This window comes from Chelonia mydas, chromosome 1 (genome assembly GCF_015237465.2).
Source record: "Chelonia mydas isolate rCheMyd1 chromosome 1, rCheMyd1.pri.v2, whole genome shotgun sequence".
NCBI lineage: Eukaryota > Metazoa > Chordata > Testudines > Cheloniidae > Chelonia > Chelonia mydas.
Window position 1 is genome coordinate 253,319,468 of NC_057849.1, and position 69,907 is coordinate 253,389,374.

General features: G+C 49.3%; 2 protein-coding genes across 21 annotated transcripts; both read left to right on the forward strand.

Annotated features, from left to right (window-relative positions):
• The first annotated feature begins 4,189 nt into the window (after positions 1–4,189).
• On the forward strand, positions 4,190–26,901 carry HMGXB4 (HMG-box containing 4). 7 transcript variants are annotated; one of them, XM_043542494.1, is made up of 11 exons: positions 4,190–4,250; positions 11,846–11,951; positions 12,634–12,782; positions 13,991–14,069; positions 15,716–16,707; positions 18,149–18,230; positions 18,766–18,830; positions 19,141–19,246; positions 19,780–19,949; positions 20,671–20,793; positions 24,671–26,901. In XM_043542494.1, exons 1-11 carry the CDS (start codon positions 4,239–4,241, stop codon positions 24,713–24,715), a joined length of 1,929 nt encoding a protein of 642 aa, XP_043398429.1. In that variant the 5' UTR covers positions 4,190–4,238; the 3' UTR covers positions 24,716–26,901. The 7 variants fall into 7 exon arrangements, with proteins under 7 accessions (XP_043398429.1, XP_037736386.1, XP_037736405.1 ...); XM_037880458.2 differs by lacking the exon at positions 4,190–4,250 and adding an exon at positions 5,628–5,855; XM_037880477.2 differs by lacking the exons at positions 4,190–4,250; positions 11,846–11,951 and adding exons at positions 5,716–5,855; positions 13,440–13,465.
• Positions 26,902–29,820: 2,919 nt separating this feature from the next.
• Positions 29,821–57,989, forward strand: TOM1 (target of myb1 membrane trafficking protein). 14 transcript variants are annotated; one of them, XM_037880522.2, is made up of 17 exons: positions 29,918–30,035; positions 35,747–35,917; positions 41,390–41,474; positions 43,130–43,208; positions 43,977–44,126; positions 44,469–44,603; positions 44,984–45,130; positions 46,162–46,278; positions 46,835–46,968; positions 47,814–47,847; positions 48,506–48,614; positions 49,053–49,173; positions 53,350–53,425; positions 53,806–53,871; positions 55,768–55,827; positions 56,637–56,676; positions 56,763–57,989. In XM_037880522.2, the coding sequence occupies exons 3-17, from the start codon at positions 41,437–41,439 to the stop codon at positions 56,900–56,902; spliced, it is 1,446 nt and encodes a 481-aa protein (XP_037736450.1). In that variant the 5' UTR covers positions 29,918–30,035; positions 35,747–35,917; positions 41,390–41,436; the 3' UTR covers positions 56,903–57,989. The 14 variants fall into 14 exon arrangements, 13 of the variants coding, with proteins under 13 accessions (XP_007062719.3, XP_027680869.2, XP_027680870.2 ...); XM_027825068.3 differs by lacking the exon at positions 35,747–35,917 and having other exon boundaries at positions 29,882–30,035; XM_027825069.3 differs by lacking the exon at positions 35,747–35,917 and having other exon boundaries at positions 29,882–30,035; positions 53,809–53,871.
• The last annotated feature ends 11,918 nt before the right edge of the window (positions 57,990–69,907 follow it).

A 69,907-nucleotide genomic window follows, 5' to 3' on the forward strand; every position in this document is an offset into this window, starting at 1 on the left:
GTGATTCTGTGGTCTGGAAAGAAAGTCCCCGCCTGCAGCTTTCTGTACAGGTCACTGTTCCTGAAGATGCATGCATCACGCACCTTTCCAGACAAGCCTGCACTGATGTCCATGAAACGCCTCTGGTGATCCACAAGCGCCTGCAACACCATGGAGAAGTATCCCTTCTTATCGATGTATTCAAAGGCAAGATGGTCTGGAGCTAAAATTGGAATGTGTGTGCCATCAATCGCCCCGCCACAGTTACGGAAACCCATGTCTGCAAAGCTACCCACTATGTCATGCACATTTCCCAGAGTCACGGTCCTCCGCAGCAGGATGCAATTTATTGCCCTGCACCCTTGAAGTAATACAGCCCCAACAGTGGACTTCCCTACTCCAAACTGATTTGCAAGTGACCGGTAGCAGTCTGGATTCTCCAGCTTCCACACAGTGATTGCAATACACTTCTCTACCGAAAGGGCAGCTCTCAATCTGGTGTCCTTGTGCCTCAGGTTGGGGGCCAGCTCAGCACATAGCTCCAGGAACGTTGCTTTACGCATCCTAAAGTTCTGTACCCACTGGGCTTCATCCCACACCTGCATGACAATGCGATCCCACCAATCAGTACTTGTTTCCCTAGCCCGAAAGCTACGGTCTACCATATGCAGCTGCTCTGTGAATGCACAAACCATTGATAAGTAGCTGCTGTCCATATCCCACTCAGGTGCCTGTGATTCCTCCTCTGTCAGTAACTCTGCGAGTAACTGTGCTGCCATGCGCGATGTCCTCACGACAGTTAACAGCACATAGGATGGATCCCGCACGTCTCTCCTTTTTCACTGCAGATGCTGGCGCGCACTACAAAAGAATGACAGTTGGAAAAACGGCGCGAAAGGAAGCCAGAAACCATTGGAGGGCTGGGACACAAAGCGGTGCATGACGGGACATTTTGCATGTCCCAGGATGCGCCGCGCTCTGTTTCTGCATTCCCACAACACCTAGCCACAGATGGTGTCGCCAGGCACACCCACAGTCCATTGCTCTCACTGTCGACAATGGTGCCCCGAATGTGAACATGATCTGTCGGCAAATGAAGCAAATGTAGACACGCTTTGGCAACTTTGCTTTTGTCGATTTTTCCTTGTCAACATTAGTTTCATCGACAAAACTTGCCAGGGTAGACAAGCCCTTAGTCTGGACTCAACCCTTGCCTTTCCCACATGTAAATTCCTTTGTCTCTTCAGATACTATCAGCAGTCTTTCTTCTTGGGCAGGAAGGCAATGGAGAAGATCCCTGTTTGCCTTACTTCCCAGCTTTAAATAAGATTTACATAAGGCAGGAATCTTTTGTTTCTCAGTCTTGACCTCCCTCTCCTTTTAGTGGCAAATTACTAGAAGTCCAAGATAGTGTTTAGTACCAGGTGACAGGACCACCTGACCTAGTAGTGTCACAGCCTCAGCCCAAGAAGCCTCTCAGGAAGGAGAGAGATTAGTATCTTCAAAGTCTTATTGTTTCTTCCTAATGGCCCACCAAAGCTGATGGCCTGTTGTCTGGTGGGTGTCTCCCAAATGCACACACAGTTGTAATTGTTACATAGTCAATATTCCTAACTTTAGATGCAGAAATGATACATGCACACAAACTGGATAATCACATTCAGTAAATCATAACCTTTCCAATGATACCTTACAAGTCCCATCTTGCATAAAATATATCTCAGTTATGTCATATCCATATCATAAGCATATTTCCATAAAGGCTATGGGATGTAACGTCACAGAGTGCTAGGCGGGTTCTGGGTGTATGGGGTGAGGCTTGGCAGGGGTGTCTGGGTATGGAAGGTCCAGATGCACAGGGTTTGGGAGGATGGGGAAGCAGCTCCCCATACAGTGACCCCTCCCCTCCACAGCTGAGGTGTGATGGGGCAGGAAGCAGGGGAGGATGTTGAACTTCCTGCAGCTGGGGGAGGTTGCTGGGGGTGGGTCTGACACAGCCCCCGCCACTCCTTGCAGGGGAAAAGGAAGTCCCGTCTTTTCCTGCCTTGATCCCAGCTGGGACTAGCAGCTGATCCCGGCTCAGGGTAGGAGCCACTGGCTGGGGTGTCCCCAGCCCTGCAGTGATTTACCTGCTCCAGATGCCTGAAACAATGTACCTGCACTGGTAGGGAGTGGTGTGTGACTGCTCTTGCGGTTTCCCTTTGCTTCCTTGTCAGAAAGTCATTTTTCTGCGGGGAAGCAAAGAAATCTGCAGGGGACATGAATTCTGTGCACATGCAGTGGTGCAGAATTCCCCCAGTAGTAGCCCTTGGAGAGAAAGCACAATCCAGGTGCTGGCCTTTAGGCAGACTGGTTTTCTGAGGAGTTCACAGTGCATGGCAGGAACTGTGCAGCCTTAAAACCCACAGTCAGAAGGGAGTGGACAAGTGTCCCTGCCCAGAGACAGGTGAGGCTGGAATTCTGAGGCATGACTGGGCACTCCTGGAGAGGAACAGAGAGGGAGAATACAGGTGCAGTAACCCTGAAACTGTGACAAAGGCAAAATCTTAGGAAGGAATCATAAGCATCTGCTCAAGACACCTGACAGCTTGGACCCTGTAATTGACCATGAGGTTGAACAGTCTGTTGCAGACAAGGATTTGACTAGAGACATTTTGCAATACAGCAGATTGGGAAGATTGCTGAAATGACCTAAGATACTGATCAAGACATGGTAGGGTTGTGTTTAAGCAACCTGAAGAGTTGTCAGTTATCGTATTTGCTATAGTAAGTTCTATAGCTTAATATATTGGCATTTTAGTTCAGTATGGAAATTTTAAAAGGGGAATCTAAAAATAGTGGGGAAGTGCTATAGAGTGAGTCCTTCAGGAAGTGTAGGGATGCCACAAATTCCTGTAAACTCTAGATGCAGTCTTTGGCTTCCGATGACACTTCCTGCTGGGGCAGAAATAAAGAACCGCAGGACAGGACAGTTGCAGACTGCAGTTACACAGGGTAGTAATACATAGTTCTGTTCATAATAAAGCATTTACCTTGACACAGGTTTGCTCATTGGTAAAATACTACACTGGACCGACTCATCCCCGGGGTGGCTACAAGGGTGGCAATGGGTGCTGGAATTCAGCCCCAATGAGAAAGACACTACACTGGTCATGAATGGATGGACAGGAACACCACTGAAGCTGCTTTCACCACATTAGGAGATGTCAATGAGCAAAATCTAAAAAGGTCTTCACCCCTCTCTGTGGTAGGGGTTGGAGGGACTGCAGCATTTTTAGAGAGAGGCCTTCACTTACAGTGGGCTCAGGTCACAATATTCATGTGTATGAAAACATCTGAATTAATACAGATTAAGGTCCCAATTCTGCAACCACTTCAGTGGGACCACTCAGGTTCAGATGAGGAAAATTATGTACATACTTTCCTTCTGATGGAATTCTGTGCCACTGCACAATGCAGAATTTGCAGAGAATTAATGTTCTCCACATAATTTTATTTTTTTTCACACAGAATTTGTGATTTCCATCAGAATGCTTCCTTTTTCCAGTTTTTCCTCATCTGACCCTAGTGGCGCCATCCTCCCTCTTATTTTTAGGGGTCCACCAAATTTACGTCCATGAAAATCTTGCCACAGACCGCAAAACCTGGTCTTCCCCATGAAACCTGGTCTCCAATCACCGAGCTCTGAAGACAGAGTGGAGAGCGGCGGCTGCTGGCCAGGTGCCCAACTCTGAAGGCGGCGCCACCACCAGTCACAGCACAGAAGCAAGGGTGGCACTTCCTGAATCTTTTTTGTTGTCTGTATTGTTACAGCCATACTTGCTGACAGGTATTTTGAAATAAATTACCAAAATAATTGAAATTGGCATGATTATATTGTGTTATTTTGACAAATAAAATATGCAGAATTTTAAAATATTGTGTGCAGAATTTTAAATTTTTTGGCAAGGATTAGCTCTTACTATGTGTTTGAATAGTGTAATACAGTAAGACCCCTGATCTCTAGACACTATCGTAATACAAATAAATAATAATGTGCTTGGATTAGAACCTAAAAGGGTGACTAACACAGTTCTGGTCTGTAAATACAGGTGCATCCAGCATGTCTATGTAGGATATAGCCTCTTTAATCTCAAGGTTTGCTGGGAATTGTAGTCTCTGGACAGAGCACATGATCAAGAAGGTCTCTGAGTAAGTATCATCATGTGACTGCCTGCTGGCAGCTATATAAAGGAAGGCTGCAGGACTGCTTAGAGAAAATGAGGGTGGAGGTAAGAATTAGAGGAAATTCCTATATGAGGCTCTGGTAGGAGAGCCTGGGAGGGTATGCTTTTCCTGCTAGGACAAGTGTTTTGAGTAGGAGATGACTAGTATCATGCGGTCTCATGCAGAGGTTTTGAATGTGAAGCTCGGCCAAGTGCTTGTAGCTTTCTAAGGGGCAAATGAGTCCCAGCTCCATCAAGCACCAGTATTGATGGGATCCTGGAGGAGCTGTGTGTGGGACCTCCTCTCTGCTGTGATTAGAACCATTTTTAAGTAGTGCTGGCTTCTGATCAACATCCTAAGGCAGCATTAATGTAGCAGGAGCCCCACCTGGCCAGCAACTAATATGCACTGCACAAAGGAACAACTCTGTGGACACTCACCTGCCTCAAAAGAGGGATGGGTGGAGGCCATGCATGTCCTTGCAGTCTTGAGTTTGGAGAAAAGGAGGGAGTAACAGCGAACAGAGCTGAGGTGGTGCATGTAGACTGGGTGATGAACCAGGACGGGGGGGGATGTGTGCATGTGTGCGAGAGAGAGAGATGTAAGTAGGTTATGGACCAGGACCCGGGGCTGGGAGAAGTGTGTACACTAGAGAATGGACCAGACAATATTGCGGGGGGGCAGCGTGTGTATGCTAGGTGATGGACCAGGAGCTGTTGGTGGCAGGGTGTGTACACTAGGTGATGGACCAGGAGCTGGGGGGGGCAGCATGTACACTAGCTAATGGACCAGGAGATATGTGGAGGGGAAGAGTGTGTGTACACTAGGTCAGTGGTTCTCAACCAGAGGTCCGGGGCCCACTGGCAAGCCCTGAGCAGGTTTCAGGGGGTCCACCAAGCAGGGCCAACATTAGACTTACTGTGGCCCAGGGCAGAAAGCCAAAGCCCCACCGTGTGGGGCTGAAGCCTGGGGCTCCAAGCCCCACCACCCAGGTCTGAAGCCGAAGCACCTTCACTTCACAGGGCCCACTGTGGCGTGGGGCCCCAGGCAATTGCCTTGCTTGCTACCTCCCAATGCTGGCCCTGCCTTTTGTATGCAGAAAAACAGCTGTGGCCCAGCTGGGCCCTGAAGTTTCTATAGCATGGGGGGCTCAGAAAGAAAAAGGTTGAGATGCCCTGCTCTCGATGATGGACCAGGAGCTGATGGGGGGCCTAAGTACATCAGGTGAAGCACCAGGCCTGGGCTGGGGGGGGGGGGGGGCACACAAGGTGAGGCCCCAGCTGCGCTCCACCCTCTCTCTCTTCGACTGGGCCCGAGGACTCCAGCCGCGCACCTGGCGCCTGGCGATCGATCGGCTCGGCGTTCCGCTACAGGCCGAGCGCCCTGCCTGCCTCCTGCGTCGGAGGCGCTCGGCGCTCGGCTGGTTCTCCCTGGGCGCCGGGTGGGTGTCTCTTTTCCCATTCGAAGATGGCGGCCGCAGGCAGCGGCGGAGGCGAGGCGGGAAGCGGCGGACCAGCGTGAAGCCTCCGCGGAGCCCCCTCTCCCCTGAGCGGGGCCGCCGCGCGGCAGGCTGCTCCCGCCTCCGGCCTGGGCCGCCGCCGCCGCGGGGGACCCCGGGGCCTGCTCTAGGGGCAGAGCCGCGGGCTGGAGCGAGGCTGGAGCCCGCCGGGGTGAGAGGAGACGCGGGCGGGGGGCGGTGAAGCGGCCGGGCTGGTTCAAATCGAGAAGGCGGGAAAGCGAGGGGGGCGCGCGCGCGAAGCCCCGGAGGGGAGGGCGGGGCGCCGCGCTGGGGGCAAGTGCGAGGGTTGCCGGCAGGGGGCGCGCGCGCGGGCTGGGTGGCCGTGCGCCCCACCGAAATGCAGGGGGCGCTGGCTGCGCTGATAGCCCCGGGTCTCTGCACCGGGCGACTGAAACCGTGCTAATGGCAGTGATCCTGCAAGGCCATCGCCCCCCTGCGCCCTGGAGCACCCACCGCTGCTGGGCCAGCCACAGGGGCACAGCACGCACACCGCTGCCCGGGAAGGGAGAGACGGCCCCGGGCTCTGCCTAGGGCAGGGTGCTGCCCCCGAGGCTTCTGTTGTCCTCGTTGTTCCTTACACGTTACCCTCCTTCCCCGTGGGCTGCTGTGAGTTCATTGCGTTGTCTGAGTGAGGGCCTGATGCTGCAGCCCTTAGGTCCTCGGTCACACAGGTGGGCTTCAGTTGGACTCTTCGCATGGGAAAGGTTTGGAGAGTAGGGACCCAAGGCCCCCGTCCTGCTAACGCACCTTCAGCGCTACATGTGCGTGTCCCATCAAAGTCCATAGAACTGCTTGTACATACAGTTAAGCATGTGCTTTGCAGGGTCAGGGGCTTAGTTTGTGAGCCCTTCTGGGCAGGGACCTTGTCTTCTAAGCTCTATTCTTGTCACTTCATTTCCCTAATGGGACTAATAAGGTATGTGCATAACTGTACACAAATCTGTTTCCTCTTGTTGTTACCCTCATCTTTCCCATCACACCCCACCACCTCTGTTGTCTCTTGACGAGCTGTATCTATGTTAGGTGCTGATCCTATAAACATTTACCATCAAGTATAGTGCCTACTATCATGAGTGGTCCCATTGAAGTCAGTGGGACAGATCACAGAAATAAACATGGTGCCTTGTAGTGTTTGCAAGATGTGGCCCTTAACCTTGTAAGCTCATTATGCGGAAAGGATCTGTCTTATTTTTATTTTTCTGTAAAGGGCTGTGCTGTGGTGTTCAATAAATTCTTTGTGTGAAATGCCAAGAATATAGCACTAGGGATATATTACCCACCACCTGACCAGGATGGTGATAGTGACTGTGAAATGCTCAGGGAGATTAGAGAGGCTATTAAAATAAAAAATTCAGTAATAATGGGGGATTTCAACCATCCCCATATTGACTGGGTACATGTCACCTCAGGACGGGATGCAGAGATAAAGTTTCTTGACACCTTAAATGACTGCTTCTTGGAGCAGTCCTGGAACCCACAAGGGGAGAGGAAATTCTTGATTTAGTCCTAAGCGGAGCACAGGATCTGGTCCAAGAGGTGTATATAGCTGGACCGCTTGGTAATAGTGACCATGATATAATTAAATTTAACATCCCTGTGGTGGGGAAAACACCACAGCAGCCCAACACTAGCATTTAATTTCAGAAAGGGGGACTACTCAAAAATGAGGAAGTGAGTGAAAATTAAAAAGTACTGCGCAAAAAGTGAAATCCCCGCAAGCTGCATGGAAACTTTTTAAAGACACCATAATAGAGGCTCAACTTAAATGTATACCCCACATTAAAAAGTAAGAGAACCAAAAAAGTGCCACCGTGGCTAAACAACAAAGTAAAAGAAGCAGTGAGAGGCTGTTAGGGTTCCTTCCCCACTCTGAACTCTAGGGTACAGATGTGGGGATCTGCATGAAAGACCCCCTAAGCTTATTTTTACCAGCTTAAGTTAAAATCTTCCCCAAGGTACAAACTTTGCCTTGTCCGTGAACAGTATGCTGCCACCACCAAGCGTTTTAAACAAAGAGCAGGGAAAGAGACCACTTGGAGACGTCTTCCCCCAAAATATACCCCCAAGCCCTACACACCCCCTTTCCTGGGGAGGCTTGAGAATAATATCCTAACCAATTTGTTACAAAATCATCAAAGACCCAAACCCCTGGATTTTGGAACAATGGAAAAATCAGTCAGGTTCTTAAAAGAAGGATTTTATTAAAAATAAAGGTAAAAATTATTTCTGTAAAATCAGGATGAAAAATATTTTACAGGGTATTCAGATTCAAAACACAGAGGATCCCCCTCTGGGCAAAACCTTAAAGTTACAGAAAACAGGAATAAACCTTCCTCTTAACACAGGGAAAATTTACATAAAACAAAAGATAAACTAATCCACCTTGCCTGGCTTACCTATACTGGTTGCAATATTGGAGACTTGGATTGGGATGGGTTAGAGAAGATGGATTTCTGTCTGGCCTCTCTCAGTCCCAAGAGAGAACAACCTTGCAAACAAAGAGCACAAACAAAAGCCCCGCCCCCCTCCCCAAGATTTGAAAGTATCTTGTCCCCCTATTGGTCCTTTGGGTCAGGTGCCAGCCAAGTTAGCTGAGCTTCTTAACCCTTTACAGGTAACAGGATGTTGCCTCTGGCCAGGAGGGATTTTATAGCACTGTATACAGAAAGGTGGTTACCCTTCCCTTTATATTTATGACAGAATCAAAAAGGCATCCTTTAAAAAGTGGAAGTTAAATCCTAGTGAGGAAAATAGAAAGGAGCATAAACTCTGGCTAGCTGTTCTTCAAATTCTTTTTTGGTTACTTAATTATATTTTTACACTTTATTTGCCAAAGACAAAAAATAACAGAAAAAAACATTTTTAAGTACCTCAGAAGCAGGAAGCCTGCTAAACAATCAGTGGGGCTGCTGGGCGATCGAGGTGCAAAAGGAGTACTCAAGGATGATAAGGCCATTGCGGAGAAACAAAATTAATTCTTTGCATTGGTCTTCACAGCTGAGGATGTGAGGGAGATTCCCAAACCCGAGCCATTTTTTTTAGGTGACAAATCTGAGGAACTGTCCCTGAGTGAGGTGTCATCAGAGGAGGTTTTGGAACAAATTGATAAACTAAACAGTAATAAGTCACCTGGACCAGATGGCATTCACTCAAGAGTTCTAAAGGTACTCAAATGTGAAAGTGCAAGACTACTAACTGTAATCTGTAACCTATCATTTAAATCAGCTTCTGTACCAAATGACTGGAGGATAGCTAATGTGACGCCAGTTTTTAAAAAGGCTCCAGAGGTGATCCCAGCAATTACAGGCCGGTAAGCCTGACTTCAGTACTGGGCAAACTGGTTGAAACTATAGTAAAGAACAAAATTGTCAGACACATAGATGAACATAATTTGTTGGGGGAAGAGTCAACGTGTTTTTTGTAAAGGGAAATGATGCCTCACCAATGTACTAGAATTCTTTGAGGGGGTCAACAAGCATGTGGACAAGGGGAATCCAGTGGATATATTGTACTTAGATTTTCAGAAATTCTTTGACAAGGTCCCTCACCAATGGCTCTTAAGCTAAGTAAGATGTCATGGGATAAGAGGGAAGGTCCTCTCATGGATTGGTAACTGGTTAAAAGATAGAAAACGAAGGGTAGGAATAAATGGTCGGTTTTCAGAATGGAGAGAAGTAAATAGTGGTGTCCCCCAGGGGTCTGCACTGGGACCAATCCTATTCAACATATTCATAAATGATCCAGAAAAAGGGGTAAACAGTGAGGTGGCAAAATTTGCAGATGATACAAAACTGTCAAGATAGTTAAGTCCCAGGCAGACTGTGAAGAACTACAAAAGGATCTCTTAAAACTAGGTGAGTGGGCAACAAAATGGCAGATGAAATTCAATGTTGATAAATGCAAAATAATGCACATTGGAAAACATAATCCCAACTATATGTATAAAATGATGGGGTCTGATTTAGCTGTTACCACTCAAGAAAGAGATCTTGGAGTCATTGTGGATAGTTCTCTGAAAACATCCACTCAATGTGCAGCAGCAGTCAAAAAAGTCAACAGAATATTGGGCATCATTAAGAAAGGGATAGATAATAAGACAAAAAATATCATATTGCCTCTATATAAATCCATGGTATGCCCACATCTTGAATACTGCGTGCAGATCTGGTCACTCCCCTCTTTAAAAAGATACATTGGAATTGGAAAAGGTACAGAAAAGGGCAACAGAAATTATTAGGGGTATGGAACGCCTTCTGTATGAGGAGAGATTAATAAGACTAAGACTATTCAGATTGGAAAAGAGACAACTAAGGAGGGATATGATTGAGGTCTATAAAATCATGACTGGTGTGAAGAAAGTAAATAAGGACGTGTTATTTACTCCTCATAACACAAGAACTAGAGGTCACCAAATGAAATTAATAGGCTGTAGGTTTAAAACAAACAAAAAGGAAGTATTTCTTCACACAATGCACAGTCAACCTGTGGAACTCTTGCCAGAGGATGTTGTGAAGACCAAGACTATAACAGGGTTCAAGAAAGAACTAGATAAATTCGTGGAGGATAGGTCCATCAATGGCTGTTAGCCAGGATGGGCAGGGATGGTGTCGCTAGCCTCCCTGTTTGCCAGATCTGGGAATGAGCGACAGGGGATGGATCACTTGATGATTGCCTGTTCTGTTAATTCGCTCTGGGGCATCTGGCATTGGCCACTCTTGGAAGACAGGATCCTGGGCTAGATGGACCTTTGATCTGACACAGTATGGCAGTTCTTTAGTTCTTATGCCATGTCTGCCAATGGCATTGTACATGTTTTTGTAATACTGAGGGTTTTTAAAATTTCTGTGGTGGATGATTTTCCTAAAATATTTAAATGAATGCTGATTAACCTCTACCCCATGTGAATTGTAACAAAAATGTTTCCTACTTAGTTGGGGTGGTAGTGGTGGGTGTAGAGTGGTGGTAGGTTTGTTTTTTGTTTAGAAACCAGTAAAGCATGAATACATATTTATATTATAGTGTCAACACTTGTTTCTAAAGGCTGTAGGTATATGGAGAGCTTTACAAAACACACACAAGACAAGTTCCCTACCCCAAAGAGTTTAATCTCTTAACACCAGTATGGTGTCATGTTTGTGTCTCAGCCAGTCAGAAAACCGGCTGCTTGGTCTCTTACTCACAGATGAAAAAAAAGTAACTTCAGCCAGGTGAGAACTGGATAATCCCTGGAAGGATAACTTGGTTTTAAAAGTTCCACTTCTACCAAGAAGCTGGTCTCTGACTGAAGAACACAAGTTGTTTTCTGTGAGATAATCTGAATTCAGCTATTCCACAATGACAAAAAGTGCAACCTCTTACCTGCATCAGGATCCCTAATAGAATGACTCAGTCAGGAGAGACATGGAACTTCCTGAGCTGCCAGAGGCTGGGAGTGCTGCAGAATCCCTAGGAAAAGGGAGTGCTTTTTCCTTCTACTTCCTCTCCTATCTCCCAAATTGGGCATCAGAATTGCTAAAGTAGCCGGATGGGGGAATACAAGAATTTCAGAAAAGATGCACACCTCTACCCCAAAATCTCCAATTAATGTAGTAGATCTAAGGTCATTGGACATTGCACAGGACTGGTATCCAGCTGGGGTCCTCTCTCTCTCCACCCCAAATTCTTCATCCAAGATTCAGGGGTTTAGCATTTATCTCTTTAAAGACCCTACTCTTTGCTACAATGCTGACAAGAAGGGGTCATAACAGCAACTCTGTTTTTAATTGTTTGTGTCAACATGGAAGCTAAAACAAGCCATTTGGTCACTCGTTTTACATTTTATTGAAATAAATGACATGATGTTACCAATTTGAGGTTTCATGAGGAAGAGGGGATCCTTGTTATCTCCCTGTAAAATCAAGCAACCCCTCCAAACTTTTAACATGTGAATCAGCTAAAGCAAACTACCCTGAAGTTTGATCTTTTTCTACCAATCTTCCCATCCCTTAGGTGTGAGCAAGAGCAGACAAGGAGGCACACTTCCTTGCTTTCCCTCTGCCACTTTCTTCCTGCGAGTCTCCATTCAGTTCCCCATGGGAAGTTCCCTTTTCTCCATTATGATTCCACTTTATGGGAGGGTTATTCTCATTCTCTGTTTCTTAGACCTTGTCCTGTAGACGGGAACGGGGGAAGGAGCCCAGACGTGGCAACACATTCTCAGGCTCCTGCAGGACCACCATGGCTTATGATGACTCCAAGAAAAAAGAAGGTATGACTGCTTCATAATCTGTGAGGGTGTTCAAAAAGGGTACCCTCTACAGCCCCTGCAAGCCCATGGAGTTGAGAGAGTGGGAAAGGAAGCCGGTCTCCTGCATGGCAGTACAGAATGCAAAGCCCTAGGGCATCAGGCTGGGTTTCTGCAGCATTCCAAGTCTCTCATGGCGTCAGGAAGTGAGATACTGGGACTAGAAAATGGGTTTCACAGGTGGCATTTCAGACTGCTAACACCTTCATTACTGAACTCTGCCCTTGCAGCATTTATTGTCCCTGTCAACTCCATAGAACAGGAATGGGGATAGAATTTAAATCTCCTTCACAGCAACATAGTAATCTCTAGACCCTGGTTTTAGTCTCAGCAGCATCCTGAGCTCCTTCTGTCTCTGGGGAGAAAGAAACCAAGACTAGGAATTGAACCTTGATCTCTTGTGGGGTACTGTACAGCACTGAGCCTTTTCCCTGCAGTTGGGGCAGCACAGCACACAAATTCCTAGTCCCCAGTATTCTTTTTTTTTTTTTTTTTTGCTTGGTTGGTTGTTTTTTTTTGTACATCAGTCTGCTTCAACTTTGGCCTCTGTGATTGTGTTGCATTTTATGCACAATGAATTTGCTTTCATTGTTCCTTAATTGGGTATCTTCATCCTTCCCTTTCTCACCACACTCACAAATGCTAGAGTGCTTAGAGGGTGACCGAAGCATTGACGACGTGGGGCTGGCAGCAGGTAGAACCCAGCGAGAGAAAAAACGCTCTTACAAGGATCTGCTGCGGGAAGAGGAGGAAATAGCAGCTCAGGTCAGAAAGACCTCAAAGAAAAGGTTGAAGGTGAGAAAATGCACTTAAAACAGCAGTTCTCAAACTTTAGCAACCCGAGGACCCCCATTTTGATTTAAAATTTTTCACAGACCCCCAAACCTCACTCAGCCCCAGGCCCTGCCCCCACTTCCTCTTCCCGCCTCCACTCCACCCCAGCCCCTCCTCTTCCCCATCTCTTTCCGCCCCCGAGTACGCCCCGTCCCTGCTCCTCCCCCTTCCTCCCAGCGCCTCCTGCAGGAGGCGCTGGGAGGGAGAGGGAGGAATTGATCAGCATGGCTTGCGGACCCCAGTTTGAGAAACGTTGACTTAAAATCTTCTGCTGGGATTGGGGTGGGTGAATTTGCTATTTTCCTTTTGTAAAAATGGCCAGTGACGGACTATGGAAAGCAGAGGGAGGGCTTCACATCACTCATTGGCAGCATACAGTCCTTCAAAAAGTGGTATTGATTAATTCTGAGAGCTAGTCAGGCCCAGTTATTGTCTGTGATTTGTGGCCTCAGGATGGATGAGTGGGGAGTTCCTACCCCAGCCCTGAGAGGCATGGGAGAGCAGGAATTGTAAACTTTCATATAAAAAACAAAATTCTAGACCTTATGGTTGCATAAATAATTTACAGAATATGAACAGAATATAAAGTGATGCACTGTTGTCCTCTTGATTCTGCAGGCAGCCTGAAATGGTAGCTCTGAGAGGTATGAACTGCCCTATTCATCACCTGGAGGTGTTAATACTGAAACCTGATAGTAACCACTTTGAGCTGAAATTTCTGCTGCCTATTGTCAGTCCAGAGGTGACTAGTTTAAGATTGGGAGGGTTAAGACCTTTGCAAGTGTGGAAAAAATTGTTTTCCACTCTTTTTTTTTAATTTTCCACCACTCAAATGGAATTCCCAAACTTCATTTTAAAACTTCAGAATGGTCAATACACAGAGAATGTATTTCAGTGGTGGGCAATCTGTGGCCCTTCCCACAGCTCCCATTGGCTGGGAATGGCAAACCACGGCCACTGGGAGCTGCAGGCGGCAGTGCCTGCAGATGGTCAATGTAAACAAACTGTCTCATGGCCCACCATCGGATTACCCTGACAGGCCGCAGGTTGCCCACCACTGATGTATTTAGTGACAAGAGTGGTTTCCAGAATTATCTGTATCAAGAGCCAGTATGAATTTGGTTTTGTTTCCTACTGGTTTTTCATCTCCTTTTCTTCTCTGATTCCAGGACAGCGACCTCTTCTTCTTGGGGACAGAATCTCATAAGAAGAAGAGGAAGCATTCCTCTGATGAGTTCTTCTACGGAGGTGAGAATAGGAAACATGTAGGATTGATGCTATGGGGCAGGAAGGCTGATCGGTAGGGCCCTACCAAATTTATTGTCCATTTTGGTCAATTTCACGGTCATAGGATTTAAAAAATTGTAAATTTCATTATTTCAGATATTAAAATCTGAAATTTCACAGTGTTGTAACTGTAGGGGTCCTGACCCAAAGGGTAGCTGTGGGGGGGGGGGGGGGGCGTGGCGTGGCGTGTCTCAAGGTTATTGTAGGAGGATTGCGGTATTGCCACCCTTGCTTCTGCGCTGCTGCTGCTGGCAGTGATGCTGCCTTCAGAGCTGGGCGCCTGGCTGGAAAAAAAAAATCTTGACATTTGAGAGTTTTATCTCCAGATCATGCGTGAGGCTTAATTTCACTTAGAAATCGCTGTCAACCCTGAGCTGCTGGGGCTCCTGCTGTCAGCCTCCCCTGTCCCGCCACCCTGGGGCTGACAGCGAGAGCCCTTTCTTGCAGACTCCGGTTGTCAGCCCCAGGCAGCTGCTCCCCTGCCACCCTGGGAAGTGGGAGAGGGGACCCCACTGCAGCCCCCACAGACCTGGGGAGGGTGAAGAACCCTAAGAGGAGCAGAAGTGAGACTGAGAGGGCTAACTATGGCCTGGGGGCTGTGGAGGAGCTGAAGTGAAGAGGTTGGGGACTGATGCGATTGGGGGGGGGGTGAGGGTGTATTGATGGTAGGCTCTGAGCAGATGTGATGAGTGCTGGGAGGATGAACTGAGTAAGGTGTCACGTGGAGTAGGGGGCCTGAAGTGATGGGGTGGTGATGATGGGGACTGGAGGACAGGATTAATTGCTGGGCAGGAGATGAGCAGATGTGGGGATGAGAGTTCCTGCAGCAGGGGCCAAAATCCCCTTATCCAGTACATGTGGGAGAGTGGGCAACACTAATTGTCACATGCACACACCCTGGGGATGGGCAGGCGTGCAAAAATCAAGAGACTGACCTAAAAACTCAATATAATAATTTTTTTAAATCTTGTGATTTTGGGGCCAATCTCATGATTTTTGGAGGTCCGACTCCTGATTTTTTATCTCTTGAAGTTGGCAATACTGCACATCCCTTTAGGTGGCTTTTGTGCTTGTTTTTTCTCTCTGAAAGATCAAGCTATGGATTTTCTTAGATCGTAAGCTCTTTGGGACAGGGACTTTCTTTTTGTTCTGGTTATGCAGTGTCTAGCACAATGGGGTCCTGTCCTTGACTGGGTCTCCTTGGTGCTACCATAGTACAAATAATAAATAATAACAATACTAATAATACTCAAGGTAATACTGGCTCCTCTGAATTTTCAGTCACATACATTCATGTCATGGGATGGTCAAACCAGGCTCTCCGAGTTTAATACGAACACTGAATTATCCTAACAGTTCATACTCATAACTAAACAGAAGCCCACAGCTTCTGCTTCTCTGTAGCCTTGTTTCTTGTGACCAGCCTAGTGCCAGGCTTCCTTTGCAACAAGATTCAGAGGACTTCTCTCTATGCCAGAAAAGTGTCCATTTAGCCCTGAGCACCAGGAATATTGTGGAACTCTGAACCCCTCTTCTTCAAGCCGGCATAGGAGGAGATATGTCACATACAGTCTCCCCTCAGTTTGATTTATTTTGGTCTTTTTCAGACCTTTCACCTCTGGAGTTGCCATCAAAGAAGAAGAAAAAAGCAGTCTCAAGCCCAACCTCTTCTGACACGGCCATGGATCTTCTTAAGGCTATCACCTCACCCCTTGCCACGGGCTCCAAGCCCTCAAAAAAGACAGCTGAAAAATCATCCTTCTCTTCCTTTGCTGCCACTGGCTATTCAGAGAGCAAGAAGGAGCACCATAAGAAGAAGCTGAGTGGTAGCAGTGGAGAGCTCACACTGGATGATGGTAGCTTCCACAAATCCAAAAAGATGAAGCCACTCTATGTAAACACAGAAACACTGACCCTGCGTGAGCCTGATGGCTTGAAGATGAAGCTCATCCTATCACCTAAAGAGAAGGGGGGCAGCACAGTAGACGAGGAGTCATTCCCATACTCCTCACCACCAGCAGCAGCAAAAAAATCCTCCAAGAAATCAGGTCGAGATGAACAAGGCTCATTCCTCCTGGGTCATGAACTTCAAAGCTTCCTGAAATCAGCTCGGAAGAAGCACAAGACACTGCCAGATGCACATCCACCTCCAATCCCCGAGGGATTTGTCCCTGACACCTCCCTGTTCTCAGAAGGTCATGGGAGTGAATATGACCTTTCAAGTATGGAGCCACCACTGGAATCAGGTTCATCATCTGGTGGGGAGTTGGAGGCCGGAGAGCTGGTGATAGATGACTCCTACCGGGAGATCAAGAAGAAGAAGAAGTCAAAGAAAAGCAAGAAAAAAAAGGACAAGGAGAAACACAAGGAGAAGAAGCACTCTAAGTCTAAGAAGAGTTCTGGACTCCCTGCCTCTGTAGCAGTTGCTGAAGTTATGGTGACACCACCGCCACCCCCTCCACCCAGCACTCCATTTGTCCTTCCTGTGCCTCCCCCCCCACCTCCTGTTTTCCACACAGATGGACAAAGTGAGAAGAAAAAGAAAAAAGAAGAGAAAGACAAGGAAAAAGCTGAGAAAGCAGAAAAGGATAAAGAAAAGGTAAAGAGCGGTAGCAGAAATTGTGATGTCTAAGATGCTGTGACATTGGGTAACACTGGATAAGACGCCCTATATTTTGGCCGCAGAATTAGCCACAGAACCATTGCCTTTGTTCCATAAGCTGAGCTTTTGTTTAAAAAAAATATATTTCTAGTGCTCATTGTTATGAAAATAACCTTCAAAATTTGAATCAAATATAAACTGAAACAGTAGGTCTCAGAGGCATGAGCCATCCTGTCCATGTCAAATGGTTTTTAACCCTGAAACCTAAAGAAGAAAAACTAAGTATCAACATAAATTGTTTCACTGTTGAAACATTTTTGCGAAACATCAGTTATCATGTGATATATACAACTATGCTTTAGGGCATAAACCATCCTCAGACTTTATCCAAAAGGAGAAGTAAGAAACTTCTTTTAACAAGTTATACCATAATTGCCCATTTTGGGGTTTCTCGCACCTTTTCCTGAAGCATCTGATTCTGGTTACTGCCAGGCAGGCTACTGGACCAGAGTGTCCACTGATCTGGTAAAATATGGCAAGGGAAAACAACTCTGTGCTGAATTTGAAGTATTTTTCCATTATCTCCTAAATGAAAGAAAAATAAGATATTAATCTTGTAGAAGGACCACATTCCCAGTTCCATCCTATGCTGAGAATCTAGGACATCAGGTGTCCATGGCTAATTTATAAAACTGCGAGTGGGGAAAACTTTTGACAGAGTATGAGTGGTGTGGCAGTAATCAGAGCAATGACATCCTGCAGTATACTGATGGGAAAGATGACAGACTGGACATAGAGTAGCTGGATTGTGTCAAGAATTAAGCAGGAATAACCCAAGTGAACCAGCCCATAACCACTCTCACTCAGTAAAATAGGCTCTAAAATTACATGTAGAATTTCACTGAGCACAGATTGGCAACTGCCTCTGCCACCACAGTTGCTGTACTGCTAGTGTCTTACTCCTGTAGAAATCCTAGGACTGGAATAAGAGATGGTGCTATTTGTCAGGACTGAATTGAAAGATCTATGTGACGTCCTAGACCACATCTACACCACGAGCTTGGGGTTTACTTGGCGCAGCTCCGCCATGCCTCCACTGCCACTATCTGTGCTGCTGAGGCCATGCTGCTATTTATACTCACGCTAACTCAGTGATGGCTAGCACAAGCATGTATACTTTAACAGGGGAATTGCACCCCTCGCTCATGTGGTAGACATAGCCCTAGGAATGGAATAAGAAGTGGTGCTGCGTGTCAAAATTGAGGTGTGTCAGCAGAACTGGATGTTGATCCTGAACCAGAATAGCAGGGGTTGCCTCAGGTCAGGAATGAAATGTATTGGCAGAGATCTTGCAGGAGTAACACAGATTATCCTTACATTTAAATAGGTCTCAGTATAATTAAAAATCTTCCTTGTTTTCTTTTCTCCTTGTGATTAGCCAAAGAAGAAGAACATGTCTGCCTACCAAGTGTTCTGTAAGGAATATCGAGTGACTATTGTGGCTGAGCATCCAGGGATAGGTAAGAGAATAACCTAGCCTCTTCTTCTGTTCATATACGTCTGTCACTGTGATAGTCCAGTCAGATTGGTTACCAGGGCGTATCCTTGTTTTGTCCCAACACCCACTATTGATGCTGGAGTGCAAAGAGTCTGCCAGGATGCTTTAAATAAGAGGCAGCAAAGTGAAAAGGAAAGGCTCCCATGATCTAATATCATGGTGTTTCAACCCAACTGTGAATTTGGATAACTTCCTTTTACTGTGAAACTGTCTCCGATAGTATGTTGTGCAGCCTCCCATATACACATGTTCCTCAGTGGAGGTGTATTTGTCCAGCATCCACCTGTTCCTTTTAGGTTGACACTATAGGAAATAGTCTCCAAGCATGGGTAGTTCAACTGTGATACAGGCTCTTCACTAACAGCATATGCATGGGCCAGTTTCCTGAACTTTCAGTATTTATACGAACTTTCCACTGTCTTCTCTTTGTTGATTTTTGTATTTGATTTTCTTATTAACCTTTCCCGTTTTATTGCTACCTCCCCTTTTCCTCCTAGATTTTGGGGAGTTGAGCAAAAAACTGGCAGAAGTGTGGAAGCAGCTGCCTGAAAAGGATAAACTGGTACGTATGCCCCTGGATATATTTTTTGTAGAATAAATTCTCTACATTAGCTGCCTGGATCCTCTCATGCTGCCAGCTTTGCTTTTGCAGTGTAGGGTCCCTGGGTGTTAAAGTATGGCAAATAAATGTGCAACCCCCTGCAGTAAGGGAATTGGGTGCTCTCAGCCCCATAACAACAAAAATGTCCGGTTTCTGCTTGTGAGACTTGCTTAGCCAGTCAACTATCCATAAAGTCACCCCATCTCCCAAATCCTGGCAGCAGGTTTGCCTAATGGTTTGAATCCTGCTTTTCTTTCCATGTTCTGTGCAGGTTTGGAAGCAGAAAGCTCAATATCTGCAGCATAAGCAGAATAAAGCAGAGGCCACAACAGTGAAGAGGAAGGCAGCTTCATCAGAGGGTGCCCCAAAAGTGAAAGGTAATAGCCACACCCCATTTGCTCTAGTCTTTGGGGAAAGGGGAGAATATGACCTGTGCATTAGGGTATAGAGAGAGTGCCTTCTGCTCTTTCCCTCCTCCTTCCCCATGAGTTTGGTGTCTGATTATTCTCTAACTCAAAAATGATCCCTATAGAGGACTGAGGAATGGTGTTAATAGGTTTCAAAAGGGCATCCTGACCAGCCATAAGCTACAAATATGGTACCATTCATACAGCACATTGATGATGGAGTATATAAAGCAAGAAGGAACAGGAGAGAAGTTTGTGTAGGTGCTAGAGGCTGGAGTTAACAAAAACAAAAGGTATGGTTAGTTTAGCATCTGTTTAATGAGAGAATCTCCCACCACTTCTATATTAATATTAGTTATTAATACAGCGTCAAGAAGTGGGGTTGGTGCTTTGCATAAGTATGAGAGAGACCCTAGCTCCAAAGAGCTTACAATCCAAACAGACTTATCAGTAAAGGAATAAAAAAGAGATAATAAGATTTTTTTCCCCCCATCTATTTTAAGCTTCCCCAGTAGGTATGCTTTCACCTCATAAGAAGTCCCCTTCCAGCACTGTGGTGTTATCCTCCTCACCAGCCAAAGCCCCTGATACAGATCCCATTGATGTAGCTGCACATCTACAGTTGCTGGGTGAATCTCTGAGTCTCATTGGACACCGACTGCAAGAGACAGAGGTGGGTACAGAGCCAGTACCAAATCAGGGAATCTCATTTGTAATCCCAACATAACGTGTGTAACCTGGACTCTAAACTGCATTAGGTTTAATGGGTAACAGTATAGTCTCACTCCCACTGTCCTGCATGCTTTATCACCAATAAAACGTATTTGAACTGCTTTTCCCCGGTGTCCCAACTGGGATTTTTGTACAGGGGAGTAGCTCCTGCCACTGTAAAGGTGAAAACCTCTTCCTTCACAGAAGGATGTGGAAAAGTAATTCCCCACTCCAAAAATTATGTTACCTTAGGGCAAGCCTAGCTACAGTCTTAGCTCCTTGAGCCCAGAGAGGCAATATTCTTCACTATGCTTCCTATTTCTGGGTTGGGGTTTAAATATCTATTATCGCAATAGATGATAAAAATCATAAAAATTGTGACCCTAATAAGACATGTTTACTCCAGTACTCTGCCTTTGTTTTCTGTTGTTTCCCACCCTTTTCCTGTATTTGTACATTGCCTATTGAGATCCTGTTGTAAACTATTTGGGTCAGTGATATATGTGTATGAAGTACATCACATGGCTTTGTTATGATACAAACAATAGATAGAGAAGTGGGATTGGTGGATAAGACCAAGAGAGAACTTGTGGTATCTTTGAGAGAATAGATTTTTATGGTGATGGGATTGCAGTCTCCGCTACTTATACCCATTCAATTCCTTTCTCCTTCCTTATTTCCAGGGGATGGTGGCTGTATCAGGAAGTTTGTCAGTACTTCTAGATTCTATTATCTGTGCCCTGGGCCCTTTAGCATGCCTGACCACACAACTACCTGAGCTGAATGGCTGCCCTAAGCAAGTTCTGGTGAGTTCCTTGTTGTTATTATTTCAGTTCTAGACCTATTAGTCTCCATGGAAAGAGAGCTGGAGTCCTGACTAGCATGTCTTTGTGACACTGGTGAGTCTCTACTGCTACACAGGTGGATAAATAGTTCTGCTAGTGCACTGTTACTATCAGGGCTTTGGAGAGGAGCCCGCGGAGCAGCTCCAGAGCAGTGGAGCTGCAGGTTTTTGTCTGGAGCTGGAGCGGAGCCGGAGCACAGCTCCAAAGCCCTGGTTACTTTGGGAAGGATTTATGTGTGGGGAATTCACTGATAATATCTGCTGTAGGATATTGTGCATTAGATTTTCAGTGAAAGATACAGAGATGCTAACAGTTCAAGGGAACTTAACGTAATCTTTATTCCATTTATTGCAGTACTTGCAGCTCCTGTTTCTCAATGACTGAAACAGTAAATCTGGAGCAAATAAAACAACTGTGTGCATGCCAGACATCTTAATAAGCTCCAAGTTTGCATAAGAATTAAAAGGCCCTCTCCAGCTGGTATATATATACACACATTCAGTTTTTCTGTAATTGTGTAAATATCATTCCAGTGACCCGCAGTTAACTCTTTAGAGCAGGATTCCCTATGTGGAGGGTGGGCACCTCAAAATATGTCAGTAAACTCCTCCAGGCAAGGGAGGCATGTGGTCTGTTACTTACAGCTTTTGGGTTCAGAGATACATATTCTCTACTCCATTCCTAAACAACACTTCATAGTGAGCCCTCGTTTGGCAGCAGGCAACTTGCAGCACCAGTGCAGCATGGTGGCAAATGCAAAGTTAGAACGTGAAAGCAGAAAGAGGGACAGAAGTCACAGCAACAAGCAGGGGAGAAGACCAAGGCAGAGAAAAAGAGAGAAAGGGAAGGAACTGGAATCAAAAGGAGAAGACATACCCAGTAAAGTACACAGAAAATACTAGATGAAAAGCAAATCTGTCAAGGAAGAGAAAAAATATATTTGGGAAGAAAATGGAAGATAAGGCAAATTGTCCAGGGCATGATGTGAATGATTTTGGTTGGGAGGGTGGCCCAGACACTGACTCATCACAGGAAGGGGTCTCTAACAAAAAAAATAAAAAGGTGTGGCAGCTTCTGCTGTAAACTCCCACAGTGGCCATGGGCACATTGCCTAGTATGTCAATCAGGTGCTGCCAGCTCAAGCCATGGCTATATAACCGTTGGACAATGCAGCCTACACTTCAGTCTCTCCCTCTTGCCAAAAGCATTCTGAGCACTGGCACTCCCTCTCCACATCATTGATGGGGCTGGAAACTGGAACCTCTTTTTAATTCTGTTAACCTACCTACAGCTCCCTCGTTCTTAAGGCACTAATCTTTCACTTCTGGAGATGTGAGCTGAGACCTGGTCACAAGTGCAATTAGTTTGGTAGTTCCAAGCTAGTTTCCTATCTAGACATTTGTCCACATCAGTAAACGTGCTTTCGCCACAGTAAGCTAGAGTTGGCAGGGTTTGTGTGTCATGTAAGGTGCTGTTTATCTCTTCAGCCAGTAGGTGGCATTGCTAAATTTAGAACCGATCAAGAGACTGCCAAGATTCCAGTCCCTCATTCTTCAAGCATTAACAGGAATGTGTATCGAAGATATTGCTACCTGAAATTTATCAGCCAAAACTTTTTCAGCAAAGGGTGCAGATTCGGCAATACTAAAACATTCTGCAAATTTACTGAATGATTCCTTTTTTAAAAAACCAGAAAGCGGCAAAATGTTTCATTTTGACATTTTCAAAACTAAATGCTTTGATTTTTCAGTTAGAAATGACTTTTTTCCAAGTATCCTTCAAGTTTATATTTTAAAAAATCCCAAACATTAAAAAATGATTGACATTGAAATGAAGCATTTTGTTTTGGATTGAATGAAATATTTTGTTTGACCGAAAATGACATTTTTTCTATTTGCTGAAAATTCTGAAAAAGCTTGTTTAGAGTCCATCCCAAATGACAGATTTCAGAGTAGCAGCCGTGTTAGTCTGTATCCGCAAAAAGAAAAGGAGTACTTGTGGCACCTTAGAGATGAACAAATTTATTTGAGCATAAGCTTTCGTGAGCTACAGCTCACTTCATCAGATGCATGCAGTGGAAAATGCAGTGGGGAGATTTTATATACACAGAGAACATGAAACAATGGGTGTTACCATACACACTGTAAGGAGAGTGATCAGGTAAGGTGAGCTATTACCAGCAGGAGAGAAAAAAAAACCGTTTGTAGTGGTGGGCCATAATCAAAGTGGGCCATTTCCAGCAGTTGACAAGAACATCTGAGGAACAGCCGGGGGGAGGGGGAATAAACATGGGGAAATAGTTTTACTTTGTGTAATGACACATCCACTCCCAGTCTTTATTCAAGCCTAATTTAATGGTGTCCAGTTTGCAAATTAATTCCAATTCAGCAGTCTCTCGTTGGAGTCTGATTTTGAAGTTTTTTTGTTGAAGAATTGCCACTCTTAGGTCTGTAATCAAGTGACCAGAGAGATTGAAGTATTCTCCGACTGGTTGTTGAATGTTATAATTCTTGACGTCTGATTTGTGTCCATTTATTCTTTTACGTAGAGACTGTCCGGTTTGGCCAATGTACATGGCAGAGGGGCATTGCTGCCACATGATGGCATATATCACGTTGGTAGATGTGCAGGTGAACGAGCCTCTGATAGTGTGGCTGATGTAGTTAGGCCCTATGATGGTGTCCCCCTGAATAGATATGTGGACACAGTTGGCAACAGGCTTTGTTGGGAGTGGATGTGTCATTACACAAAGTAAAACTATTTCCCCATGTTTATTCCCCCCCGCCCCCCCCCCCCCTCCACTGTTCCTCACACGTACTTGTCAGCTGCTGGAAATGGCGCACCTTGATTATCACTACAAAAGATTTTTTTTCACCCCTGCTGGTAATAGCTCACCTTACCTGATCACTTTCGTTACAGAGTGTATGGTAACACCCATTGTTTCATGTTTTCTGTGTATATAAAATCTCCCCACTGTATATTCCACTGCATGTATCCGATGAAGTGGGCTGTAGCTCACGAAAGCTTATGCTCAAATAAATTTGTTAGTCTCTAAGGTGCCACAAGTACTCCTTTTCTTCATCCCAAATGAGTTTCTTTTCCTTTTTTTTTTTTTTTTTTTCCGGAATTGCCAGAGAACTGAAAAATCCATTATTCGCACAGCTCTAGTCTGAGGCTTCTTTTGGGTAGCCAGCCACACCTCTGGGATTACTGGTGTGCTGCAGTCATAGACACTACAGGTGAAGTTGCTGGAACATGTTTGCTGAGATGCTGGGGACCACAACAATGTCCTTTAGGCTGCCAACAGCATTTGCAAAGAAAATCCAGGAGCTAAGACAAACTTTCTTTCACTCTCACCTTATTTCTGAAATATTTTCCTTTTTTCACACTTTCACATTACAAATTCTAGCAGAGTTTTTCATGAGTTTGTGTAGGCAGGGCATTTCTTCTGGATTCCCCTATTCCATCACCCTGGGTTGGGTCCTTCCTCATTGAGCTTCCCTCTGGTGGATGTGGGCTGGGTATGGATTGCTTCCCAATGCATCTGCACTGCTCTTAGCACTGGCCAGGTCAGATGAGGAAGCACTATAACGCACTGTGAGTGTTTCCCTTACCTCCAGATGCCCCACTGTGCTCTCAGTGCCTGAGACTGTCTTTCAGCTAGGTCTCCTTGCATTTCCAAAACGCCAAAGGTTAGCTAACAGTACTGGTAACTTCCAAGAGAATGACAAGATGAGGATCTCCACATCCCACAGCTCTGTTACACTGAAGCATTGTTTCTGTAGGATTTAGAATCACAACTGATTCTTTTAAAAAATGTTAAATGTTCTTTTTCCAGTCAAATACACTAGACAACATCGCCTACATCATGCCTGGACTCTGACAGGAAAGGACCCTGGGATGAACCTGCTTCCACGTTACCGACTTGTGTACATAGGCGCTATACCGGCACTCTCTAAGGGCTCCGTGTGTAGGGTTTTAAAGTTTTATATCTGTATAGTATATACATAGGATTGTAACTATTTTACTTTTATTAATTTTATGAAAAGTTGTGACATAAGCTGAGCAAATCCTTTCCTGTTGGTGGGAGAGACCTACTCAATGTATTCTTCAGTCAGAAGGTTTTTGCATGGTTGGAGTTTATAAAACTTTTGATATATCAGCCTTAAATTCAAAGAAGCCTTTTTGGGGAGTTGGCCTGAGCACAGACTGTCTGTTAATGGACAAGTGCACAGGCTTGTTCATTTTGGACCAAGCAATAGTGCTGGACTCATCACCAGACCTGTTTCTAACTTTATTGAAATGCACTGCTTTGGGGGAGGACTGGATGGCTGTCAGAAGAAAGAGGCTTTGACCTCTAGGTCATTTCTTCCAACTCCCAGGTCATTAGTGTTACTGTCTGCTGACTGGCTGGTAGCTTGTGTTAAAATAGTTGTGGAGATGGTGAAGAATCTGTACTCTTCTAGTGGACTTGCAGCTACATCATCATCAACACTAGATGCCAACCTCAGAAAAGGGCCAAAGGTTGAATGGACTGAGGAGAATGAACCACCCTCTTAATTCCTTCAGATCAGGGCTGTACCACCCTGATGGGGAGGAGAGGGCAATAGGTGGGAGAAACTTGCACTGCCTCTGCCCATCTGTACCTGTTTTGTGGGAAGAGGACTTTGTTTCTAAGAGTGTTGATCCTATTTCACCAGCAGTATTGAAAAAGAGTTATGGAATCCTGGTGCTGCTGGATTATCTAGAGACAGTGCTTAATGTTAAAGATCGAAGAGGTTCTTGCTGAGTGGAACATGGGTTGAGTGGCCAGATCCCACCTGAGCGCCTTCTCCTCTAAAGTGAGCTGCGGGAAAGCATTTGATTCTCACATAGGTGTGCGTGTGTATGTGTGGTGTATTTAACTTTTGCCAATATCTGTAATAGATTTTAATTTATCCTGTATATTTGTGTATATATATGTGTGTGTATATATATATATATAATTTAAAAACAAAATAGCTTTCCCTCCACCAATCGTGTGTGGAAAATATGAATCAGCTGTGCTCACCCCCCACCCTACAGGAATTAGCTGCTCCTGTTGTAGCAGGCATAGACTCTGCAAGAGGGAATAGCAACAACAGGGTGTTAAGCCCTTGTGAAGAACAGTGTGTCCAGGGATGTTGGGTGGAAGCTGAAATGGAGACCTGTTTATTCTGGCCCTAGCCTCCCCGTCCCTTATAATTTATAGGTTTTAAAGTAGCAGAAGAAGGATGCTTTTGCTTCTGTTTTGAATTCTCGATTCTCTCTTTTCCGTGGCAGCTGGAAGTGAGCTGTATCTCAATATGGCTGAGCTCTAAATCTGTCACGATTAAGCAAATCCTTGGATGTGTAGAGGGAAGCTTCCACCCAGTCCCCTCTACTGTGTATTTCCCCAGCTGCACATACATGGTAAATGCTGTCTTGTTAGGGCTTCCTCTCTTCCCAGTTCAATGCTGCTTTGTTGGTCAGTCAGTAGGGCTGGACTGGAGGGTGAAACAGAAGGCTCTTATAGAGCATATAGAAGATCTGGGCCTAGGCCTCAGACCTAGGCATACACATCTCAAAAATATGTGGCTAATCCTAAGCGGCATTTGAGGGAGGTAGGGGTGAGCAGAGAGATATTAGTGGGCTTCTGAACCCTCACCAAACCCTCTATTCTAAGAAATGGCATAAAACACCTGACTGTGTTTCTAGCTCTCCACAATGGAGAGCACTGTAGTGATGATAGATACTCAGATCTCTATCTAAGGAGCATAAGGGGATCAATCAACTATAGCTTTGCCATCTATATAACAATAAACTCTTGAAGAGTTTTAAAAAGAACCAACCACACACACAAACCCTAATGTATTGTATTTTTATTTAAAATTTGTAAACATTTGTATAATCTGTATCTTGTGGTATTTGGTATTAGAGGGGAAACTTTGGACTGAGACCTAACAGTTTTTATATTTTTGTTATTTTTCTTGCCATTTGGTCCAGATTGCATTACAGTTGTATAAAGAAACTTTTGTACTGTACTTACATATAATTTTTTTAACATTTGGAGTTTGTGTCATTATTTTGTATTTATATCTGCATCTTCTCCCCAACAACACTGGCTACTAGTATTTAGTATTACTAAATAGTGCATAGTAGTCTGTTTTATTAGCCTCTCCTGTTCTATGGGCAGTGTGTTCCAACACCTCATTTCTAATAGCACAATCTGCTTGATACATTTCTTGAAAATTACTGATAATTTAGACCCACTACTCCATACTTCTTAGCAGCATCAATGAGAGACATGCCCGAGAGCTGTCATCTAGCATTGCAAATGTCCCACTACTGAGCCATGTTCCTGCCCCTGTGACCTTCCCTGCAGCTCAATTCATGTGTTGCAAGCAAAATAGTACTGGCGGTTCAGGATCAGTATGGTAAACCACTAGTTACAGGAATAGTAGGATCACATCTTGTCATTATATTCTTTAAAAATTCTGTTTTCAGGAGTTGAGAAACTCATGGACCAGTTGCAGCCTCAGAACTTGTGTGTTGGGATGTCTCAACCCATGATGATACAGAATATGACACTTCACCAACGCAAACTGTATTTTGTATTTCAACACAAGTTGACAAGAGATAAATTTTAAAATACATAACCACCTACCCTCACACATTTCAACATTCCAGGAAAACCACATTAAGAGAACTATTTAATATGTTGGCGGAAAAAGACTTACGTACTGAAGGTGGTTGTCAGTTCCTCCTACCATCGTGCATAAAACAGAAACAAACAGTAAAACTAAAAGATGAAGCACTTAGAACTGTTCTGCGTATGTTAAGTGCCGCTGGCTATGTTCTAGTCCACCCCTCGCACTCACAACACAGCAAATGTAAACTTTGGAGCTGGGGTTGGCCAATTTAAAAGACCGCTCAGGTAGAGAGAAGGGTCCTAAACTCCCCAGCACAAGTCCCATAGCAAAGGAAGCAGTTCCGTCCATCACTCTTCAGCAGCCTCCACCCATGTCACCAAAGCCCACAGAAGTAAATAAGCCTGGCTTGATTCAGAGGCAGTAGAACCCAAACTACTAGGTCTGTTTTAAAAATAGATATGACACATACACAGGGTGCTATTGTGAGTTCATAATCTGCACGGATTAATAAATCAGTACATTCAGGCTTTTGGAGTAACATACTATGTTAAAACAATAAATTGCATTTGATTACTGTTGCTCCAAAAAGGTTTTTTGATTCTAAGACATTTTATGGATGGTATTTGCTCCAAAAATACTTATTGGTGACTTTCAAATGGTTCCCTTCTATGGAATAATTACTACAGAGACATATTCTTTAGTATCCAGTACCCTTGTTGTCAGGAATAACAAATGAGGCTGGTATTTTGATTGGCACATCTATTAAAGTCTTGTTTTTTGGTTGAGTACCACCAGTGTGCTCGACTTAGTAGGAAGACTAGCCCCTCTTGCCTGAAATTTTCTATTTTAGGTCATTAGGGTGAATCAATTCCTGTTAGGGAATTCCCACTCTTTCCCCTTCTTCCCACACTGATACCCCCTAGAGGCAACATCACCCTTAGATCTGTGTATCCAGACAGAAATTGCACTGGTTTAATTTAAATTAGTTCAGTTAAACTGGTGCATCTGTTGTATGTGAACTCTCTTGTATAGGTTTCAGAGTTATATTGGTTTAGCATGCATTTGTAAATTTATTGACAAGCCAAAATGCAATACGCCAGGTTTAATCTGATGGTGTCCACACACAAAGTTGCACCAGTTTCACTGACTCAGTATAAAATTAGCCCTGTAGATAAACCAGTATAAGTTTTAGGTAGATCAGGCCTTTGTGTGATTGTGGAGTCTCTGAAGTCCCCAGACTTAGGAAAAGTAAACACAATTTGAAAATATTTAACTGTACCACTTAAAAATCTTTCCTGAAAGCCTCTAGTTGTAGGTTGGTGCAGGTTAACCCTTCAGCATGCTGACAGAACTCTAAGTCTAATTTCCTCTACCAGCACACCTTTCATCTGCAGATTTCAAAAATATTAGGCAAATATGGGTATGATTCCGTCTGGTAAATAGGAAAACCCAGGGGGCAGACTTGAAGTGATCTGACCAAGACTAAATGGGCAGTCAGTGTCAAAGCTCACACTAGCACCCCTAACTCCTGACTCCCATACTGCTCTAACCACCAGACCACATTTCCCACTGCCTGAAGTGAGGACAATTTCTGAGATGAAAAACAATCAGCATATCAGGTCAGGACGTAGGTGAGGATTTTTGTTCACTCAGGAGAGCACCTGCTTCGGCAGGGGGTGGACAGCACTGAGGTACCCCCAGGCAGGGGAGACAGGCCAGCTGTGAATTTAATAGGCATGTCGCAGGGCTATGATAAAAGCCCTTGCAATTTACTTTGGCAGGATCCTGAATTCTTTGGGGGCATTGTAATGTGATAACATGACCTTGGGTTCATTGTTGCCCCATGTTATGCCTTACCTTGAAAATGAGCGAGAGCCCTTGCCGGGCTGCAGTAACGTGGGGGAGGAGCGAGTGCCTCCCTTGCATAGGAGACTGCTCTGCTCTAATCCATGTGCCACATTGTGCTGGGGACAGAGGCCTAGTCTACTCCTTCGGATGTGGGGAAAGAATGGGGGAGTGAGGTCTTTGTGGGTGCGGGTGAAGGATCAGGTCTGGGGGGTAGGTGGCGCTCAGGTCTGAGGGCAAAGGAAGGACAGGTCTTGTGGGTTGGTCAGTAGAGGGCTGGGGGGCAGAGGGGCCGCTGGGGGGATGGGAGAGGGAAGGAGCGGGCCGCAATGCGGTCCTTCACCTTCCCAGTGGATATTTCGCAGGCCCCTTGTGACCCTGCAGCACGATGGCATGTTCTGTGACATCACACTGTGAGGTCACGGGCATTGCTGTGTGACGTCACTGTGGTGGCGAGCGCTACAGGCCCTCTCTTCACTCAGCGACTCCCAACGCTCTCCCCCGCGGCCACGCCCTCGAAGAACAGAAGGCCGCTTGCTTTCGTCACGCGTGGGCGGGGCTACGAGACACACCCCGTCCTGAGCCCGGGGGGGGGAGGTCACGTGACGGGCGCCCGCGCTGTCAGCTGATTACTGGGCTGTGCTGCGGCGGCGGCGATGGAGTTTCTCCTGGGCAGCCCTTTCAGCTCCCCCGTGGGGCAGCGCATCGGTGAGTCCCTCAGCCCCCCCTTACCCCACGTCCCGGCCGCTCGGACTCCGCCGCCAACTCAGCCCCCTCCTCTGGGAAGCAGCGACAGCGGCTGGGTGCTGGGTAGGCGCGAGCGGCTGGGCGGGTCCTACGGCCTCAAGGCGGGATTGACACGGTTCCGGCCAATAAGGAGGCGAGGCTCATTTGTTTGACTGGCACCAGCGGCCAATAGGGAGCGGGCGGGGAGGCGGGCCCTGGGGGCTCCCTTTCCAGCCAATCCCCGTGCGCGGGGGTCTCGGAATTTTTCTTATTTAAAGGGCCCCGGTGGCGAGAGCCACGTCTCCTGCGAGGGGGCGGGGCTGGGCGCGGGTGTCCAGCCTCACAGTTCTCTGGGGCCTCCTATTGGCCGGGGTGGCGGCGACCCTACAGTAACGAACCTGGCGCCTCTCGCTGCTGGGCGGGCCCGAGAAGGAGCTCACCGGAGCCGGGCGCCCTCGCCTCGGTAGGGGTGGTAGGTGCCTGTAGAGGAAGGGAACCGCAGGAACAGCCCATAGGCGCCCGCTGTCGAGAGGGGAGCTGTAATATCTGCTCCCTGCCCTTGGAGCCGCCCAGCCCCACCGGTGCAATTATTGGGGCCGCAGCTAGTTTTGGGGGGAAGGACACATGCTCATGGCAGCTTCACAGCCAGCCCTACAGGGCAAGGGTTGTGCATGCGTCTCTAAGTTTATGGCACTGTAATACATTGTAAGGAGAGTGATCACTTTAGATAAGCTATTGCCAGCAGGAGAGTGGGGTGGGGGGAGGTATTTGTTCATGCTTTGTGTGTATAAAAAGATCTTCTACACTTTCAACAGTATGCATCCGATGAAGTGAGCTGTAGCTCACGAAAGCTTATGCTCAAATAAATGTGTTAGTCTCTAAGGTGCCACAAGTACTCCTTTTCTTTTTGCGAATACAGACTAACACAGCTGTTACTCTGAAACCTGTAATAACTGTATGCACCTGGCCCTGCTGTAGGCTAATTCCTTACTTGGCTGCTCACACCCTCCATCTTCTCGTGGAGTTATCCTTCTCGCGCCTGCCACAGGCCACAAGACCCGTGATCAGTCTTGATAGAAATCTGTGGGAAGCTTTGGCAAAATCTGTGGAATTTCTAACAGGGAAGTCTTGTTTGTATTTGCTAATCTGTTTAACTGAGCTCTCTTAATTAGGGCATCTTCCCTAGCTGAAGAATAGGCTCGTTCAGTGTAAACGTGTTATGTTTTAGTACTGTATTGATTTCTACTCATTGAGTTAGTTATTAGCCGGAGTTTTTTTAGGTTTGGGGCCTTTTCTATAGCACCAGGTATTTCCCCAATGCTTTACAGATAGGGCAGGGAATGTGTCTTCATCTATCAAGTTTTTAGAAAGGTAGGATATCCTAGACGTACATCACCTCTAAGAACTTGAGAATAAATAGCGTCCAATCCAAGACCTTGCAAATCTAGGAAGAACAACATTCCTCTTAGTCTGTGGCTGAGTTTAACGAAAGGAAGAGAGGAAACTAATATAAAGATAAAAAACTAAGAGTAGAACAAGAAATCGGAAAATTGTTTTAGAGAGAAAGTGCAAGAAAGGACTGGAGAAACAAAGCAGGGAGGGATACACAGTAAGTTTTTTTTTTTTTTTTTTTTTTTAAGTATTTAACAAAGTTTCCTTTAAAAATATGTATAAAGACTGCCTGCTTGTGTGGTGTAATATTTTTTCAATTTTTCAGGGAAATCTTGTGTCCCTGGGAACTAGGCCTGTCCTTGGTTTCTGGTCCGGTCCTTGTTTGCCTGTCAGTTCCACAATGTTTTGTTTCAGACTTTGCAACCTTCTGCAGACTTTCTTTGACAGCCTGAAGAAGTCACTCACTAACTGAACCCGTGATACTGATGACAGGCTGTTTTAGCACATGTTCACCACAGGAATCCCTGTGGCTATGCCACCACCACCAAGCCTCTGTCATGTCAGAGACCTACATTCCTCTCACCCATGGGGGCCTTCTAGTTCCTTCCACCCTTCCTCTCTCACAGAGCTGAGTCTACAGGGTGTCACAGGAGAAGAGGGAGGGAAGTTTGCTTGCCTGAAGAGGAGAAGAGTGGATACCTTTTTCTCCCTTCTCTTTCCTGCCCCCACCCACTAAAACCTTCTCCCTGATACCCATCAAAATCGTCCAGTGGATTTCCCATGACATTCTGTTCTATTCAGGTTCTTACGGTGCACTCATCAGTGTGGTATCTGAATGCCTTCCAGTTGTGCTTTAAGCAATGTGACTAACATCTGTCACATGCTTGTTCTCTCATCCTCTCTTCAAGAAGAGAAGCGTGTGCAATGGAGTGTCTTGTTTTGGAATTTACACAGGCGCACAGCCATGTTGCTACCTAGCATCAGGCACCAAGACAGGGTGCCTTGGTCTTTCATCTTGAAACGCTGGCCCCATGTTTATGTTGCTATAAGTGCTATTCATTCCAAAGAGCCCAAAGCACTGTAGAAACTATAGAAATAGAGCACTGCTGAAGTGTGGCATGCTCTGGAGTGGAGGGCAGCAGCCAGGTCCACAGTATGTGGTACAGCAGTGTGGGGGAAGGGGTCGCTCCTACAATGATTCCATGTAATATGTAACAGACAGCAGGCAGATGCATTGTCAATTATTTTCTGGAGGAGCATTCTCCTGGACCCTTCAAGAATAACAGGTTTCAGAGTAACAGCCGTGTTAGTCTGTATTCGCAAAAAGAAAAGGAGTACTTGTGGCACCTTAGAGACTAACCAATTTATTTGAGCATAAGCTTTCGTGAGCTTCGTAGCTCACGAAAGCTTATGCTCAAATAAATTGGTTAGTCTCTAAGGTGCCGCAAGTACTCCTTTTCTTCAAGAATAAGTGACCCTTGATTTCTGAAGTGAATGGATCCTGCATGTTACATTTGGTCAGGTTTGCTTAAACCCACCTTTAGATGCTACAGGCCTCCACTTCTTTCCCTACCTCATGTCCTGGTTGGAATGGCAATAGCCAGATCATGACCAACGTCTCCTGAGTTCCTGTTTCTGATGTAGCGGGGGTTTCCAGGCAACAAGTCAGCAGCAAAGGGAGGAGGCCAGTGTATCCAGGGATGTTGACGGAGGGGGACATGGCAGAGGAGAGCCTCGTGTCTGCAGTACTTGAGATGTGAGGGAGAGGAGAGCCCAGAGAGGTGAGGGTGTTGTAGCCAGTGATGAAGAAGCCAGCATGGAGAGGGTTACGGTTTTACAAAGGTGATGGGGAAAGAGCTGGCATCTATAAATGGGAACACGTTCTTTCCCTTTGAGCTCTGCCTCACAACGCCCCTGTGATGTTCTATTATCCTCACTTTATAGACAGGTAAACCTGAGACATAAGACAGTGACTTGCCCAGTGTCACGCAGCAGGACAATGGCTAAGTTGGGTATAGAACCCATGAGTCTTGAGCACTAGACCAGCATAGTGCTACTATTTCTGCTGGTCTGCAGACTCAGAAGGATAATAGTGCAACAGCTTAAATGACTAGGGGAATGAAGCAACTTGGTGTGTCTGGTTTGTAAAGCTTGTAAAACGCTTTGCAGTGAAAGACACTGAACACAGTAATAAAAATACTTTGCACTTCTGTGGTGCGTTCCATCTGAGGATCTCAGTACTTTGCAGTATATCCCTGTTATTTTTCATTTGGGGAAACTGAGACTCAGAGAACCTCAGTGACTTGCTCAGCAAGTCAGTTGCAGGCCAGGAATAGTTTCTCCAGCTCTTGACTCCCAGTCCTGGGATTTAACCACAAGATCAGGCTCTATCATGTTGTTATATCCTGAAGGCCCTTCCCAACCCAGGAGGCCAGAAACTTCCTTTTAAAATAAGAGCTTTGACCAAGGAAAGAAACCTCCCAATCCACAGAAAAACATTCCATCTGCCGAGTGTGTGGATTTTCTGCACATGAGGGTTTCTGTGGTCCCTAAGAGCTACAAGAAAATCTCTAAGAGGGAAAAAACACAACAGTACAAGGAAGCTCTCCAAGTGTAACAAGGCCCTAGAGACTCTAGGGGAAAGGGCAGGGAATCACCCATACCTCACACTCCCAGACCTTGACACCTGGAGTTTAAAGAAAATTGCAACACAATGCAGAACAAACAGAGCTTGGTTGTATCAGGGGGTGGGGGAAGCTTGGAGAGAGAGAGGTCTGCCACTTCCTGTGGGGATTTCAGAGTAGCAGCCGTGTTAGTCTGTATTCGCAAAAAGAAAAGGAGTACTTGCGGCACCTTAGAGGCTAACCAGTTTATTTGAGCATAAGCTTTCGTGAGCTACAGCTCACTTCATCGGATGCATAAAGTGGAAAATACAGTGAGGAGATTTATATACACACGGACCATGAAAAAATAGGTGTTTATCATACACATTGTAAGGAGAGTGATCATTTAAGATGAGCTATTACCAGCAGGAGAGTGGGGTGGGGGAGAGAAAACCTTCTGAAGTGATAATCAAGGTAGGCCATTTCCAGGAGTTAACAAGAAGGTCTGAGGAGCAGTGGGGGGGAGGAATAAACAAGGGGAAATAGTTTTAGTTTGTATAATGACTCAACCACTCCCAGTCTCTATTCAAGTCTCTATCCTGTGGGGAGGCATACAGGAGTGTAGTATTTAAGGAAGATGATAAATAGGAAGAGCTAAATTTAGAGTGGGGGTGGGGTGGCAAAGGCTAGGGAGATATGAGGCCGTCCGTTGTGATGTACAGAGGTGAACAAAATATAATACACCAGAAACACCCTCTAAGCATTGAAAGGAAAGAAGTGAAGCCAATGCAGCATCCCCTCCCCACCTCCTAGAGATCCCTCCATCCCAGCTCCATGGACTTGGGGCTTGCAGTTTCAGGGGGTGAGAGAGAAAAGAATCGGAGAGCAGCCGTTCTCTTCAGCATGCCCCCCCTCAGAACCACACAGGTACCTGAAAGCTAATGCTGCTGTGATAAGCATTAACACCTCTTCAGGGCCTGCACTCCATGGAAGAGCACAGCACAGAACAGGTATTTGCAGCACAGCTTAGGAAACTGTGCTGCCTGATGGAAGGGGAGCAGGGGAAGAAGTGTAAAGGCCCAGCTGCCCACAGGTTTGGAGCAGCATGTCTCTGTGGATCCTCAGCCTGGACATGGTTTTGAACCACACTCCCTCCCCTCTCTCTAAAGTGGAAACCCCTCCCTTTGAGGGAAGAATGTAGATAGAGTTTGAATTGTGGAGACTTTCCTGAGTTTGTATCTCCTCCCATAGGTTTCTTCACAGGAGGGGAGAGCATAGATCTTGATAGGGAGATTTTGTACAGGATTCTGAGTTGGACAGGAAGCCAGGGAGAACTTGGCTGGAGGGTGCATTGTCTCTGATGTCACTTTCTGCTGGATCTCCATGGTCATGATCCCATGAAATGCTGAGCACCCTCCATTCGAACTGAAGTCAGTGGGAGTTGAGTGCTCAGCCCTTTGCAAAACCTTTTAAAACTAGACTGAACAAAGCACTACAGGGGATGTTGGCAAAAGGCATAAGGATGAATTGGAGGAGCCTCTGGAGGGGATTATAGACTCTGACTTGTTACTGGAGAGCCTTTCAGAATATAGATGAAGAGAGGAGTTTCTGGGTGACTTGTGAGAGGTTCTTCAATTCTGAAGAGAGGGAGGAAGGAGACAGAGGTCTTGGAGGCTGATTGATCTCTTCTGTCTCTAGCTTCTCAAGTACTCTGACTTGTTTGCCACATGACATCTTGCTGCCACAGGAATGGTTGTATGAGATCATAAATCCAGCACCGTGCTCTCCCCAGCAGGATTGGAAAGGAAGAGGAGAGAGACTGGCAAACTAATAAAGTCCCTAGGTGAAATTCAGTCTTGGAATGAGCAGGTGCGCCTCCACTGTGCTACTTATGCCAGGTGTGGAACTGACTCCCATCTTTAGAACACAAATAGCTTTGATAACTTAGTCACAATAAACAGGAAAATTTTAAAGAGCAGGCGGGAAGAAAAAGTGAGATTCAGTTCTTCGCTCATATATGCCTGGGCATTGGAGCTGCTGTTTGAGGGAAAAGAGGAGATGATTTGGGTTTGAAGCATGCCAGAATTCCCAGCAGCCTGGATCAACCTGACCATCCCATAGAGCAATATGGTTCCACAAGGTTCAGTGGTTCCTCAACATCTGGAGCTAGATTAACTGCCAAAATTAAATGGCTGTGAAGTTTCTATGGGGCAGACGTGCAGTCAGCTTGGAATGTGCTATTGCCAATCAGATTCCAGCTCTTGGGAATGCCATAGGATATTCTCTGATGACCCCTGCAATTTGGAATGTTGAGTGGCCAGTCGTATTCACAAAAAGAAAAGGAGGACTTGTGGCACCTTAGAGACTAACCAATTTATTTGAGCATAAGCTTTCGTGAGCTACAGCTCTCTTCATCGGATGCATGCAGTGGAAAATACAGTGGGGAGATTTTATATACACAGAGAACATGAAACAATGGGTGTTACCATACACACTGTAAGGAGAGTGATCAGGTAAGGTGAGCTATTACCAGCAGGAGAGCAGGGGGGGAAAAACTTTTTGTAGTGATAATCAAGGTGGGCCATTTCCAGCAGTTGACAAGAACGTCTGAGGAACAGCGGGGGGAATAAACATGGGAAATAGTTTTACTTTGTGTAATGACCCATCCACTCCCAGTCTTTATTCATGCCTAAGTTAATTGTATCCAGTTTGCAAATTAATTCCAGTTCAGCAGTCTCTCTTTGGAGTCTGTTTCTGAAGTTTTTTTGTGGAAGAATTGCCACTTTTAGGTCTGTAATCGAGTGACCAAAGAAACTGAAGTGTTCTCCGACTGGTTTCTGAATGTTCTAATTCTTGACATCTGATTTGTGTCCATTTATTCTTTTACGTAGAGACTGTCCAGTTTGGCCAATGTACATGGCAGAGGGGCATTGCTGGCACATGATGGCATATATCACGTTGGTAGATGTGCAGGTGAACGAGCCTCTAATATTGTGGCTGATGTGATTAGGCCCTATGATGGTGTCCGCTGAATAGATATGTGGACACAGTTGGCAATGGGCTTTGTTGCAAGGATAGGTTCCTGGGTTAGTGGTTCTGTTGTGTGGTGTGGTTGCCTATAAATCTCCCCACTGTATTTTCCACTGAATGCATCCTGTGAAGTGAGCTGTAGCTCACGAAAGCTTATGCTCAAATAAATGTGTTAGTCTCTAAGGTGCCACAAGTACTCCTTTTCTTTTTGCGAATACAGACTAACATGGCTGCTATTCTGAAACCAATCGTATTCAGGCTCTTGTGCCTCCTGCCTTAGGAATCTATCGCTGTTCTGTGCAGTACTCGGGCTCGCAGGCATCAGATTTCATGAGGTGCAGACAGCTCATGTACTAATTACAGCTCATGAAACAGGGCCCTGCTTTTTGATCCTTCATGTGAGCAATAACAGACTTTGTTTTCCGCCAAAGCTCCAACAAAGCAGTAAAGTCCAGGATTTCCTGTCTCGGAGAAAATTCCGTCGTCTCTTATTGAGCTCAGATAGTCCGTTATTGCATAGGAGCCAGAAGGATTATAAGGGAAATAACTCCAGCTATCTCAAAGAGCAGCCTGGAGGTGCAATGCTGAGAACAGGTGTTTTAAAATGGTCCATCATGAGACAATAGAAGTTAGAGACAGAAAAGGCCTGTTAGATCAGCTAGTCCAGCCCTTACACTGTTTAGGGTTGTTCCTGGTGCTTTGTTTTTGGATCTGTTTCACAATCATACTCATATCTTTCCGTGCACTCAAATTAGGGTTGGCAACTTTCTAATTGCAAAAAAAAACGAACACCCTTGCCCTGAGGCCCCACCCCTGTCTCCCCCCCCCACCCCCGTGCTGACTCCATCCCCCACTCCTTCTGTCACTCGGTCTCCCACACCTAGGGTGACCAGATGTCCCGATTTTATAGGGACAGTCCAGATTTTTGGGTCTTTTTCTTATATAGGCTCCTATTGCCCCCCCCCCCCCCCCACCCGCGTCCCGATTTTTCACATTTGCTGTCTGGTCACCCTACCCACGGCCTCACTCACTTTCTCATTTTCACTGGGCTGGGGCAGGGGGTTGGGGTGCGGGAGGGGGTGAGGGCTCCGGCTGGGGCTGCGGGTTCCAGGTTGGGGCCAGAAATGAGCGGTTCAGGGTGTGGGAGGGGGCTCTGGGCTGGGGCAGGGGGTTGGGGTGTGGGCTCTGGGCTGGGGCCAGAGATGAGGGATTTGGGTGCAGTAGGGGGCTTGGGGTTCGGAGTGTGGAAGGGGGCTCCTGGCTGAGGCAGGGGGTTGGGGTGTGGGAGGGGGTACGGGCTCTGGGCTGGGGCTGCGGGTTCCAGGGTGGGGCCAGAAATGAGGGGTTCAGGGTGCGGGAAGGGGCTCCAGGCTGGGGCACAGGGTTGGAGTACAGGGGTGTGGGGGTGGGCTCCATGATGGAGTTTGGATGCTGGAGGGGGCTCCGAGCTGTGGCAGGGGGTTGGGGTATGGGAGGGGGTGCAAGGATTGGGCTCCCGGTGATGCTTACCTCGGGGGGCTCCCCAGAGTGGCGACATGTCCCTTGCCTCCTAGGCGGAGGGGCCGGGCGGCTTTGCATGATGCACGCTGCCTCTGTCCGCAGGCGCCGTCTCCACTGCTCCTATTGGCCATGGTTCCTGGCCAATAGGAGTTGCAGAGCCGGCACTCGGGGCGGGGGCAGTGTGCGGAGCCTCCCTGGTCGCCCCTGCACCTAGGAGCTGAGGGACATGTTGCCACTTCCGGGATGTGCTCGGAACCAGGTAGGGAGCCTGCCAGCCCGACCAACTGGATTTTTAACTGATTGGAACCGGCAGGTTCCCTTTTCAACCGGATGTTCCAGTCAAAAACTGGACACTTGGCAACCCTAACCCAAATACTGCTCTCTACTCTGATTTTTTTTTTTTTGAGTGTGCATTGTATTTTTAGCAGGTGCACCACTTGTCATTGGCCACAGCCAGATAGGATGGCTGAATCAGTGAACCGTAGTGCATTGTTTTGTGGCCATTTGTGTACATATATGTCACCTATTTGGAATCCTCTCTTTCTGGTAGGTGAACAGCCAGCCAGAGGTGTGTATGCAGCTTGTTTGCATTCCTTTCTGAAACGTAAATACCCTCCCAGACCTTGAAAGGATCTCTTTGCATGGGGGTGATACAGTTCACTGTGTGAAATCAGGCCTAGGAAAGTGGGGGGAGGGTTGAGGGACTCTTGCATCCAAAGGAAGCCAAGATGGTTGTGAGCAGCTTTCTTTCCACCCCCACCCTCCAGTTTCTCTTGTTGCTGAAGATTGTCCAGCAGCCCCATCCATTGCTGCCTCTTCTCCTGTGCACAAGTGAGGTGGCTCCCTTTCTCCATCCACGTGTGATTGGGTTTTTTGGTGAGGTGAGAGAATGGTGTGCTTGTGTACACGCCCTTTTCAGTAGAGTGCGCATGGTGTTACTTGTGCCCTTCAATGCAGGTGGACTGGTAACAGACAGTGTGGCAGAGTATGCAGCTGTCTTGGATTTTGTGCTGAGGTTTATAATGGGCAGGATGTACCCACCAGAGTACTGGGGAAGGGGGGAAAGGGGATATCTCAAAGACCAGCATTTTAAAAATTATTTATTGAAGTAGAAAGGGTCACCTGATCTGCCCGGAGCCTTCAGGGTACAGCAGTGGGGCAGGAGGAACCGACGAGCCAGACCTTTCCAGTGCTGCATTAAAGGGAGCAGATTGCTGGGCAATCGCCTGCCTAGATTTGTAATCTCTGAGGGATGCATAGCCATATACACAATGAAGGTAGTCATGGGCTGCATTGCAGACTGTGTTCCCACTCCTGCATTAGTGGCATCATATCCAGAAATGCAGGGATTTTATTTTATTTCTTTACCTAGGAGTAGTAAAGACCTTCTCTAATCCTACTCCCCGCTGTCTTGTCCCTGCCCCCTTTCCAATGCCAGCAGGGAGGGATGCATTGTAAGGGACTACAGTCTTCATCAAGACCATTAGCTGTTGCTCTGATGATAGTAGAATGGGTGGGTCAGAAATGGGGGAGGGAAGACAGATCTGCAGAGGGCTGTTTCTGAAGGGGAGGGAGAGGGGCATCCACATGACTCGAAGGGCCCCATATTCCAGAGAGTTCACAATGCTGAGTGCTCAGCACTTTTGAATATCTGGCCTTTAATTAGGTGCCTAGATGGGGCTGAGCTCTTTTGAAAAACCAGGCCCAGCTTGTGGCTGCTGCGCACTTGAAACTCTGTCCCTGAGCTCTTCTGAAACTCTGGCCCCGTGCGATCAGTGAGCAGTTTAGAAAATGGGATGGGGGGTTGGGAAAGATCCTCTCTGGTCCCTAGCACTTCTGTGTGTGCGGCATGCCGATCAGTTGTATTGTGTTTACTTGTCTTCCCATGCCCATCCCTCAATTTCTCTATATATAGAGTCCCAGCTGCCTGTCTGCCTGGTTAGTGTTATTTTCCCCCTGCAAGCTGGCAGGATTCCTAGCCTATCCAGTCCTCTAACCAGTGGGTGCAGGGTGGGACTGAGGCTTGGCTGATTACAGGGTGGAGGCACTGGTAACTCTGAGTAATAGCAGCTTGTTGCTCAGGATTCAGCCATGAATAACATCATGGCAAATTCAGGAACTCCTAATTAAAGGAGACACAGTCAGAGTGGGACTGACATTGCCCCAACTTGGTGCTGGAACCCACTTCCCTTCATGCTCCTCACATTCTAAAGGGCCAGATGTTTTGGTTTCATGGGAAGAGAAACTTAAAAACTAAGCAGCTTTTTGTTTTTGTAGGGCCTACGTAAAAACAAGGGGCGTGATTCTGCTCTCACTTAAAGCAAGAGTTAAACCAGAGAAATTGAGAGAAGGATCTGGCCCGGTGTGGTGTTGCTCCCCTTGCTGGCTGTGCAGCATTGTTCCCAATACAGTGTCACTGTATTTTGGAGTTCACTGGCCACGCCTTCCCATCTGAGCCTCTTCCCCTAAGTCTGCAGTGTGAAGCTCAGTGAGGTAGTGAACAAAGTGGATGGGCAATGCTGACTTGGAGCAAAAACATTGCTAACCAGTAAAGCTATTGGCAATAGTGCCACCTACTGGGCAGCAGGCTCCCCTCACCAGGATGGGTTGGGATTTTACAGGGATATTCTGGCCACATTCCTTTTGGTTAAGATTCCTGGAGGGGCATCGTTTTGGCAGCCTGGCTCCCACCACCATGTGAGAGCAGCCTTTCATTCCTAGGTGTCCGCACTCCTCACAGCTGACTACTGAGCAATAGTCAGAGGCAAACCAGGGCCATTCTTAGCCTTGTCCTGTTTCTCCTTTCCCCAGAGAAAGCTACCGATGGATCCCTGCAGAGCGAGAACTGGGCCCTCAACATGGAGATTTGTGACATCATTAACGAGACGGAGGAAGGGTAAGGGAGCTGGCCCCACTAACCGGTGTGCATGTACATGCTGCAACCCCAGAGTCTGCTGTGTATGCATCTCCAAAAACACACACAGGCACACACCCTGTACAGTCAGATCTCCTGGCAGCATGGGTTGGTGGGATTAAAGAGCTGGGTCACTGGACACTCCCAGGGTAAGGGCTTTGGTAGAGGAAGTTAGAGGGGCAGCCTAGCTAATGTCAGCTGCCAAAGGCCTCATTCATTATGCCCCAGAATTCCAGCATGGGGAGCAGTTTATCAAATGGGCCATCAGGTTCCCCGCTTACACCCGGTTCAAGCAAGTTCTCATCCCCTCTGATGAAGCAAAGTTTAAAATTCTTTTATTCTGTTGTATTCCTTCTTTATAGCTTGCTATTTCTCTCCCTGGGAGTTGTGCTCTCAGGTATTTTCATACACAGTAAGTCAGACCTATGCAAGGGGGTGGGAGGTCCAAGGTCCTCTCTCCCTGAGCAGCCTTAAGACAAGACATTCAGAAATCCAGGGAATGCCAGGCATGTTAACTCAGGACCCTATAAATAACCCGCAGTGGGTTTGCTGGTGAGCTCCAAAGGGGCCATTCCCTCTGGCTGCAGAGACATCAAGAACAGTATGTAATGGGAATGATGCTACATGAAATCCAAAATGGGGGCTTCGCTGCTCCCTCTGTCCCGCCCACAGCAGCGTGGGACTGGAGTGAGAGCTCCTAGGATGGCCCAGTCTCCACTTACAAAGCTTTTTATTCTCTGAATCACCCATCTTTGCCAGCGCATCTCAGCAGCAACCTGTAGTATCTCTTCTGTTCCAGTCCTGGTGTCCTCACTGCACACACACTCCTAGCTCTCTCCTTGTCCCTCAGGCCTAGTCTGCAGTCCCCTTGCTGGTCCAGCTCTGGGCCCCAGACAGCTCAGCCAATGCACCTCAGTCCTGACCTGCAGCACCCCCTGTTACTCCCATCCCATCCCCCATAAAATGCACTTTATTCTGACCCTTTGGCACCACCTGCTATTACAGCCTTGACCCCAGTCTCGGTCAGCTCTGCCAGCGCACGACAGTCCATCACCCTGTCCTCACGCAGTATTGAGGTGCACTTGTGCCACAGCACTTTCATCCTGACCAAGAAAGTGTGAAAGGCACCAACTCAGTTACAGCTTGTCTCTCTCGCTCTCTGAAATGACACTGCCACTGTGTCTTCCCTGCATTGCAGCTGGAAGTTCATTCCATCGGTGGTGCATTTCCTAAGGTTTCAAGATAACATCTCTGCGTAGAAGTGGAATTTCCCCCTTCCGGCACAGGATTTTGCTCTGTCCCAGCTGGTGAATCCAGGAATGGCGTGTTCCTAGCGCAGCTCCTTTTGTCTGCTCTTTCTCGCTCTCTCTGCCTCGCTCTGCACATGGTGGATTGTCAGTGGTGTCAGCACAGGTGCCCGTGGCTCCAGGAAACGTAACTTGCTAGTGTTAACAACTGCTCCCGAGGCAGAGCCACCACGGGGAGCCAGCTCACTCGTTGTTGCTTTGGGCCACCCCAAAAGCCTGGGGGCAAATCGTTGGCTGATTGCAACCCTCACTGCAAGTCCCTGGAAACTGGCAGCCATATTGTTTTGTGTCTCTTCATCCAGTGCAGCCCTCTGTGTAATCTTTCTCCAGGCCCAAAGATGCCTTCCGAGCCATAAAGAAGCGGATCGTAGGAAATAAGAACTTCCATGAGGTCATGCTGGCTTTGACAGTGAGTGGTGTGATCCCTTTCTCAGCTCCATGAATCCTGCTCTGAGGCTAGGTCCTTGGGTTGCTCTACCATTGTCCCTTGCCATCTCCAGGGGTTACCACAGTACAGCTCAATTGGTCACTATCGGAACCAAATAAGACAGGGAGGTTATGGAGTTGTCTGTGGAAGTGGTATTCACAGTCTGGGAGTGGGGACAAGGGGGCTTGGACTAAGGTGTGGGATGGCACTGTAAAGGGAGTCTGGGATGTGGAGTCAAGAGGATGGTGCAGCGGGGACACTTGCATCTTGGGAGCTGCAGAGTGAGTGACACCATGTGATTCCTGCTGTCTGAGTAGGGAAGGCCGGGGTTCCTGTAGGAGCCAGGGCTCCCCACGCCCGGGCATGTGGCAAATCTGGCAGGCTTTACTTCAAGTGCGATGAGGGATACCATCATGTGGGGTTTTCCTTTTAGAGCCCTGTGTACCAGCTGATCCTGAATTGGCTCAGGTAAAGCCACTCCCCACCCTTCAGCTAGGAAGCTGAGCTAGCCAGCAGTTATGAGGATCCCACCAGGGTGAAGGGTCCCTCCCTCCACCCCCTCCTTCCTCCCACTTCTCACACCTCTACCGTGTGGACATTCCATCTCCAGACACCTGGAGGATGTGTGGTGGAAGCGCTAACACCTCCCCTCAAACTGAAAGGCGGGGACTCCATTCCAGCCGGTTAGAGGAGCGAGGCAAACTGGTTGGGATGGAGGGGCCTGTAACTAACGCCCCTGTGACTCCGCAGGTTCTGGAGACGTGCGTTAAAAACTGCGGCCACCGCTTCCACGTTCTCGTGGCCAGCCAAGATTTTGTGGAAAGCGTCCTGGTGAGAATCATCCTCCCTAAGAACAACCCACCCACCATAGTGCATGACAAGGTGCTGACTCTCATACAGGTGAGTGAGGGACGGAAGGAGTCAGCAAGTCTGATTGCCGGGCAGGGCCCCTCTCTCTCCTCCCTCCAAAGCACTTGGCAAGATGCTGGTCAGTAGGGGAGCAAGGAACCAGGGTATCCCACAATGCTGTGCTGAATAACAACTTCTAGGCCACCGGGCCTCACCTCCACAGCTCTTCCAGTTCCTGGAGCCGAGAATGGGATGTGGATCTCTGGCTCAGCAGTGCCAAGCACTGATCTCCAGAGCATGGGCCCTGACCTGGGTTATGTTGTCCTTAGGTGCTTGTGTGGAAGGGTGCATGCTTTAACTGCTCATGGTATGCACGTCTGCTTCTCTCCCCAGTCCTGGGCAGATGCGTTCCGCAGCTTACCAGACCTGACAGGCGTTGTAGCTGTCTACGAAGACCTGAGGAGGAAAGGCCTGGAGTTCCCCATGACTGACCTCGACATGCTGTCGCCCATCCACACACCACAGAGGGTAAGGGGGGGGTCTCTGACGGGAGGGGATATGGCTGCTGCCATATGGGGGCTGTGGGGCTGGGGCTGGGGCATGGGACTGTGACTGCGACTGCAGCCAGCCCACGGAGCTTACCTTAGGAGTAAGGATCTCTGATTGCAATCTACATGTGGGGCCCTGTGTAGGTGGAAAGGGGCTGTGCCCAGAGCACAGAAGCCATGGGAGTGGGGTGGTGAGGGGCACACAGGGGCCATGGAAGATATGGTAAGGAGAAACAGGCAGAGCTGTTGGAAAGAGACAGTGAGTTTGTATAAACAGTCCTCTCTAGCGGCTGTGTCCTCTCGCCTGTGAGCTGTCTGGTTCCTCTCTCTTGCGCTGTGCTTGTTCTTCTCTCTCTCTAGACTGTGTATAGCTCTGACTCTCCGTCCGAACAGAACTCGCCTGCTGGCGACTCCCCTCAGGGAGTAGACTCCATCCTGCACCCTGTCTCCTTGCCAGGGGGGCCAGGTGCCTCCAGCGATGCCCCCATCACACCCACACCAGAGCAGGTAAGCAGAACACAGGCCCAGTACTGCTGCTGCTGCCGCCTCCCCTCGCTTTGAAGCTCTTGGTCTCAACACAGCTGCCCCTGGGCTCCCCCTTCCTCCGGACGGTGCTGCCACTCTAGAAAGCCCTAGGGACTCAGTCACGCCAAGCTGCGATGTCACCAACACGGAGCAGTGACATCCCAAAGGAATCCGCCCAGGATGAGCTTAGAAAGGAGATGGCATCTCCTGATGCACAACCACACAGGTGAGGAGTGGTGCTGGGACACAGAGATTTTACAGGAACAGGCTCCTGGCTTCCATTTCCTCAACGTCTCATCATGGCAACAGTTTGCTCAGCCAGTGCCTCATTTTCATCTCTCTTTGCCCCACTCCCAGCTGATTTTCCTCCACGTGTATGAATGACTCTCTCCCGGCTGTCAGCTCTGCCTGGGGAGGAAGTGTCCGGAAGCCAGTGATTCCACTCTTTTCCCTGTCCATGCTCCTCCACGCTGCCATTGACTCAACATGACATCAGATTCTCACCTCCCTTCCCCTAGAAGGATGGAATTATCCAGCTTCTAGCAGACTTAGTGCCCTTGCACTAATGGGAGGTGAATTAACTGCTCTCCCAAGGCTTATTAGCCACTTCTGTCACTCAGCGCAGGCTCACGCTGGGACTGAGATTAATTTTGTTCTCCTGCACTGTTCGTTTTGCAAGTGAGACTCTCTGAATGGCTGCAAAGGGGGACCTGGGTCACAACAGCAGCTTGTGCCAGTGCATAAAATGCAGGAACTCAGCCTGGAGATTGAGGCCTGGCAGCAGAAGGTATTGGTGGTGGCCTGGGTTCTATCTCCAGCAAATGGAGCCCCGTGAGATGGTAACTAGAGGGCCTAGAAAATTCCCAGCTGGTAGAGCTCCTGAGACTGTAACCAAGGAGTCAGAGTCATGTCTGCAGCAGTAGCAGTTCTCTTAGCCCTTAACCCTATAGCCTTCCTTAGCCCAGGCTGTGGGCAGTCAGATCCTGGTCAGCACTTTCCTCTTGCCTTTGCAGATTGGGAAGCTGCGCAGCGAGCTGGAAGTGGTGAACGGGAACGTGAAGGTGATGTCCGAGATGCTGACAGAACTGATGCCCGGACAGGCTGAGCCCTCTGACCTTGAACTCCTTCAGGTAAGGAATCTCCAGCAGACGTCCGAGGCGGAGAGAGAAATACGGATTGCTCGGCTAAGTGCTGGTTCAGTGAACTGAGTGGTGTTCACGCCCTGCAGGGAGAGAAATTGCACTTAGCTGCTAGGGGGCTGGGCATGTTACGGAGAGAATTATTTAGGGTGGGCTTTCACAGAGTATAATGAGGAGTGACAGGATGAAATTTAGAAAGGGGAAAATTTAGTCTGAACTGCAAGGAAAAGCTGCCCGCCATTGAGAGCTGTTAGGCCACGGAATAGTCTCCCAAGGTGGTTGACTGTCTATTTCTGACTGGGAAATAGGGCATTTCTACTTAACCAGGGGCCCAGTCTTTAGCTTTTCCGAGCTGGGAGACCCAACCAGGCCAGTAACCGTAAGAGCCCCTCATGCTAGTATCCATGGGCTTGGCTTTTACCTCCTCGCTGGCAGAGACCCAATAGTCTTTGACTATTAAACCCAGAGCCCCCAATGCTGTGAACTCTCAGGCTACCCCTGTGTCCTTGGCCTGACCATTGCTGTTCCTTCTTCTCACCATGGGCAGGAACTTAACCGGACATGTAAAGCGATGCAGCAGCGCGTGCTGGAGCTGATCCCCCGTATCCTCCACGAACAGCTAACAGAGGAGCTGCTCATCGTCAACGACAACCTCAACAACGTTTTCCTGCGCTACGAACGGTACCCCGAAGCCTCGCGCCCCCATCCTCTCCCTTCCTGCCTCTCACACAGCAGCCCAGCTCTTTCTCAAGGAACAAGCCACGGGCTTGTTCTCCCATGGCAGCTCCCATTCTGCCCCATGTACTGTCTGTGTCTTTCCGTGAATGTAACTGGCAAGGCCTATCAACCCGGGTCCACCGTCTTCCCTCGACTCGAGAAAACGCATGGTTGTCTCCGCTCCAACTCGTGTTGGTTCATCTCTGTCCCTTCATGATGCTGGCCTTTGTGTAATTATTGATGGGACATAAAGAGATCTCTGCAGCACAGCCCTGAAGGGGCAGATGGGAGGAGGGATCTGCCTTTGGGCTGCATAGGAGAGCTTCAGAGCAGGCCCCCAAGCCGCGAGGCTGCTGAGTAGAACAGAGAGGGTAGATACCCAGACCTCTAGCATGGGCAGGGGCATCAGCCGCTCTCCTACATTCCACCTGCCCCTCCTGTAATACTAGTAGGAGATTTGAATGAATCCTGGGAGGAAGCAAGGGGGTTTCCCCCTCTCCCATCGAAAAGGAAAAGCTACTCCTGGGTCACTTGGGGTGGGAATACTTCCAGGGGGGCATTAGACCCTTTCCTGTGCCATCCGCCAGGACATGCCCCCTTTGGATTTCCTCCAGTATCTGTTACCTTGGGTCAGACTCAGGTCCCAAACAGGGGTCTCTCCTTCCTCCAGGTGTGAGGGGGCAGGCCGAGCCAGCCCTTGGGGTGAGGGGTTAAGCCAGAAGGATCAGGGTGAATAAGTGCTTGAAATGCTTGGAAGCCATGAAAGCTCTTGCCCTAGAAAGTCGTCTCATTTCACCTCTCCCTTGCAGGTTTGAGCGGCTCCGGGCTGGCCAGCCCATTAAGGTAACTCTGAGCTCCCTTCCCGTGCAAGGTTCTGGGCATCTTGCAGATAAGAATGTACCAAAGCCTGGTTTGCATCCTCCATGTCCTGCTGTTTTTGGGTTGGGTGGAGGGAGAATCGCTGTGCTTTTTCACAGGCTGTAAGCACTGCTCTGAAACCCAACTGGTTTGCTGCACTGGCTTGGCCTGCACTGGCACGTGGGAAAATGTTTCATTCCCAATCCCAAAGTCTCGTCTAGGGCTGGCAGCAATGTGGGTGTCCAGCGTGGTCTCTCAACCTGGGGGTTGTGACCCCTAGACCAACAGCAGACAGGTGTCGGGGTAGCAACCACCACGGTCGTCTTGTATTGTTCAGCGATGGGCAGGTCCCCGCGTGGAAAAGGATCAGAGGCACCAGAATCAGCACTGCTATGGCCTCTGAGCTAGCACCTGACCTGCTGGCATCCAGGAGAGACGGGAGGATGGTGACCTAGGGAGAATTTGCTTTGACACCATTCACAGCCCACTCCCTGCAAGGAGAAGGGGGCAGACCCTGTGGCCTAGGTCTCTTGCTGAGGAGGGCCTCCCTCTCAGATGCACGTGGTGAGGGGAACGGGCAGGGATCAGTGAGGGCTAAGCCCAGGCTGCAGGAGTAGAAAATAACTCTCCCCTCTCCCCAAAGGTCCCAATTGAGGTGGAAAACAGTTGGATCAACACGGGGCCCAGTGCTCCTCTGATAGACAAGCCGCCCGAAGCTGCCAACAGCCTCTCCTCTCAGCTGGCTGGCATAAGTAAGTAACCAAGCAGTGGCCCCTCCTGGGTGTGGAGCTCCCCAGGGAGGGGCGCAGGGGCATTAATTGGCTAATGTTTGTAGAGTGCTCTGGGGACGGGAGGCATGAGGGAAATCAGATGCATTGTTTGTAATTATTAGGGTGTGACTCAACCTGTCTTGAAGGGACATCACCCGGGAATCAGTGCAGTAAGCTGGTGAACCTGGTGCTCTTGATGGGCCCTTGTCTGAACTGCAAATGCATCCACTGAATAGCCGTAGAGATGGATTTTCCCTTGCAGCCACTGCCCAGAAGGAGAGGAAGAGGGCCCCGAAGCAGAAGTTGAACGTGTTTTAATTAGCATCAAGCTTTCAGACTAGCTCCACAAGCCTCCACGCTCTGTCTCGTGGTGTGTCCCTTGTGCTGTGGATGTACCTTGCTCCCCTCTTGCCCCCGCAGATCTGGGCTCCGGCAGCGTCAGTGCGGGGCTGCAGTCCCTAGACAGCTCTGGCAAACTGGAGGAAGAGTTTGACATGTTCGCCTTGACGCGGGGCAGCTCGCTGGCTGAGCAGCGCAAAGAGTGAGTGGCGGCACCTGTTTTCTGCTCCCCTTTGTGTTCTCTGAGCGTGTTTGATTGCAGGGTACAGGGAGGAAAAGGATCACCTGAGTTGGGAGACCTGAGTTCCCAGCTGCTAATCGTTCCTGAGAGTCCTGAGGCTGAGGAGGGAGCCAGCGCTTTCCATGTACTATTGTGGGGCAGGGTTTCTGCTCTCATTGCTTTGCTCTTAGCTGTTTCCCCTGAGGCCTTTGTTATGCCCTGTCAGGGGATGGGAGAAGGAATGTCTGTATGTCACTTGCCTGTTGGTCACAGAGGGGGTGGCTGGGCTGGGCAATAAGGGATGGATACGTAGGACTGGAGTGGTTGTGCCTCCTTGGCGCTGTCTGAATTTTTGTGGAACACAATACCCCGGGTGGGCTGGCAGCAATGGGGATTGAACTTGGGACCTCTAGATCTCAAACCATGAGCACTTAGCGGGTGGCAGTGTGACCTAGTAGATAAAGTATTGGACTGGGACTCGGGAGACTTGGTTTTTATTCCTAGCTCTGCCACTGGCCTGCTGGGTGACCTTGGGTAAGTCAATTCCCCTTTCTGTGCCTCAGTTTCCCCATCTGTAAAAGAGGTGGAGATGATGGCACTGCCCTCCTTTGTCAAGTGCTTTGAGATCCGCTGATGAAAAGCGCTGTGTAAGCACTATTGCGGCTTCAGCTAAAGAGCCCAGCTTCTGTAGCTCAGCCTCTGCCCTTGGACTAGACACTTGAGAGCCACGCTCTTTGGTTAATCTTGGTTCTGGTGCCTGTGCTTCAAGTTTAAAACCATGAGCTCCCAGGCCCTAACCCACAAGAGTGCGTTGTGCTATCCTCTGTTCCTTACAGCAGACCGAGGGAGTCTTTAGGATTGTTCCTTCCCCTGCCCAGTCTGCCTCTCACACTGCTTCTGGGAATTGAAGCTGCAGCAAAATAACTTACAGCTTTAACTGATTCATTCTTAGCAGCTTTAACCAAGTGAGACGGAGTTTATTAACCCCTTGAGTGGAGCTGGTCGATATAGGAACGTTGCTGATGAGGAGCAGGGCTCTGGATTAGGAATACAAATCATCCCACTAGGTGGGCCAATGCTCTGTGGAATCTCGCCCTGGCCTGCTGTACGGGTTTAGATCCTTGATCCATCTAGCCTGGTGTCCTGTTTCCAGGGAGTCCAACCGTTAAACATTCTGGTTCGTTTCTGGTTCATGTTCATCGATATTTCCTAACTTTCTGGTTCAGGAGTGGCGGAAGCACCCTAAAAGTGGGAGGCCACAGGTGCCCGAACCATGGCCCCGCCTCCATGCCACCCTCAAGGCCCTGCCCCTTCTTCCAGAGGCCCCGCCCTTGCACTGCCTTTTCCCTCCAAGACCCTGCCCCACCTCGTTCCACTCCGCCCTCCCTCCCTCCCCCGTTGCTCGTCCTCGTCCTTACAGCTGGTAAAAAGCAGGGGGGGCGGGGGCATGGCCCCTGCCCACCGCCCCCATTCTGGCACCCCTGCTCCAGTTTGCCTCTGGTTCAGGCACTAACGTAGAATGATGGTTCAGTAACTGGTTCAACCACGCTGAACCTGTTTGAACTGGTTCAAATACATTCCTGCGGATTAAGGTCACGCACTCTTATGTTGGCGTTGTAACTCCTAGCAAAAGAATACAATGATACATATTTCTTTCACTGTAGAAAAACGATTTATTTTTTTAAACAAGTTCTTTGCACACACTAGTACAACATGGTCCAGAACTCTGTCATATTTCACCGCTGAGGTGACAAACTGAATGTCAGCCCAGAAAATGCCCTATCTACACTGCCTTGTGTAGCAAGAACAAGCAGGAGGAGGGAGGAGGCAGAGAGGGGAGGGAGGTGTTTGGGGGGTTGTAGTTCCCTTCTGTGGGCAGTCCTCTACCTGGGCACAACAGCCAAGAGAACTACCCATCCCAGAACCTCTCTCTTGGCTCATCTCCTCCTCTGGCTTCCTGGGAAGTGTAGTCTCTCCCCCTCTCTTTAAGAGTGCAGCCAAGACAGACCCTTCCTCAGTACCCTTCTCCCCCGAAAATGCTCCCGCATTGTCTGATTATTGAACCTGTTGTTTTGAACCAGTTACCAGGTTTTGGTTTTTTTGGTTTCAATTCCAATTCGGGCTCAATGTGACTTAGAGGTTTTCAGGTCAGAGTTTAATGCGGTTCACTCAAAGCACTTCTCTGAACCGGTTTTCGGGTGCGATTCAACTCCCTGCCTGTTTCTGCTGGTGGCCAGTGCTGACTGGACCAGAGGCCAAACACTGACTGCCTCTTCTGCTAAGCCAGTTCCACCTGCAGAGCTTACCAAGTGGACGAGAAAATGTGCAGTTGTGTGACAGAAAGCCTGGTTCCCGGGTCGATTCAGGCAACATTTTGGCTTGGTAACTAGCTCTCTCTGCTGCCGCTGGGACACGTGTTATTGAGGGGGTTGTGCTTGAATACAGACACCCATGAAAACTCGTCTGGGTCCCAGGATGGACGTACCTGGCACAGCACTTAGCACTGAAAGGTTTAATTCCTGTCACTTTTGCCAAGCAGTGGTTGGGCTATAACCTGAAAGCACCCATGTGAGGACGAGGGTGCACAGGCTGTGCGCGTGATGTGCTGCGGGCAGAGTGCTTTCAACGGGCCATCTGCAGAGAGCTGGGGTGCAGTGGAGCTGCATGGAGAGAGGCAGGATGGGGAAGGAGCATCGTAGCCAACAGCACCTGATTTTGTAATGAAACCTGACCTCCTGGCGCGTGCTCAGTGCGCTCCCTTCCCCCACCGTGCTGGACGGCCGTCTAGGGGCTGGGCAGGAATGGAAGTGTATCCTCGCCAGCATAACCCGATCCTTCAGGGACAGGGACTTGTGATCGTTCCAAAAACGAGGCATCTTCTATTTATTTCTTGCCACTCCCTTCAGCCGGCTCTCGCCGCCCTTGCGCTTGCTCTCCTGCCGGCCAGCCTCTGCACTTGCTGACTCAGGCTTCCTGTGCCACCAGCCCTGCGTCTCCCTCTCTCTGTGCTGAGCTGCTCCCCTGCTGCTGTCGGACCAGGGCCCCTCTGCAGAAGATCCCAGCAGCGGGGCCAGGGCGTCCCCCCGGCCCCGTGACTCATGGGTACCTGGGCTCAGCAGTTCTGGAAGCACCTCAAGCCCTTCTTGCCCTTCTTTCTCATCAGCGGCATGGTGGCAGTGCTCTACTTCATCCTCAACGCCATCATCCACAGCGGGCCCTTCACCGACAAGAACTTCTTTGAAAAGTTTGAGCGCAAGTGGCCCAAGCCCCTGCCCTCCAATGAGAGCAGCTAGATGACAGGAGCTCCCCAGCTCGCAGGCCTCCAATGCTGGGACGTCATCCAAGGTGGCTTCGTTCTCCTGGAATAGGAACTAGTCTCCCCGGCCTGCACTGAGAGGGAGTGACGTAGAGGAGGAGGCAGATAGGTGGTGTGTGTCTGAAAGAGAGAGAGAGATCTTGGGTGAGATGTGTTTGTGTGTGGCGAGGTTGTTGTATTTGCACACTCATGGGTGTTAAGGCCAGAAGAGACCATTCTGCTCGTCGGGTCTGACCTCGTGTTACACAGGCCGTGGAATCTCAGCCGCTAGTGGGTTCATGACTGTCAGTGAGGGTGTGATGGGTGGGGTCTGTTTGGGGGACGTGTTTGCGTGAGGAGGGGTGAGGTGAGTGAAGTGTGCTTGTGTCGCTGCTGGTTTTTGTTTCGCTCTGGGCCCTTGTACAGCCATTGTAACCCACTGGTCGGTGTGTATTGTGTTCCCCTCTCTGCCCAGTCCAGAGAGGATGTCAGTCTGTTCCAGATCTCAGGCTGGCTCTCCAGCTCTAGCTTTTAGCTCTGGAGGTCCCTGGTTTCATCCTTGGTGTTGGCCAAGATGGTGGCCCAGCCATCGTACAATAATGTCCCAATACCTTCTTGTGGTACCTCACAATCTTGCTGCAGTGTTTGGGTTGGACCTTACTGTAGTGTTTCTAACAAGCCAGGGTTTGCACACATCTGAGATCTCCTAAATCTCTCAGGGAGATCTTCAGGGTCACAGCAAGCAAGCTGTAGTGTGGTCAGCAGCCCTGAATATTTATATGTATGAATTCCGCTAGGAGCTTGCCCCCTGGTGTATTCCTGCCACTTCTATGCGTTCACTTTAACCTGCTGCTCTCTTTCAGGGTAAAGTACGAAGACCCCCAAGCAAACAAAGGGCTGGCTGGAGCCCTAGATGCCCGGCAACAGAGCACAGGAGCAGTAAGTGGCCGTGGGGCTTTCCACACCCCCTCAGTAATGGGCCAATCCTTCCTGCCCAACGGCAGTGCCAGTCAACGAGGTCCATTAGGGCAGAGCCTCCCAACGTATTTCATGCAAGCCAATCCTTAACCAGTGTGATGGTGGTAATTTCCAGTCGTCGCTAAACCTGGGCCTGGATTGGATTTGGTCCCGGAGTGGTGTGAGGCTCCATATCCCCTTCTCCAAGCCCCCGAGCAGAGGTGGACTCCTTCTTTGTCCTGTAGATTCCCCCTCCCCACCCTCCTGGAGTTCTGGATGGTCAGGGATTGACTTGCTCTGCTCCCATCCTCTCCTCAACCTCCCACTTCGAAAGCAGCCCTCAGTGCAGACTCTCTCTTAAGCAGATGGAACCTAGAGCTTCCATTGATGGAGCCCCACTAACTAACTGGATGGTGCAGCAAGGAATGGTGAGGAGGCGCGTAGCCGGTGGAGAGCAAAGAGAGCTGGGGCTGCTGGGCTAGGGTGTGAAACTGGCACAGCGTCTGGGCACACACAGCAGGCAATGGGAGAATGGCTGGGCAATGAGGAGCCTGGCCAAACCCCAACATTCCTGAAGAGGACCCTGGTCTGGGCAGGTAATAGAGACTAAGAGGAAAGAAGCCAGAGGTTGTCTCTCCTCACCTGGTATAATCATGCCCTAGGAGAAGTCTGTAGGGATTGAACCCAGGGCCTCTGGATCCAAAAGCATGAGCATCTATCACTTGAGCGAAAGGGCCGGGTCTGGATAGGTGCGCAGGTCTGGTGTTCTGTCTCTGTCAGCCTAAGCAAGGGCATCATGATGAGTGCTGGGATTTGAACGGCTGCTGACCTCTGATTCTCAGGACTGGGGAGTGTGCAGTGCACATTACCCCAGTGTGGGGTGTTGTCGCTCTCTGGTAGCTGGACTGTGTAAATTGGTTTGAGGCTGCTACTGCCTCGAAGCTACTGAACCTGGTCCTTCAGCTCAAGCAGCAGGGCCTGTGCTTTTAGACCCAGAGGTCTCAGGTTCAGTCCCTGGGGCAGCAATACACTCACAGGGCTTCTCCTTTCAGGCTGAGGCTTCAGGCTTCCTAGCAGCGCCCAGCCCAGAGAACCTCTGGTCTGGGAAGTCCCCACACGCTGTCCAGTTAGCTTGTAAAAATCTCTACTCTCTATAGCCTTGGGGATCCCGCTCAGGACAGATTGAAACCTCCGTAATCGGAGCCTGCCCCCCACCAACCATGGTCACTACCTGAGGGCTTCTCCTCCCAGAGGAGCTTCATCTTGACACCAGGGAGGCTGTGGCAGTATCTGTCCAGAGGCAGGGGACTGGTTTGGAGGAACCTGCTCTTGGGAGGAGAGGGATGCCGCTGAGCTTGGCTTTGCTGTTCCTTGTGGAGGGTTCCATGAATTTGGGAGACGAAGGGACAACAGCCTCCAAACGACCACCTCCTATTTCTGCTCGGGGAACCCGCAGCTGCTGCTTCTCTCTCAGCTGGTCCTGGGGCATGCTCTTGGGATAAGGATTTGGGCTGGTGTCGGGTGACTAGTTACCCCTGGACACAAAAAGGGCCCCTCTCCCCTTCCACAGTGGAATTGGCCAATGGTGAAAGCACATCTGAAAGAGGCGCTTCCATGGGGGAGCCAGCAGTCACGTATCTCCACCTTAACTGTAGAGGAGTTTTCCCTCCTGTATGCATTTCCACAGCTTCCCCTGTGGCATCTCCAGCAACCTTCCCCTGCCCCTTCATTCCACAGCGAGCCACAGTTACACCTGGACCTTCCTCCTTGCCAGGCTCACCTCTTCCTCAAATCTGACCCCACAGCGGTGATGTGAAGCCAAACCTGTGGCAGCCCCCTTGTCTGCAGTGTGGTGGACTGTGATGTCACATGCTGTGGAACGGCGTCAGACGGGAGATAAAATCTCATGCTCTTTGGGTCAGAATTGGCAGCGATAGCAAGGGGAATCCAGAAAAGTACCGCTGTGGACGTAGCTTCCTGTCTGAGCAACCTGGCTGAGTTTGAGCCAGTGCTGCCCTTCCAGACCGAGCTGTGCTGGAGAGGGGAATGAGCCCTGTAAAGGGGATAGGCCAGTGTCAGTGCCCCAGCACCAGTCTCAAACCTCCAGCTCCCTCAGAAAGTCCCGTGTGCTAGAAGATACGTCTGTGGGTAGGGAGAAGGCATAAAATGACATTGTTGGCTGGAAGAGCTGTGGTGGGACTGGCCAGTGCAACAAGGGGCTGGGCTCAGTGAACCTTGTGAGAGGGGGAGAGTTTCTGCCAGGATGGGTTGGAGAAATGTCCTCTCTTTCTCTGCTTCATTCCTCTCTCTTCCTTCAACTCCAGATCCCGGTCCCCCAGGCTGGCTTCATGGAGGACATCGAGCAGTGGCTTTCCACTGATGTGGTAAGTGAGGAGCAGAACGGGGTGGTTCCTTTGGCATTTCAGTTACTGCTCAGGGCTGGCAATGAACTGTGTCTCCCCCTTGGCCCCAGGAGAAGCTCAAAATTCCCTGGGTGTTGGCGATGACCGTCCAAGGCTCTTGCAGGTGGCAGTGCGGAACAGGTCGATGTGGGCAGGGGTTTCCCTCATGCTCCCTTTCTCAGAACACACCCCACTGACCTTCCCATGCTCCTTCATTCCACACTGCCATCCTCCTCCCCACCTCTCCTGATGGCCACTATGCCCAACCACCTCCTAGAGCCTGATCCTGCAAGACTGAGGCGCGTGCTTAGCTCGACGTGTGTGCGTCGCCCCGGTGAAGTCAGCCAGGGTCTTGGAGCAGGACCTCCTGACTGAGGGGAGAGGGGGGGTAGCAGGACCGGGAAAGGCTGTGCAGCGTGCCCCCAGTGCACTGCTGGGAGGGGGCAGCTGAGAGACAGCAGGGCGACCCAGGTCACCAAGGCTCTCCTGGCTGTGTGGTGAGCAAGGGGATTGGTGGGGTCTCTCATGTGGCGTGGAAGCAGAGTGTGTCTGTCTGCAGCCACAAGGCTGGCAAAAGGCTTCCAGAGAAATCTGATCTGGGTGAAGAGTTTTCTTGCCCTCCTGCCAGCTCTGTCAGCTGTTCCTGCTGGGGGTTGGGTAGAGAAACCTCCCCCTTTCCTGTCAGTAGGGGGTGAGGATTGCAGTCCCATCTGCCTCGGTGGAGCGGAGCGCTGTGTCCACCTGGGGTGCTCAGGCCTGCTTCCCAACATGTCTTTCTTCTCCTTTCCCAGGGGGAAAAGACGGAAGAGGCAAAGGGCGTCACCAGTGAAGGTAAGAGCCACCGGCCCCCTTCCTCCTGAGCCCTTCTCAGAGCCCTCCTCCCCCTCCTCGGCGCTAACTCTCTCTTCCTGCCCCAGAGTTCGACAAGTTCCTGGAAGAGCGAGCAAAGGTGGCGGACCAACTGCCCGCACTCCCCAGCCCCCGAGTAGGGCCACCTGCCGCCTCCAGTCCGCACCGGAAGCAGGAGAAGGAAGACGACACTATGTTTGCCTTATGAACCCTATGGACTGGTGTGCTGTGGAGCAAGAGGACACACGCTGTGGTGCTCCATCCCTGCCAGGGGACGGGAGAGGAAGGGCCCTGCGCCCCCATTGCTCTCCTCTCACTCCTCCCCCCCACTTACCAATCTTAGGCTGCTTTGGGGTTAAGTTAATTATTGCTGTGTTTTGGGGACATCATGGAGCAGGCCCATGAAGAGCGCTGGTGAAGCTGCTGGAGATGTTGCCAGACGAGTCTGGGGGCACTGGGGTATCTTATTGTGATGGGGGCAAGCGGAGGGCTCTCCCCACCCTTCTTTCCAGTGAAATCACTGTAACCCCTCCTGAGAACTGGCAGCCGGGAGTTGTCCGCATCTGGGGTCTTTCCTGCTCGGCTGCTCCCTTTGGCTGCATCTCCCACGTCTAGCTGGGGCGCTCTGTTCTAGGCTGCTCTCCAGAGTGGGTCCCCTCCCTCCCTCCCTGCTGCTCTCAGGGCTGAGCTTTGCCCATCCCCTGCTGCAGTGGGATGCGCAGGGGTGGGGCGATTGCAGTGATGGGGAGAGCACTGACAGCAGGGAGGCCTCTAGTATTCGTTTCCCTGTCGCACAAGCACATCTATGCAACACCCCCATTGTGCCCCCAGAACCCTACCCAGGGGCCGTGTGATTTTGTCACCCATAGTCCAGGTACCGAATCTCATGGCTGGAGATGGGGAGGGGGCTGCAAACGGTACCAAATCCGAGGGTGGAGGGGTGCGTGCAGTCCCACTCTGGAAAGGGGGGCAAAGGGGCAGATGTGCCTTCAGCAAACGCTTTGAGGTGAATTGCTTTGATTCTTGGATCTCCTTTAGTCTCCGTCCCGCCGCCCCGGACTTAACTCCCCCCATGACGTCCAGCTAAGCCTCCCCTTGTTCCCGCTGTGGAATGGGAGGGGTGAGAGGAGAGTGTCTCTGAGAGAAAGAGGAGAACACTTTAAACAAACAGTGCATGCTGCCCTATGCAGACATGGCAGGGGAGGAGCGTGCAAGGCCTGGGGCTAATGCTGATTATTCCATGTAACCTTGGAGACTTGCCTTTTGTATCGCACATTAAACAAGCAACGTCCTGACCCTCTTGGAGAGTGTGTGCTGCCGCCCTTGTGGGCAGAGGAACCTGGGGAGCCAGGCTGCTGAGAGCAGGAGCGGGCACCGGCTTGGGGTGGGAGAGGAGTGGGGGGCCATGGCTGCCGAGAGCGGGCACCGGCTCGGGGTAGAAGGGGTGCGGGGGGGCCATGACTGCTGAGAGCGGGCACCCTCTGAACCTTCATATTGTGATCACCTTGATCAATGTCCTGAACCTGTGGGAAGTGTCAGCAGGAGCTAACCCCTCCTGTCTCCAGCAGGTAGCTGCTGCTGGATCTGCTCTTTGTTCATTTAAAGATTTCCACTAAATAAAAGCTCTGCCGAAGCGGTGGGGAGGGGTGTTCCCTCTCCTGCCGTGCACTGCAAGCTGCTAGATGACTGGCTCGCTTGGAAGCAGCGCAGGGATGGGGGTCACTTAAAGGGCAACTGAATAAACTGGACACTTTCCTTTTGCCCCGCTCTGTAGGAAAGGGTTAGATCAGTGGAAGGTGTTTGAACCTGAAAGCCTTTCTCCGCTAACCTGGAGCCTCAACTGAACACCTCAGAGACAGAGAGAAGGAGAGTACAAGAGCTGGGAGCCGAGCTGGTATGTGCTTGTATGTACCTGTGCTGGAACAAGTTGGGTGGCAGTTCAAGCTACCCTCCCCCTTTGCAGAGCAGCTGGGCTTAGGGTTTATTACCTGGCCTCTCCAGCTTTCCAGGATGATGGGAGCATCTCAACTGGTTTGTCCCTTAAGCCTATGAAGCAGGATATCTCATTCCAGTGCCCGCAGCTGCAATGGTGACCTGCGTGTGATTCTGGAGGAAGGAGGAGTAAAGGACCATGGGTGGGAACTCTCCATCCAGCTGCTGTAGAGTGGGTTTAGACAGGAAGGTTCAAGTTGTGCAGCAGATCCAGCCTCCTATTCTCTCTGGATGCACTTTCATCTCTGACAAGTTACCATCCCTTTGAGCACAGGTGGGCCCAGCAGAGAGTGGGAAGGAACTGCCAGTCGCCCTCTGTCCCAGTTCTACCTGATGATGTCTTCATTTAGTGCCTTACTGATGACTGGAAGCAAGGAGGAAGTTTATTTGTCATTGCTAACTCCCTCTGGGTGTAATGATTTTGGGTGTTCCAGTCAAGTCCCTGATTGGGACAGGCGTCCGCATCACAAAAATGTACATGACCTACCTAAGGCATTGTAGAGGTTAATCAGATACGGTTTGTAAAATATTCTGTTGGAGTTGAAAAGGGATATGTATGTGCTTTGTGTCTCCATTATGCTTATTACTAGAGGGCTTATGGGTGCCTATTGCATCCCAGGAAGAGCTGGTCAACGTACCCCCAAGACTAAAGGCCTGCACCTCAATTGAGGCGAAGGAGCCACAGAGCCCAGAGAGCAACTGATTCCAGGGGAATCAAATGCAAAAACAAGGATGGGAGTGTGCAGGTCACAGGGTCAGAACCAGGGATCCCACGGGGGACACCAAGCAAAGCATTCTGTGCCCGCGGCTTGTCAAAGGAGTCCAAGGAGCCAGTGGACACCACCAAGAGGAACTCACCCCAGATATGTGAACCATCAAGGGAGCAGAAACAGGCCCCTCAGTCGCAGAGCACTACCTCCATCAAACTTCCTCCTCCTGGTCTGATGGATGGCTGGCTTGGCCGTTGCCAGGAGCAGGCTGAGGAAGAGCTCTTGCGACTTTGTGGGGCCACGGCTGGCATATGCAAACCAAGGAGCTGCGGGGAACAGTGCAGCAGGAGGCTCTGGGGGAGATGGAAAAGGGGTGGCAGCAGGTTTGCAGGTAGTGAATGTTGAAGATAAGGCAGTTTAACGGCAGATTTCTGTTAGGACCCCATTTTCACATGCTCTTGGTTTGCTCAAGCGTTCTACCTTGAGGACTGAACCAAAGCTTGAGGGACAACAGAACTAAAACGAGGGGGGATGCTGTTTCTTGCAGGGATTAAGTTGTTAGAAGAGCTCTCATTCTAGCCTCTGTTGTAGCCCCTTTTATGACAGCTCAGCCACCACCAAAGAGCCTCAAAGCCCACTTAACCATGAATATTGCCCTCCCTCCCCATGCAACCCCTTGTGTAGGAGCAGGAAAAGGAGGCAGGGGTGTGGCTGGAGTACTCCACACTCTGCTATTCTGGGCTGATAGAGCAATCTGTGGGGTTGCTCTAACATACACTGGGGATGTCACAAAATCAGGGCAACAGCACCTGTATTTTCCCATTGTGGTCCAGCCAGGACACCCACTATCATGCTTCCAGTGCTCCAGCTGTTGCCTCTCTTGGGAGGAGGCCTGCATTTCCCTCCCTTCTGACCAGGTGTTTCCAGGCTGCACACGTTCCTGCCTTCACTGTGTTCTTCCCAGCAGAGACAGGCTGCCCATAGATACCTGCTTGCTTTCTCTTTAGAGACGGTTAACAGGTGTAATTGCCACAGTTATGTTACCCACGCCGCACTTCCTACGCAAGCCTACTTTATCTTAAAGTAAAAAACACTACAGCAAAAATATTAAAAACAATAAAAGAACCTGCATGCGTGCTAATAAGCTTACCAGCAATCACACGGACTCTGGCAGGAGCAGGCCTTCAACACCCCCAGCCGGGGGGTTTCCTTTGTGATTGCAAGTTCGTCATAGCAACAGCTCAGAGCAAGCACCTAATCTTATGGGGCCTCAGCCCTTCCCTAAGGATTAGGACCCTCCATAGACCAGGGGTCCTGTCTGCCCAATCAGGAAGAAGGCCCTGAGCCAGTTTAAAACCAGGCTATTTGTCCAAACCCCTTTCTGTGTCTGTTGGTCCCTGGAGAATTCAGTTTGAGCTAGTGTATGCGTCTGTCTCCGGGGAGGGTGGCTTCAAAGAGCTGACAACAGAGGCATACACTAGCATCCCTGCCCCTAGAGAAGGTACGTACAATGCCACAATAACACATACACAATTGCATTTTTAACACAATGGACTTCAAAGGTATTAACCCTAATTTTATAAGGTTTATCTTAATTCCATAAGGTTTGTCCAGAATATTATAGGATATGGTCAGTCTGTCAGAAGGGGCTGGGCCCAGAATTCCAGAGGCACAGAGGTGGCATAAAGCTGCTTTCTCCAACCACCAAGCTGTACTTCCGGAGAGATGCAGCTCAGAATCTGGAACGGCGCATCTGCAGGCTCTTGCTGCCCCCATCCAGGGCTGCCTGATTGAAGAAGGCAGTATAATGGAAAGGCAGCTGTACCCTGGCCAGAAAAGATCAAAGATCAGCACTCTATCTGAGCTCCCTATCTAGAATAGCCAGAGCCTACAAGATAGAAGGCCAGAATCAAAGAACTTGGACGCCCTGGGAGATGGTCCCTCAAGCTGCAGACCCAGAATACTGTAGGTACAATTGGTCCTCCTACAGGGCTCTGTGTCTCCTTACTGTCCTGCTCACCAGCTGGTTGGGTTAAGAAGAGTTTCTTCTTCAGAATAATGACAGGTTTCAGAGTAGCAGCCGTGTTAGTCTGTATCTGCAAAAAGAAAAGGAGTACTTGTGGCACCTTAGAGACTAACCAATTGATTTGAGCATAAGCTTTCGTGAGCTACAGCTCACAAGTGAGCTGTAGCTCACGAAAGCTTATGCTCAAATCAATTGGTTAGTCTCTAAGGTGCCACAAGTACTCCTTTTCTTTCTTCAGAATACTTTTTGTTGTGAATGTAGAGCTTTTGAAAGGTGCCAGGCTATCAGATGACTGGGAACGGTGAGTGGAGTCCAAACACTAAAGCAACACAAGGCCTGGCCCCCTCAATTGAGGGAGGGGCCACGGAGCCCAGGCATCAACTGTTAGCCCTGGAGAGTTAAGATGTTTTATTTGTCCAAAGGATATATGCCATCCTGGCAGAAGAAGTGCAAGGTTCACACTACCCTACTACTGTGCCTTAAGTCTGAGCTGGAGGGCCCACCTTTGGCCTGTTCGTTCCTTGGTCTGTCTGTTGAGACTACCACAATTATAAAACTCGAGCAGCAATTTTTATGAAAACACCTGTCCAGTGGGAACTGGGCTGATGCTATCATTTCTAATTTAACAAAGCCCAACAGATGGTAATAATGTATGAGCACTGCAAAGCTGGAGTCTATTGGACGCAATGACCTACAAGTGAAAGGTTCTGCATCATGTTACCAACACCCTGAGTCAGGCAAGTCCCTCAAAGTCTTGGTTCTGTCTAAACAATGTTCTGTTTAGGCTCAAAAATTAAACCAACAGCAGAGATCAGTGTTGGTTTAATTTGTGACTTAAAGAATGAACGGGCAGTAGATTTGATCATGTGTTTTGGGTTTTGGGGGTTTTTCCCCCATACAGTGTGGAATAACTTGTGTAAGTCTCATTGTGTTCACCAAAGTAAAAGGTAAACAGAGAAAATGCTCCTAAGCTAGTGTGAAATGTTGCTTTACTATTAGCTGATCCAGAAGTACCTCTGAATTCAGATGGAATTGTACAAGGTCTGTTTTTCTTTTCAGATTCCTCCCCAAAATTGTGAAGTTACCCATGAAACAACTTAAAATGCATTATTTCAACATTATGGCTATAAAAAAGACAAAATTAGACCACATTTAAATTAATTAAAAATGAACTTTATACACTTGCATTTTCAAATATTGAGCTTTTTTTTTTTTTTTTTTTTTTTTTTTTTAAAAGTAACTTGATTATTTTGTAAAACAAGGTGACCGCTAGAGGTCAGGTCAGCAGCAAGCTACTGTGCTCAGGACATGCTGTCTAAAATCAGACTGAAAATTTTTCAGGGTTTTGGTTGCCAAAGACCTGGTTAGTGGTTACCAAGCTGTGCAACCTTATGAAAACTCAGTACAGAATGTTACTATATTCTGTGTATTCACTCCTACCATAAACTCTTACAAAGATTCCTAGGGTGACTACTATAGAATTTACTTACGCTGATCTTTTGACCAAATTATGCTGTCTGGGCACTATTTAGCCAGGCTGCAAATGGCCATAACATATTTACACCAGATCTGAATTTGGCCTGTGTCTGTAGAGAGTTACTCTATAAAGCACATACTATTCTGCATTATGTTCACAAGAATTTTACTCTCATTTGTATGTGTATGGCTGTTAAAATATCAAAATCACACCCCTAGAAGCATGAAAAATTAGGGCCATTTTGTATCTGATGATAAAATCCAAAGAGTTTTAGGCTTTTTTTCAAGGACTTTTAACTAAAATACATCCTAATTCCCCAGTGATTGCACTGTAGTCTTGAGAATGTATTCAAAGATAACCCCTTCCATGCATGCTCCTATCTCAATTTAGTATGGCTTTCAGGTGATTTGCCATCCGAATATTTCCCTAAAAGTGCTTTGTGATGCGGTGTGCTTGCCCCGCACTGGACAAGGAGGGCTTAACCCCATACTTTGGGCAGAGGAAGCCACGCCCCCTTCCCCTGCTGGGCATGCTCTAACTGGAGTGACAGTATAAAAGGGAGCAACCCAGCTCAGTCAGGGCTGACTACCACTGAAGAGGGAGGATGGCTGCTGCAGGCTCTTGCCTGGGAGCTGCTGGAGCCCAAGTCTGCAGAGGCGAAGCCCGCTGAAATCTGGACAGACACTCAGCTACCTGTAGACACCCAGGAGATGTCGGAACTGTCTGCAGCTTTGCAGGCTGGAGACACAGAGACCATGTTGTTGGAAGACAGGGCAGGAAGTAGCCCAGAGGGACTAGCCATTGATCCAGTTGTAGGACCAGGAACTAAGTCAGTGTGTTTTGGTTGGATCCCTGCTGACCTAGTGTTAAGTATTGTCAAAGTTGACTCAGACTCACAATTTATCAGACCACTCTGTTTTATTAACAAAGCTGCTCTGCTAATACATTTAGAAGTGAGCCCCCCGAGTGGGGCTTGTGTCTCTTAATTTATACAGTTTTTTGGAGAACAAGTTACAGAGAAGTTACAGACAAAAGAAGAAAAAGATTTTAGTCACCACCCTTCGAGATCCCTGAGACCAGTCACGTATCTTCAATTACCTGCCACCCTTAACAATCTCCTTTAACAGCTTCCAGTTAACTTAACTAATTGCCCTTCACACCTTCCATTCTGATGCCTGCTTCTTAGACGTGCTGGCTCTATCTTAATTGCTTCTCCATTCAAAAGCTAACTGTCCCTACGTGTGCTCCCTCAGATACTTTGTAACATGTTTTGGCATGCCCTCTCATATACAATGTTTCCAGCATGTCCCCTTATACAATGTTATGTTATACTTCCACAGTATGCTCACTGCTGACTGGGACCTGGTGGAGTAGGGAGAGCCTGGGTCTCCCTACTCTGCCCACCACACCCCATGTGGTGGCCCATCCCCCACTAGCCATTGGGACACCCAGCCCTGTGAGGGAAGGTAGCTGTATTGAATCTGGCCACTAGGCTGCATAGCCCTGCGAGGGAGGGCTGCTGTATTGACTCTGGCCCCTAAGCCATACAGCCCTGAGGGTAAGGGTGGTCACACTCAGCCGTGGGGCTATAATGCCCCTCTCCCTGCCCCAAAGGGGGATGGGGTATATTTCTCTGTAACATGCTTATTTTGGAAAAATAAGGGAAATTGTTTTCTGATGTGAAATTAAAATCAGTTCTGATTTCCTTTAGGTGATTCCTCCAAGGCAGTATCCTGTGTTAAATACTTGATACCTTGTAAAAGGCTGACACTTTACCTGTGAGCTCTTTTACACCTTGTTGGCTTATATCTGTATAGTGGCCAACTTTACTCCTGAGGGCATTCTGTGCCAAAAAAAATTAAATTCTGCACACAATATTTTAAAATTCTCCAAATTTTATTTGACAAATGTGGAGGCTCCAGCATGGCATTGGGGAACACAGGTCAGCTCCCCGCACAGACTCAGTGGTGAGGCTGCACCCAACCCTGACACAGTGCAAGGACTGGGCCTGCCCTGGAAACACCCCAGGACCCTGGCCCTCCATGCCAGGTGCACCAGGTGTGGGCAGGCAGGCTCCGCAAGGCAGGATCCAAGTGTGGAGGGGCTTATTGTGGGGGGGATCCAGGTGTGAGTTGAGAGGGTTCTGTGTGGGGCAAGCTGGGTGCAGGCAGCTCAGTGGGGGATCTGGGAGCATAGGGGATCTGGATGCATAGGGGCTTGTTGGGGGGGTTCTGGGTGCCATGATAATGGGACTCTGCACGGAGGTCCAGGTGAAGGTGGTTGGGGCTCAGCAGAAGGGGGGCCTACGTGTAGGGAGGATAGAGCTTGGCAGGTGGGCTCTGGATGTGGGGGGCTTAGTGGGGGGTCCAGATGCTGGGGGAGTGGGGCTCAGTTGGGTGGGGATCTGGGTGTGGGTGGCTTGTTGGGATGGTGCAGAGTGAGGCTTGATGGGAGGGTCTGGGTATGAGGGGATCTGGATGCATGGGAGTTGGGCAGATGGGGGAGCAGCTCCCTGTACAGCAAACTTTTGGCCCGAGGGCCACATTGGGGTGTGAAACTGTATGGAGGGCCAGGCAGGGAAGGCTGTGCCCCCCCCAAACAGCCTGGCCCCTGCCCCCTATCTGCCCCCTGACAGGCTCCCCAGGACCCCACCTCCTATCCAACCCCCCCCTGCTCCCTGTCCCCGGACTGCCCCGACCCCTATCCGCCCCCTCCGACAGGCCCCCTGGACTCCCACGCCCTATCCAACCCCCCCCCCATTCCCCGACCCCCGACTGCTCTGCCCCATCCAACCGCTCCCTGTCCCCTGACTGCCCCCCAGGATCCCCTACCCAACTCCCCCTGCCACCATGTGTGCATGCCGCCGCCACCCCCTTACCATGCCGCTCAGAGCAGCAGGAGCTCGCTGTCCGTGCGGCGGCGTAACTGAGGGGGAGGGGGAAACAGCGGGGGAGGGGGGACAGCAGGGGAGGGGCTGGGGGCTAGCCTCGCTGGCCAGGAGCTCAAGGGCTGGGCAGGATAGTCCTGCGGGGGGGATGTTTGCCCACCTGTGCTGTACAGGGATCCCTCCGCCTGGGGCCTGGGGCGGGGGGATGGGGGGAGGTTTGCAGAGCTTCCTGCAGCTGGGGGAGAAATCTGGGGGTGGGTCTGACCCCGGATGCCGTGCAGGGGAAGAGGAAACCTTGTCCTCTCCAGCCCATTCCGGACTAGCAGCTGAGTCTGGCGCAGGGTAAGAATCACCAGCAGGGTTTTCCCCAGCCCCGCCTCCTGCCCCACAGTGGTTTACCTCTCTGCCGGCTGCCCTGGGCATCTGAAACATATTGTTGAGGAGGGTCACATGACCGCTCTTGTGGCTTCCCTTTGCTTCAGAAAGTCATTTTTCTTCAGCAGCAAAGAAATCTGCAGGGGACATAAATTCTGCACATGTGCAGTGGTGCAGAATTCCCCCAGGAGTAAAGTTCAACTTGTATAAATTAACAACTGAACTTTAATTCCTTTTAGACTATTTATATTGCAAGTTTGTGCCATGTATCATTTGAAAGGGAATTTACCTTGTGTTTTCAATAGTCTTCGATTTAACCTATGACCCAAGGTATTAACCTCTGTGGGAGCAAACAGACCCAGGCTGCTTGTTGATTTAGTAAAAATTGTATTAAGTTAGAAGGATAAACTAAACTAGCAGAATTGTTCACTTTTCATATTTTACTTGCTTCCGCTGACGATATCCATTTCTTAGCTGGGGAGCTCCACTGCTATTAACTAGATAAGATCCAAGTGATAGTACAAGGCAGAAGAGAATAGAATTTTTATTTCTGTAGTACTCCTTGCCAACTTGCAGAGTGCACCAGTGGGCGGAGTCCTTTCTGGGAGAATATCCAGCCAACAGACCTTTTTCCAGTGTCTGGGGATCCCCTGGTCTCGGCCTTGTATCCTGCAGCAGGTGCTACGCGGTGCTGCTCCTGGAAGCACTGGTGGCTGCCTTGCTATGGTAACAGGCAACAAGGCTAGGAGAAAAGCTGTATATTCCCATCAGCCAAGGGAAATGGAGATGTACCTCTCAACCTGCCAAGGCACAAGTGTGGGACATAATGTGTGACAAAGGCCCAGAACATGGGACACAAAAATAGTGTCATGAACCTGCTGGCTCCTCACTGGGTACAACACAACATCCAGCCAGGTGCCATAATCCCACCCTCCAACAGTGATGGCTCATCACCCTAAGCAAGTGAGGCCCAGCCCAATCAAAGAATTCAGAAGCTAACTCCCCGAAGCTACGTGTGTGTGTGTGCATGTGCATGTGCGCGCACGTGCGCTCAAATCATGGGACAGGGAATAGTGCCTCAGGAAGCTGTCTTGTTACTGTGACAACTTACCAGACCCTGGAATCTGTTTGAGTGTTGCTGTGGTAAGCACGGCTGGTGAGGCTGGGACAGGATTGCAGCAGTTAAGGACAGTTCTGACAGCAGGGCTGAAGGGTGCTCCCTGCACATCTGAGGGGGCCCAAGGCATAAGTTGTACAAGAGGCTGCAGTCATCCTGGCCCAGCAGAGCAGAGACCCCCCAAGCCAGGACTGCAAGGAGGAGGACCTATATTGAGACTGTGATATGTGCCTGACCTGCCAAAAAGTCACCAGCTCCTTGGGTTGCCAACTTTCTGATCCCTGAAAACTAAACACCCCTTGCCCCACCCCTTCCCCTGAGGCTCTGCCCCACCTGTTTTTCTCTTTCTCCCCCCTCCCCCCCCACCTCCCATTGCTCGCTCACTCCCCCATCCCCCGGGACTCCCCTACTGCCTGCAGAGCCGGGATGGGAGGAGCTGACGCGGAGCCTGCCTGCCCAATCAGCACATGGCAGGGGGCAGTCCCCAGAGCAAGGGGCTGGTGTGACCAAATTGGGGCACAGCAGAGCAAGGGGCCAGGGCAGAAGCAGGGTTGGGGTGGGGAAATTAGAGCACAGCTGGGTGGGGTCTGTCCCTGGAGCGAGGGCCTGGGGAAATCGGGGTGGGTGGGGCAGACAGGTTACACTCTCCTTCTCCACCCCCCAGATGGCGCCAGTACCTCCGAGTTCTCTCTGTCAGGCTGTGGGGTGGGAAGAGAAGCAGCTTCTAAGCAGAACCACTCCAGCAGCTGCTGCTCCTCCCACCCCTTAGTGGCAGAAACCAGTTAGTGCAGGTCACTGGACTTTTCGGTCTGGTCAGCTGTGCTGACCGGACGCTGCCAGTTTCTCTTTTTGTCCGGAAGCTGAAAGCCTGGCAACCCTAACAGCTGCTACTGCCCCCAAACCAGAGGTCAGAGGGTACTTGCTCCAGGAGGGAGCCAGAGGCTGCAGGAGAGCAAGCCAGAAGCAGCAGCCTAGGAGCTGGTTGTGGAGGGAAGGCCAGCAGCTGGGACTGAAATGCTCAGAGCCAAGCTGGGAAGCAGCCTGGGACTGGCAAGGGGACTAGCAGTTAGGGTTGCCAACTTTCTAATCGCACAAAACCGAACACCCTAGCCCCGCCCCTTCCCTGAGGCCCTGCCATGCCCCGCCCCTTCTCTGAGGCCCTGCCCCAGCTCACTACATTCCCCTTCCCTCGGTGGCTCGCTCTCCCTCACCCTCACTCACTTTCACTGGGCTGGGGCAGGGGGTTGGGGTGCAGGAGGGGGTGAGGGCTCTAACTGGGGGTGTGGGCTCTGGGATGGGGCCAGAAATGAGGGATTCAGAGTGTGGGAGGGGGCTGCAAGTTGAGGCAGGGGGTTGGGATGCAGGATGGGGTGAGAGCTCCAGCTGGTGGTGTGGATTCGGGTGGGGCTAGGGATGAGGGGTTTGGGGTGCAGGAGGGGGCTCCAGGCTGGGGGGTGGGGCCAAGGGATTTGGAGTGCAGGAGGGGACTGTGGGTTGAGGCAGGGGGTTGGGGTGGGGGGGGGTGAGGGCTCCAGCTGGGGGTGTGGGGTCTGGGGTGGGGCCATAGATGAGAGGTGTGGGGTGCAGGAAGGGGCTCTGGGTTGAGGGGGGAGCGAGCTTACCTCAGGTGACTCCTGGTCAATGGGAGTGCAGAGCCCGTGCTTGGGGCGGGGCAGTGTGCAGAGCCCCGTGCCCTCCCACCCCTTCCCCGCCTTGGAGCCAGACCTGCTGGCCACTTCTGGGGCTCAGCGCAGAGACAGGCTAGTCCCTTACCTGCTCTGCCTTAGACCCCCAGCACCACGACCGGACTTTTAATGGCCCGGTTGACAGTGATGACCAGAGCCACCAGGGTCCCTTTTTTGACTGGACATTCCGGTCAAAAACCAGATGCCTGGCAACCTTACTAGCAGTAGTCATGACAGGTAGCTGTCTGCAAACAAGGAGCTGTGTGGAGATGAGCCTGAAGGAGACTACAGGTGCTGGACAAAAGGACTGGAATCTGGCCAGTGGATTTGCAGGCCAGTGCATGAGTGCTGTCGAGAGACAGGTAATCTGGGGCAAGAATCCCTGGCACTTTATGTGAGGAGCCCTATCTTCATAGCCTTGAACTTGACTGACCCTAGGAGCTATGGGGGGCACCTGCTGTGTGTGGAGTCTTACCCCATTTTGTTTGCAACTTTAAAGCAGTTTCCAGAGGGATAGCCACCTTCGTCTGTATCAGCAAAAACAACGAGGAGTCCTTGTGGCACCTTAGAGACTAAAACATTTATTTGGGTATAGTCACCTACTACAGGACAGGCCCGCCAAAGAAAGTAACAGAACGCCACTAGCCATCACATACAGCCCCCCAACTAGAAACTCTCCAGTGCATCATCAAGGATCTACTACCTATCCCCACACTCTCTCAGTCCGCATATCTATTCAAGGGACACCATCATAGGACCTAACCATATCAGCCACAACATCAGGAGCTTGTTCACCTGCACATCTACCAATGTGATATATGCCATCATGTGGCAGCAATGCCCCTCTGCCATGTACACTGGCCAAACTGGACAGTCTCTATACAAAAGAATAAATGGACACAAATCAGACATCAAGAATTGTAACATTCAAAAACCAGTAGGCA

Excerpts from the sequence above, each read along its gene's own strand:
- TOM1 (XM_027825068.3), top strand. The coding sequence starts at position 29,984 with ATGGAGTTTCTCCTGGGCAGCCCTTTCAGCTCCCCCGTGGGGCAGCGC. Across the intron at positions 46,969-47,813 it reads GTTTTCCTGCGCTACGAACG|GTTTGAGCGGCTCCGGGCTG; the intron begins GTACCCCGAAGC and ends TCTCCCTTGCAG. Across the intron at positions 55,828-56,636 it reads AGTGGCTTTCCACTGATGTG|GGGGAAAAGACGGAAGAGGC; the intron begins GTAAGTGAGGAG and ends CTCCTTTCCCAG.
- HMGXB4 (XM_043542494.1), top strand. Across the intron at positions 18,231-18,765 it reads GGCTGAGCATCCAGGGATAG|ATTTTGGGGAGTTGAGCAAA; the intron begins GTAAGAGAATAA and ends TTTTCCTCCTAG. Across the intron at positions 18,831-19,140 it reads TGCCTGAAAAGGATAAACTG|GTTTGGAAGCAGAAAGCTCA; the intron begins GTACGTATGCCC and ends TGTTCTGTGCAG.